The sequence below is a fragment of the Eulemur rufifrons genome, chromosome 13 (genome assembly GCF_041146395.1).
Source record: "Eulemur rufifrons isolate Redbay chromosome 13, OSU_ERuf_1, whole genome shotgun sequence".
Taxonomy (NCBI): Eukaryota; Metazoa; Chordata; class Mammalia; order Primates; family Lemuridae; genus Eulemur; species Eulemur rufifrons.
In genome coordinates, this window is record NC_090995.1 from 3,546,249 (window position 1) to 3,597,503 (window position 51,255).

At 38.4% G+C, this 51,255-nt stretch overlaps 2 protein-coding genes across 2 annotated transcripts in view; both read left to right on the forward strand.

Moving 5' to 3' along the window:
- LOC138393874 (alcohol dehydrogenase 1C-like) overlaps nt 1-8,318 on the forward strand; it is a 12,464-nt gene extending 4,146 nt beyond the window's left edge. Inside the window, exons 3-9 of the mRNA XM_069485339.1 lie at nt 1-46; nt 1,781-1,868; nt 1,964-2,183; nt 2,288-2,548; nt 4,344-4,479; nt 5,073-5,211; nt 7,985-8,318. The exon at nt 1-46 is cut by the window's left edge and continues 93 nt beyond it. Of these exons, the coding sequence (XP_069341440.1) occupies nt 1-46; nt 1,781-1,868; nt 1,964-2,183; nt 2,288-2,548; nt 4,344-4,479; nt 5,073-5,211; nt 7,985-8,009 (915 nt within the window). The 3' untranslated portion in view covers nt 8,010-8,318. The remainder of the gene's footprint in view (nt 47-1,780; nt 1,869-1,963; nt 2,184-2,287; nt 2,549-4,343; nt 4,480-5,072; nt 5,212-7,984) is intronic.
- An 11,996-nt stretch (nt 8,319-20,314) lies between these two features.
- On the forward strand, nt 20,315-33,868 carry LOC138393865 (alcohol dehydrogenase 1C). Its single transcript, XM_069485332.1, has 9 exons — nt 20,315-20,397; nt 24,741-24,842; nt 25,445-25,583; nt 27,321-27,408; nt 27,504-27,723; nt 27,825-28,085; nt 29,883-30,018; nt 30,631-30,769; nt 33,533-33,868. Exons 1-9 carry the CDS (start codon nt 20,380-20,382, stop codon nt 33,555-33,557), a joined length of 1,128 nt encoding a protein of 375 aa, XP_069341433.1. The 5' UTR covers nt 20,315-20,379; the 3' UTR covers nt 33,558-33,868.
- Nucleotides 33,869-51,255: the final 17,387 nt, after the last annotated feature.

Here is a 51,255-nt window from a genome sequence, read left to right on the forward strand (position 1 = left end):
GGCATCGTGGAGAGCATTGGAGAAGGGGTGACCACAGTCAAACCAGGTACAGAATTCACACTCAGGGGATGTGCCTTGGTTCAACACCCCAAGATACCCAGCCTGGATCAGGAAACTGAGGCAATGGGGATGAAAGATCTTGCACAAGGTCACAGCCCAGCTGGCCCTGAAGTGTGTCCTCCTCCCTCCCTCCCTGCCTGACTCGGGCACGTGTGCATCCAGGCACTCACGTGTTCTCCCCTTCAGCACGTTTACTGAGCACCTATTAATACACGACGCCAGACACTAGGTTAGAGCACAGGGATGTGAGAGATCACAGGAGACACGGGCTGCCAGTGTGGAGTTCATCCCCTAATAGCCCCGGTTTAGTGCTGCTGGGCACTGTCTTCTGTCAGGGCCCAAACAGAACTGGCTGCGGGACAAGGGAGAAAACACAAGCCCTGGTCCTGAGGCTCCAGACCAGTGTATGGAGATTGTTCCGTGCTGAGTTCACAAAAGGGGGCCGTGTGGCTACAGCCGAATCAACATGACCTTTCCTTACGTAGCACGTGGAGCCCGTTCACCAATTTCCTCTTCCCACACAGCCTCTCTTCTGGAACAGGGAATGAATGAAATAGACTACATGAAGGCATCTGGCCATAAACAGTCTGTTGTATCACCTTTAGCCATGACTAAATGTGACTGGTTACAAATTATGAATTATTTTATCTTTAATATTTATTTTACCCTAATTTTATTGTGTAGTGATATAAATATTTTCACAGAGAAATGGTGACTAAATAGAAAATTTTCATATCACCATTCCCACATAAAATTTATCTATAAAATATGATGGGCCAACCATTTCTCTTGGTATTGTGGGATAGGTAGAACAGATGACTATAAATAAAAATTATGTTTAATTCTAAAAAATCATTTTAGCCAGCAGATTTGACCTTTCAGCTTACCAAATACTTAAATAAGCTGTGAATAGCAAATAATAAAACCAATGGTCTAGATTGAGCTTCTGCTCTTCGTACTTCCTGTAGTCTGAAATAAATTAATAATAAACTGACACTCTTCCTTTTCACCCCTTCTCCTTTCACCATGGCAGGAAAAAGAGATAATTCATAAATTATCAACTAAAAACATTTGAAAGTCAACTCTTCTCCTAAAAGAAAGTGCCTAAAACATTGTGGAGGGTTGAGGTTTTCAGAGGCATTTCTTCCATTCTTCTTTGTCCTATTTTTGTTAGTTTTCCTCAAAAAGAAATTAAGATATTTTTAAAAAGCATTCACTACATATGAAAGATAAGCATACTCATTTTGAAAAGTCAAGCATTGGTTATCCAAATTCTCATTTTTATTTTAGCTCAAATTATTACAAAATATCACATCTCCCCAACATCCCGTGGAGCTATGGCAGCCCACTTCCAACTGAAAATGTTATTGACACTTACAGTGAGAATATTGGAGATTTAATTAGTAAAGGATTAAGTGAGATGATGTGTGTAAAGCCCCAGGAAAAATCAGGACACTCAATAATAGTTAACTCTACAGGAATAATTTTTAAAATCCGTGTTGTTTTGCAAATTTATGTTTCCTGTTTGGGAATCTTCAGCCACATGTAAGCGAAACCAACACCAATGTTGGCAGGCAATGACCAGTGGCACAGCAGTGATTGGACCGTAGTTCATGGACACTCTTGTCAAAGACATAAACCTCATATATATATATATAAGCTCTAAGTTCTCCCTTTATAAATTTCTGGAAATTTAAAATTTTGTTTTATCCTCCTCCAGGTGATAAAGTCATCCCACTCTTTACTCCTCAGTGTGGAAAATGCAGAATTTGTAAACACCCTGAAAGCAACTTCTGCTTGAAAAATGAGTAGGTTTTTCATCTTCTCTTTGCACAGCCCTTGAGTTTGCGCATTAGTTATGCTCCTGTCTCATGCCCTGTGTGTCTCTGTGTTCACTGACTAGTCTGGCCAAGCCTCGGGGGACCATGCAGGATGGCACCACGAGGTTCACCTGCAGGGGGAAGCCCGTCCACCACTTCCTCGGCATCAGCACCTTCTCCCAGTACACCGTGATGGATGAGAACTCCGTGGCCAAAATTGATGCCACTTCCCCGCTGGAGAAAGTTTGCCTCATCGGCTGTGGATTTTCCACTGGTTATGGGTCTGCAGTCAAAATTGCCAAGGTAGGAATGACACTGGGTAGTAAGACCACTTACACCTTATAATGCCCCTAGGCACATTCGAACAACCATTACTTAATCCATTTTTGCATTTTCTGAATACACAGGTCACCCATGGCTCTACCTGTGCTGTGTTTGGCCTGGGAGGTGTTGGCCTGTCTGTCATCATAGGCTGTAAGGCAGCCGGAGCGGCCAGGATCATAGCCGTGGACATCAACAAAGGTAAATTTGCAAAGGCCAAAGAGTTGGGTGCCACTGAATGCATCAACCCTCAAGACTACAAGAAACCCATCCAGGAGGTGATAAGGGAAATGACCGATGGAGGTGTGGATTTTTCGTTTGAGGTCATTGGTCGGCTTGACACCACGGTATGTACAACCATATGTGGAAAGGTCTGCTTCTGATCTTTTAGGCAGCAGAATATAAATATTGTGTATAAAAAACATTTTTAAGATAATGAATGGCAATTTTCCACCTCCTGTTTGTTACCTGGTTTGTTTCATTTATTTTCAAGAAATCTTTCCTTCTATCAGCGTAAGCAAGCCTGCCTCAAGTAATATGCCTTCCTTAGAAAAGCTAAAGGGTTTGTCTTTTAACTGGACCATCACAGATTTACTTTATTAATTTTAGGAGAAATATTCAAACTCAAGTAAACATAAATAATACAAATTCTGTTCTCAAATTCATTTTTCCTTCACATTCTTAACAAAAATGGCTTAACAATTGTTTATATGTTTTAATGTATTCCAATTTTTTATACATCATACTTTTCCTAAAAGAAATGAGCAATTTTAGGTCAAGAATTATTTCATTAACTGAAAATGTGCCCTAAGGAAAGTGATGGCTTTAATACACCCTGCATTTTACCACAGAGAGAGCACAGTGCTTGGCACATAACTTGCACCCAATATCTATATGTTGGACTGAATACTTTAAACCCCTGAAATATCCATTTCATTGCATTGTGTATGGTTTACCTGAGATAACGGGTGTCAGATACTTAGCACAGTGCCACCTGTCATACAGTAAGCTCTCAGGAAATGTCAGCCAGCATTATTGATATGCAATACTATTTCCAATCTGGGAGTGCTTACGTCATCTTTGAAATATACATCCTATTACTTTCAAATAAGTACAAATATCATCAGCTGCAATGGAAAACACAAACGTCCACAGACACCAAAAAATCTCCATTGTTGAGGTTCTCCAGGAAGTCCCAGCAGTGTGGTGAAGGGGAGCAGCACACTGAAAGCAAAACCTTTGCAGCCTTGACCTGGGACAATATGCTACACAAGCATGAATTTTCACAAGAATCCAACTTTTTCCAAGGCTGTAGTTTTCCTCCTTATGCTCTTTTCCTATTGTTTTCCTCCATTTTCTCATGTGGAACTGAATTGCTACCTTATTTGAAGATACCAAATACCAGATAGCCACATGTTCTGAGTATATCTGGCCTTCCAAGTGTCATAATCCAAAATCCAAGGCCCAATCATTATTTGCCCTGGGGGATTCTGTACTGTTATCTTACTACAGAACATGTACAAAAGGATGACTAGAGGGGAACGACTTTCTGGACTGTCTTTTGAGGATCCGGAATTATAAGTGTAGTTTAAAATGAAACCATTATGCATTTGGGGGACATAAAAAACAATGTTTAAAACATGTCCATTTTAGAAATGGACTGCAGAACAGGAATCCATCAAAAAGGCAAAGCATCAAGCGGGAAAGAGACAAATTTTGATGATGTAATCATAGTTTGTTCACCATCAAACCATCTGGTTCAATGTGCCAGGTTCAAATCATCTACTTAATAAATCAATGAAAAATGAATGAACCAATCCATAGGTTGCCTGAGAATCATGTGATGATGAAACAGTACCCTTCCTCAAGGGACCAGACATTTTGTATGTTTGTAATGATGTTTGCCTCCGTATTACTTTATAAGGAAGAATAAAGTATACACAAATGCAATTTATCTAAAAAGTATTTTTGGGCATTTCCTAAATCTACAGCACTAACGTAGGGAAAAAAAGAAAAAGACAGAATCTCTTCCCTCCACAGACTCACAATCTCGCTAAATCAGTATGACATCATACCGCGCATTATCAGTACAGACTACCAGAGAGTGTACTTTAAGGATGCTAAGTGTTGATGTTATTCCAGATGGCTGCCCTGTTATGTTGTCATGAGGCCTGTGGCACAACCGTCTCTGTAGGGATACCCCCTGATTCTCAGAGCCTCTCGATGAATCCTTTAATGCTATTGACTGGACGCACCTGGAAAGGAGGTGTTTTTGGAGGTACGTACTTACCCTTGAGGCCCAAACTGTCAGTAACTTCAGAATCTCTCCACTTTTACAAGTGACAAGGTCAGTTTTTAGAAAACAACATGGTCAAAAATTAATCAAATTAATTTTTGATCTGTAGGCTCCAAATCAAATAGATGTGGAACTAAGGGAGACAGAATTTTCTAGGGTCCCTTTAAACTAACTAAAGTCCATTGTTATACTCATGACCTCATAAGACCAAAATTTCTAATAAGGCACAGAAAGTCTATAGGACACATGAATCTATAATTCATGTCTACACTCATTGCCCAAATTGAGACAACTGCGAAATTTGCTCCTTGACTTTGGGCATAATCATCTGCACTGTAATTTCTCTATGAGACAGCTAATAACTAAGGACTCTTGTTTATCTGGGAAGATTTTCTTTAAAAGCCAAAGCACTGCACCTATCAAAGCACTCTGTCTCCCAGTAACCTCAGTAATAGCAGTCTGAGGAATGCAGCATTTTTTATAAACTTTCATCTTAATCTTATTTGGAAGGTCTTCTCTCCAATTCTCCTCCTTACCCCTGGCTGAATCTAACAATGATATTGTCTTCTTTTCAGGCTTTAAGAGTAAAGAGTCTGTCCCCAAACTTGTGGCTGATTTTATGGCTAAGAAGTTTCCATTGGATCCATTAATAACCAATGTTTTGCCTTTTGAAAAAATAAATGAAGGATTTGACCTGCTTCGCTCTGGAAAGAGGTAGGCTTGAAGTTCTTGGTTTTTCTTTTTTGATTTTATGGTAAGGTGTGGCTACCAGAGAAGGAAAAAGTAGAAGGATGAGAAAAAAATGGAGTGCCTTGGTTTTCCGTTACCAGCTCAGGTTCACATGTAGAGCACCTGAGATCCTACTGTGGGGCGCTAAGAACAGTTGTGTTACATTTCCTATTCTGTTGAAGCCGAATTATGTTGGTTACAGCAAATCTGAAGGATCAGAGCCACTCAGCCTTCTTTGCAAGAGGACACTCACCTTTGCCAAAAAAAATAATCGGGTCACCCGATCCTTATTACACCATGGTCTCACTGTACCCTCTGCCTGGACCCCTAAATAATAAAGCTGACATTTAGGGGCTGTAAATTTAAATTATACTCAGGCCATGCCCAACACTTTCATTATGGGAGGATCTAGAACTACGTTGGGGTGTCTCTATTCAGATATTACTAATATTTTTTTTGTTTGCTTTTGCAGCTGACAAGAAAATTTTTACGAATAAAAGTTATAAAGGGGAAGGGTAGTAAATGCTATTTTAAATGTTTGCCTTACTTTTCCCTAAACCTTAGAAAAATTGCCAATTCTATTTCTTATTTCTAACATTTAACATTTACAGCCACCTGGTAAGATGAATTTTGTCACCTTCATTTAAATGAAGCACAACTAGTAATGGGCTGTTGTATCCACTCCCTGCCTTCTAGCTCCATAGTCCATGCTTTCTCTGCTACCCCACGCTTCCTCTCATGGGGTTTTCAACTTTAAATAGTATTTCCTGGGCACTCACATAAAATATCATACTAGATACTTCAGCTGACAAATATTTTTGAGGAAGGAAAGAAACAAGCAACTAGACAGCACCAGCTGTTCTACTGATTGTCTTATCTGTATTATCTTATGTGATTCCCAAACAATACTGATATGGCCAGTTCCGATTTCACCATCTTGGAGAGGAGAAACCTGAGACTCAGAGATGACACATCTAGGCCAGAACCAGGCAGGTAGCTGAGAGGGGAGCAGAATTCAAAGATCTGGCTGTTAGCAAATAAATTCACTTTGTATTAAACCACACTGACACCCAAGAGTACAAATGTGTGTGTGGGGTGTGTGTGTGTGTGTGTATATGTATACACATATATATATGGAATACAGTAGTCATCAAACATTAGTTATCATTGTCATCATCATCAGGTAGAAGGATGATGGCAAATACAGAGATGACCAAAACCAGAGACCAGTGTTGAACAAAAGATTTCACTAAATTGACTTTATGTGAGTACCACACAATTGAATAGGCATAGTTAAATATAATGAATCCTACCAATAAGCAAAGATCAAAAATTGTAATGCTTAATATTGATAAGGGTAAGGTGACTTGGATACCTGCATATGCTGCTTGTAGGGATATTAATTGTTACATCCTTTGGGAAAGGAATTTGATAATTTGTACCAGAAACATTGAAAAACTTAGATCCTTTGTGCCACCAATTTCATTTCTAGAAAACTATTCTACAGAAATAATCAAATACCCTAACATACATATGTGTATAAGAATGTTTACCTGTTACCTATAAAATAAAAGACTAGAAACATCCTGAAACCCCAACCTCAAGCAAATGATTAAATTCTGATCATGCATTAGAAATCCATGAAGCCATTAAAAAGAAATGATTTCATTACATTGGGAAATTCTCTTGATGTAATCTTGGTTCATAAAATAGAGAACACAAATTACATATACAATATGATCCCAAATTTTCAACAAGCACAGTAAAAAATGTACCTATGTCAAGAAAAAAGTTGATTAAAATACAAGAAAATACTAAAAATGGTTATTTCCAGGTTGTGGGATTACGGATTATTTTTCTTTCTTCTCTACACTGTCCTGTACTTCATAAATTATCTACATATATTCTTACATTTGTATAACATTTATATGCAAAATAATTTAAAAACGCATGAAGACCATCTTTTTCTAAAAGCATTTATCCCTCAGAAGATGGTTTATAGAAAGGGTATAATGTGTAATGCCAACTGCAAATGTTACATTTCTAACCTTTACAAGAATGAAGTCTCTTATAGTTAATACAAATTAGCTTTATTATCTACTTTTAAGAATCCTTAAACATCAAAGCTTTATTAAATTTTCACCATAGTTTTAACTTAAAATATCAGTTCCTTCAGGCTAGAGTCTTAGAATTTATACACTTTGTATTTACACTATTTGGAATGCCAGGACGCCACAGTAGATATATGATGTGCACCAAATTACAATTCTCTCTAAATCTCAGTTTTTATAATCTTCACATGAAAATAGTATGAAAGCCTTCCCCACAGTCTTGTGGTTTAGGTTGAGGTTTAAATGAGATAATGCATAAAAAGTATCCACAAATTTTGTGACAAATAGGAAGAACTTTTTACATGTTATTACCCATTGTTGTCTTATATTCCTTCATTTGCCAAGAATACGGGCACTCAAAAATGATTTTTTGAGGATGCTAATATAGAATTGAAGTCCAAATGACAGTCATGGCCAGGATATTATGAGCAAGCTTAACACTGGAGAAAACATAAGAGAGAAAAACAACAACAAAAAAGATGAACTCTGTTTTCATTTGATTTTCTCTAATACATAGGAATGGGGATGTAGTGGCTGGGAGCCCAGACACGTTTTCACTAAGACACCTCAGACGCTCCCTGGACCCTCACACAGAACACTGTGAATTGTCTCAGTGTTGACACACTGTCTTTTCCTTCCCATTGCAGTATCCGCACCGTCCTGACTTTCTGAGACCACACAGACGCCTTCCCTTGAAGCAGCCTCCAGCCTCCTCCATCCTGCACCCTCTGCAACAGCTACTGGGCAACATCACTGATTCTGTTCTTCAGATATGTTATCAATAAATCACACACGAGAGCTTTCCAAAAGAAACAGAAATTGATAGGAAATTACTTTTCAAGCAAATGTTCAAAATCGATGTGAGAGGTAGATAAGATGTTGAATAAGCTGGGGAATTGGGACCACTAAATTTTCCTTTTTAATCATTCTACTCATGTCGCCTTTTCCATTGACGAAATAAATGTCTTGTGCCTTCTTGCATTTTTTGTATCTTTCTAACCCACAGTGGTTGAAGCCCAGTGGAGGGAACCCTCCACTTGCCGCGAACACACACGTCAGGCTACGAAGCTTGAGATCTTCTACCTCTACCTCTATTTCCACTACCTGTATTTTCTTTCTTTATACAATGTGTTGAGACTCCAGGTTAAAAACTACAGTATGGCAAAGCATAGACTCGGGTTTATAAATACAGAAGATCCAGAGGTTCTAAATCCAGGAAATTTCTTACTAAATCAAAGAAAATGTCACACATTTTCATATAGTGAAGGGAAGTAACTCTATTCTTTTCATGCTATTCATTTACAGTGAATATATAATTATTCTTTTAAATGAAAACAGGTTTCGTGCATGATGTGATAAATGTGAGGTTCAGATACTAGTTGGGAAAATTGAACTATTCCTTTAAACATGTTCAAAAAATGTATAATTTTTACTCATGAAAGTGCTTCATTGGCTAAATGGTCTTAGTTAATGATTACAATTGACTGAACATGAGTCATAAAGTAATTAAAAATCATATGGTGGTGTGATGTATAGCAATAGTATGGCAGCAGCTATGAGCACAGCATATAAAATGGGTAACCAAGAAATGGCACCAACACATAAAGCAGTATATTTTCTAAGCAGATATATATACACCTATATACATTGGTACATTTTTACAAAATTTAACTTGAATCTAGAACTTTTCTATTAGGTACTGTGTCTTAAATCAAATCTATGATCCTCAAGTAAGTTTAATATTTTAAATATGCAAAGGCCTATAGAACCCATTTGTTAATGCTTTCACACTCTCAGAGAAAGATTTGCATTTTGAGCTTTATCTCCAATGTGTAATGAAAAGTTAATCCCTACTCAAGGAATTACAGCTATCTCCAAAAGTGCTACTTGCTGCTATGTCTACAATCTGTTTCCTATCACGGAAAGGACCCTAGACAGAGAGTAAAATAATCTACCATTTGCTATGTGAGCCTCAATAAGTCCCTGAAACTCTCTGAGCTGGTTCATCCTTTGTTGTGAAAACAATTAAGCTACCCCCACCCATTATAGCCTTATCGAGTTGAATGGGATGATGCCAGTGAAAGAGCTTTGCCAACTGCAAAGTGCCATATAAATGTGGGGAACATTTCATTGTTTTGTCAAAGATGCTGAAGGAGACACTCAGTGTCAAGGCACCTTTCAGAATGCCCCTAACATAACATCAGGAGAACTACCTGTTGCAGTGTGCATTGTGATTATTACTTTGGTGCTGACAAGGTGAGACCCACACAAGGAGGAAGTAGTTCTAAATGTCCACCTTACCACCGAGGTCATAAATTCTTGCCAATGGCCAGGAGGCCTGGATCCAGCTTCTACCCTCCTAACGCAAAATGCGATAGTTTGGCTTCCTCTTTCCTGATTTAGATGCCTGTAATTTTTTCCCTTGTCTGCTTGCTCTAGCTAAGACTTCCAGCACTATGTTCAATAGAAGTCATGACAGTGGACATCCTTGTCTCATTCTACTTCTTACTGGGAATGCTTTGAACTTTTTCCCATTCAGTTTGACACTGGCTGTGGGTTTCCCCTATGTGGCTTTTATAATTTTGAGATATATTGCATTGATTCCCGGTTTCATGAGAGTTTTTACCATGAAAAGTTGTTGAATTTCATCAAATGCTTTTTCTGCCTCTATTGAGATGATCACATAATTTTTGCTTCTGTTTCTATTTATGTGGTGAATCATATTTATTGATGTACATATGTTGAACCACCCTTGCATCCCTACTCATGGTGGATTATGTTTTTCAGTGTGATGTTGAATTCAGCAGGCCAGTATTCATTGAGCATTTTTGAATCTATATTCATAAAGGATATTGCTCTATAGTTTTCTTTTTTGGTTTGGCACAAATATAGGGACATAGACCAATGGAACAGAACAAAGAATCCAGATAGAAAACCATCCACTTTCAGCGATCTGATCTTTGAAAAAACACACAACAATCTACACTGGGGAAAAGAATCTCTATTCAATAAACATTGCTGGAAAAATTGCATAGCCACATGCAGAAGAATGATACAGGATCCATATCTCTCATCCCTTGCAAAAATTAATCCAAGATGGATAAATGACTTAAATGTAAGGCAGGAAACCATAAGAATTATGGAAGTAAATATTGGAAAAATTCTTCTTGATATCAGCCTAGGCATATAATTTATGAAGAATACCCAGTGGCAATCACAGCAACCACAAAAATAAATAAATGGGATTTCATTCAATTAAAAAGATTCTGCATGGTGAAGGAAATACTCAACAGAGCAAATAGACAACCCACAGAATGCGTGAAAATATTCACAAGCTATACATACAATAAAGGACTGCTAACCAGAATCTACAAAGTACTCAAGCAAATCAGCAGGAAAATATCAAACTGCCCATTAAAAAGTGGGCAAAAGACATGAACAGAAGTGCCTTTGAGAAGAAGATAGACAAACAGCCTATTATCATATGAAAAAATATTCAATGTCACTAATCATCAGGGAAATGAAAATTAAAACCACAATGAGGTTTCATCTTACGCCAGTCAGAATGGCCTTTACTAAAAAGTACAAAAACAATAGATGTTTGCATGGATGCAGAGAGAAACGAACACTTAAACACTTTTGATGGGATTGCAAATTACTATAACCTCTATGAGAAACAGTATGGGAGATTCCTCAAAGAGCTAAAAGTCGACCTACCATTTGATCCAACAATCCCCACTACTGGGTATTTACCCAAAGGAAAACAAGTCATTTTGTCAAAAAGACACCTGCAAATGAAGGTTTATTGCAGCACAATTCACAATTGCAAATATGTGGAATCAACCCAAATACCCATCAATTTGTGAGTGGACTAACAAAATGTGATATATGTATGCATGGAATACTACTCAGTCATGAAGAAGGATGATTTTATGTCTTTTGCAACAATTTGGATGGAACTGCCCACCATTATCCTAAGTATCTCAAGAATGGAAAAACAAACACCACATGTACTCACTATTAAATTGGAACTAACGGATGATCACACATGTACATAGAGGGAAGTAAAACTCAACAGAAATCAAGCTGGGGGACAGGGGAGGAGAGGATGGACAAAACCTGCCTGACAGTAACAATGAGCTCTATCTGAGTGATGAATACACTTATATCCTTGACTCAAGCATCATAAAAGCAACCCATATAACAAAAAACATATCTACCCCCATAATATTTTAAAATTTAAAAAAAAAAAAAAAACTCTTGAAGACAATGTGGGGTAAACTCTTCCAAACATCAGCCTAGGCAAAGAATTTATGACTAAGAACCCAAAGGCAAATAGATGGATAGCAAAAATAAGTGAATGGGACTTGATTAAATTTAAAAGCTTCTGCACAACAAAGGAAATAATCAAGAATGCATAGAAAAACTACAGAATGGGAGAAAATATTCCAAAACTATACATCTGACAAAGAACCATATCCAAAATTTATGAAGAACTCAAACAAATCAGCAAGAAAAACATGAACAAGAATATGCTGGTTGATTTCTTTTCCCAATAGTTCTCAAGAGCAAGAAGAGAGCAGAGACAGAGAGAAGATACAAGTTACACCCAAAACTAATGCCTGTAATCCTAGCACTCTGGGAGGCCGAGGTGGGAGGATCTTTCGAGGTCAGGAGTTCATGACCAGCCTGAGCAACAGCAAGACCTCGTCTCTACTTCAAAAAAAAAAAAAAAAACCAGAAAGAAATTAGATGAGCAACAAAAAATATATAGAAAAAATTAGCCGGTCATGGGGGTGCACACCTGTAGTTCCAGCTACTCAGGAGGCTGAGGCAGGAGGATTGCTTGAGCCCAGGAATTTCAGGCTCCTGTAAGCTGGGCTGATGTCACGGCACTCTAGCCTGGGCAACAGAGTGAGACTCTGTCTCAAAAAAATAAAAAAAATTTTTTTTTGGATTGACAGAATAAAGAATAACACTCCATTTTGAATGGTAAGCAGATCTTTAAAAGAACAGATTTATCTTAAAATCTAGAGGGATGAATACAGTGCATCACTAAGTATACAAAGCAAGAAACAGAGTAATGTGTATTGTATGATCCAATTTTTGTAAAGAAAAAACGAACCAAATGAAAATTCCCACTTATCAATATATCATTTTGTATGAGCGTGAAGAAGGATATAAAAACGTACAAAACACCATGTTTATCTCAGAAACTCGAGTTTGAAAAGAGTGGAAGAATTAAGGTTAACTCTTTTTTTTTTTTTTTTTTTTTTGAGACAGAGTCTCACTGTTGCCTGGGCTAGAGTGCCGTGGCGTCAGCCTAGCTCACAGCAACCTCCAACTCCTGGGCTCAAACGATCCTTCTGCCTCAGCCTCCTGAGTAGCTGGGACTACAGGCATGTGCCGCCATGCCCAGCTAATTTTTTTCTATATATATTTTTAGCTGTCCAGATCATTTCTTTTTATTTTTAGTAGACACAGAGTCTCGCTCTTGCTCATACTGGTCTGAAACTCCTGACCTCGAGCAATCCTCCTGCCTTGGCCTTCCAGAGTGCTAGGATTACAGGCGTGAGCCATCACACCCAGTCAGAATTAAAGTTAACTGTGTAAAAATAATGATTGGGTTTTACTTCCTGCAAGATATGTGATTCTATTCCTTTATTACCTTATAAAGAAGCCGTAAAGAAATGAAATAAAGATTTCAGTGCCGGCCGGGCGTGGTGGCTCACGCCTGTAATCCTAGCACTCTGGGAGGCCGAGACGGGTGGATCGCTGGAGGTCAGGAGTTCGAGACCAGCCTGAGCAAGAGCGAGACCCCGTCTCTACTAAAAATAGAAAGAAATTATATGGACAACTAAAATATATATATACAAAAAATTAGCCGGGCATGGTGGCGCATGCCTGTAGTCCCAGCTACTCGGGAGGCTGAGGCAGTAGGATCGCTTAAGCCCAGCAGTTTGAGGTTGCTGTGAGCTAGGCTGACGCCACGGCACTCACTCTAGCCTGGGCAACAGAGTGAGACTCTGTCTCAAAAAAAAAAAAAAAAAAAAAAGTAAAAAAAAAAAAAAAAAAAAAAAGATTTCAGTGCCAACATTCACATGTAATTGTGAAATAACTTAAAGGTACTGTAATTGCTATTTTCATTATTTTTTAAAAAAAAACATGTAGCCAACTAATTGTCACAATAATATAAACTATTCTCTCCCATCCCCAATGCCTTAGGAAGACTTTCAAAAACTCTATCCACTTTTCGTATTACTCACTGTATCATGTAGGAACCCAAGATTATTTAAGGCAGATACAGAAGGCTGGAAATGAAAAAAAAAAAATTCTCACAAGACTTAAAATATTTAGAGCAAAGAAGCATGAGATTATTAAAATATCTAATAGATATCTGGGTACAGTATTACAAGAGTAATGTGAGCAAACCTTTGGAGTTACGTGGGCAGTCCTGGATTGTGCCTTTTCCTCCCTAGTGGCTTATATTTGGTTTTGCAGTTGTCCTCTTGGAACCCAGAATGCTGGCAGCCAGCCATGTGTCTTCTACACAGGAACTTGGAAAATGTTCCTATGAAAACTCTGACCAGCCCAAGAGTTTTAAGACCTAGACAAGCTGACATTGCAGATTGCATGGCAGTAAAGCCCACCAGATAATTCCATAGCCAATCTCAAGGTATACAGATGCCACCTACACGTCCAGAGCTTCCCAAAGCTTGTTAGTGCTCCATTCTTCAACAGAAAACACAATCAAGAATCATCAGACATCTGAGGTGACTCCAGCTTTCTAACATGAGAGAGAACAAAGCAAAGAGAAACGAAATTAGAAGACATAATCCATAAAATGGAAAATAAAAAATCTTTTCTAAAGGTGTTTTTAATATTTCCAAGGAAAAAAGAAGATACTGTATGTGTGAAATAAGGACATGGTTCCATTAAAAAAAAAAAAAAAATCCCTTGGGAGCTAAGAAGTATGACAGCAGGAGTGGAAATGCAATAGAAACATAAAAGATCTCAAAAAGATATCTCCCAGTGCACCTTTCCTCCAGAAGACGCCTAATGAAGTGCCCCTCAAACTGGTAAATTAATTCAAGGAAAGACATGGCATCTGGGCAGCGGATGCCTCATCCTGGAGAGAAGGAAGAGATTCCCGAGGAGGAGGGTGAGGACGTGCCAGGATGGCAGATGTGGCCAGAGGCAAAGCACTCCCTGCCCACACTGGACCAAGTCAAAGCCTACAGAGAGACACTTGGCTGTGAACAGAATTTCCAGTGACTGTCCCAATCCTGGCTTGAAAAGACCTTGTGTCTCAAGCAGCTGACATTGAAGCAGAGTTGACATATGTACTGGAAAGTTGTGCTACAAAACTCAACAAGTGGCTTCAATGCTGACAAAGACATCGAAGAAAAACATTCATCTATAAAATGGAAATAATGGTAGAACCTGCATCACGGAGTTACTGTGCGGTTTAAGTGAGTTCACAAAAGTAAAGCACTTAGAATGGTACCTGGCTACCCGGAAAGTATCCAGCCATTCTTCATATAACAAGAACGGTCACTCCCCAGGATACTTTCCGGACAGCCCTTGTACACCGAGGGTGACAAGGATGTTAACTCTCATCATCATCATCATCATCAGGCAGGTTATTGAACTCTGGAGTTAAGCTTCCTGCCATCCTGGCTCTAGCACTAGTGGTGTTACCTGGGGAAATCTGTGTAAACTCTCTAAGCCTCAGCGTCTTCATCTGTAAAATGTGCATGGCAGGGTACCCACCTCAGAGTTAATTCTACAGATTGAATTCAATGAGACAATGTATGCACAGCACCTAGCAAAGTAAGCACTCCATAAATGATAAATATTGATAACAATAATTAGTATTTTTAATGGAAAATAATACTTGTAAGTTTTGGAAAGGAGAAAATTCTCCACCATTAAAGAGCTATATTTTTTATTTTCAGGTACCTTTCTATTGTGACAGCCATGGCATTTGTATTACTTTGTATTGTTTCAATAAACATTTGGTATTTCCATATCATCTCAGTAATTATACTTTTAAGCATCAGCCAAGCACATCATCAGCATAATTCAAAATAAATCACCAAAACAGCTGTGGGACTTTAAGATAGTTTCCAGTTTGGCTCTCACAGAAAAAACCAGGATAAACATTTTGGATTTTGGCTTCTTAGATTATTTCCCAAGTCCTTCGGCAGGACGAATGTCAACAAACACGCTGGTCTCTGACACATGCTCCCCATGGCAGCATTCCGGGCGGCACGGTCACAAGGTTGGCCAGCACTTCACCTCCCTCAACATCTTTGGCTTCAGTATCAAAATCAAAATGGAATGCTAACTGAATAGTAATGGATGGCTTCGAATGTGCGTATTTTCAAAAATTGCTCCAGGAACTTAAAATCTATTCCATTCTAAGTGGGGTATTTATTCTAATATTCTATGGAATATTTATTTTTCTTTACAGAGACAGAGTCTCTCTTTGCTGCCTGGACGAGAGTGCAGTGGTGTCACTGTAGCTCACTACAACCTCAAATTCCTTGGCTAACGCGATCCTCCTGCTACAGCTTCCCAAGTATGTGGGACTACAGGTGTGCACCACCATGCACAGCTAATTTTTTTTTTTTATTTCAGCACATTATGGGGGTACAAAAGTTCAGGTTATATATATTGCCCATGCCCCCCTATCCCCCCGAGTCTGAGCTTCAAGCATGTCCATTACCTAGACAGTGCACATGGCACTCATCATGTAGGTATGCACCCATCCCCTCCCCCCACCCCATCCCCCGCAGTCAGAACTTCAAGCATGTCCATTCCCCAGGCAATGGGCATCGCACTCATCAAGTAGGTAAACACCCATCCCTTCCCCCCAGCCCCCACCTCTGTCCCATACCCAATTGGTGTTATTCCCAAATGTGCACTCAGGGAAACCAGTTTGCTGGTGAGTACATGTGGTGCTTATTTTTCCATTCTTGGGATACTTCACTTAATAGAATGGGTTCCAAATCTCTCCAGGAGAACCAAAGAGATGCCATATCGCCATTGTTTCTACTAGCTGAGTAATATTCCATGGTATACATATACCACATTTTGCTAATCCATTCATGAATTGATGGGCATTTGGGTTGTTTCCACATCTTTGCAATTGTGAATTGTGAGTGCAACCCCTGTGGAAAGCAATATGGAGATACCTTAAACAGATTCAAGTAGACCTACCATTTGATCCAGCAATGCCATTATTGGGCATCTACCCAGAAGAACAAAAGTCATTCTATAAAAAAGACACAGCTAATTTTTCTTTGGGTTTCTTTTTTTTTTTTTTTTTTTGGCAAAGACAGGGTCTCACTATGTTGCTCAAGCTGGTCTTGAACTCCCGACCTTAAGGAACCCTCCCACCTTGGCCTCCCAAAGTGCTAGGTTTACAGGCATGAGCCACCACACACAGCCCTACTGAAAATGTATTTATCTATTCTATTGTAAAGTTCTATTTAGTGCTACTGAATTCCCTCTCCCAATCTTCATTTTGCACCTCATCCCTCAACATGCTTTAAAGCTTCCAGAGTATTCAGGCACATATGTAGGTTATAATTTTTCTTTCTAGCAATCTTTAGAATAATATTAATCTCACCATTTTGCCAAGTCATTTAACCCAAAAAGTAAAGGATTTCGACTAAGGACAATTCTGACAGTTAAAATATTCTTTCGTAGGCCCATATAAATTATGAAGACTCTGGTGAAAAAGGAGATAGTTCGATCCCTTGCAGAGATGCTGGTCTTTCCCTCAGAGGCTCTGTACGCTAATATTAGAAATGTCAGCCCTGTCCTTCTTGTTAATCTTCCAAGAGAGTCTGTGGTACTTTGTTATAGCATCAATAGGAAATTAATACCCCCCTGTTGCAGACATGACCATCTCAGGCCTGTGGGTAGTCAGGACTCCCTCTCCAAATTCAGCCTGGAAAGTTTCTCCAATTTTAAGAACCCAAAAGATTAGACAGGGTCCACCTAGATAATCCAAGATGATCTCCCCATCTCAAGATCTTTAGCTTAATCACATGTGCAGAATCTCTTCTGCCTTGTAAAGCAACATATTCATAGATTCCAGGGATTAGGACTGGACGCCTTTGGGGGCCACTACTCTGCCTACCACACAGGTGACCCCTGACCTAACCTGAACCAAGCATGGCCTCTCTGGATGCTCTGAGTTTAGATGATACTTAAATGGAAATGGAATATATTAATAGACTTGGGCCGGCTGAGAGAGAGAGAGAATATGGCGAGGGAAGTGATGCCTTGTGACCCTTAGAGACTGACAGGTCCTGCCATGGCCCTGTGACACGAGACCACTGATACACAATCATGCATCCCCTGCTCTTCCCACTTGCCTATCTAAACTTCTGGAAGGAAGCACGAGGAGTAAGAGCAGAGTGCTTGCCAGATGGTATTAAGAAACATCATACTGACCACATGGAATTTTCCCAAAGTGTTTTGGTGGTTCACGGAGCCATGTGCTCATGAAGTGATGGAAGCTTATAAGTGGGTGCCAGAGTCCCAATTTTATTTGGGCCCTGAAAACAAGGTGGGGTGTCTACAAAGCCCTCAAGGGCTAGTTCTACAGGTGTGGGAGAGATGTAAATTGTATAAAAGAGAGTAGTAAGGGGAAAACATAAATACAATTCTTTGTCCATGCTATTGATTCCATCTATACTTCTCAATTCCAACTTATCTTTCTTGACAAATCTTAATAAACTCTCTTTCCTTTGAGGCTTCCTTGACTCTGAAAGCAGAAACCATTCCTTCAATTTAGTCAACAAATATACAAGCACTCACTCTGAGTTGGCCATTAAGTGCTGAGAATGCACAAGGGGAAGACAGGGTGGTGTCTTCCTCCTCTGAACCCACTCTCAAACCCTCTCCTGGCACCGACCACTTCCCACCTCACATGAGGGTTCTCTGTCTTCCCGACCTGACCACCGACCCCACTGCTGATCTGGAATCCCTTAAAGTGGAGTCACTGAATATTCTAGATTATGAGATTCCTCACAGGTAGCACAGTCCCTGTCCTAACAAAACTGAGCACAGGGATTCAGGAATCATTTATTAAGCACCTACTGTCTACATGGTACTAGGTGCAGTTGAGAATACAACTAAAATGTAAGAAGGCCTCTGACCAGAAATTTCCCATAGAATCTGAGAGTCTGGTCTCTACACTAAATGCATAGAACAACGAAAGAGAAGAGGTTCCAAATACCACAGGAGGGACGCTGGTGCTAGAGGGATGCAGAGAAGGGAAGGATGACTGTGATTTGCAGCTAATATTTGTCCACAAGGGGGGCCTTGGCCTGGGTCCCTAAGTTGGGCAGGATCTGAATGGGTCACGGGGACAGAAAAGAGGAGACAGAGCATGATGAGCAAGGGCTTGAGAGGGGAACAGACGTCTGCTTGGGGGACAACGGAGACACAAGCTCTCAAAGAACCTGGGCCTGCACTGGAGCTGGGGAAGGGCAGAGTGAAGGGGCAGGTTAAAGCCAGATCGTCGGTCCCCTTGGAGACCAGGCGTCAGATCTGGGATTCTCTTCTTTCCTTCACACCTTTCCGAACTGAAGTCCTGGGGTCTCCCCTTGTTGCTCTGTTGGGTGAATGTTTCTCAGCCCTGGTGTCAGTCTCCGTGACTCATAATTAAAGCTTCCTGACACAGTCATGAGCTAGTCAGGAAATTGGTCCCTTGGCAAATCTGCAGAAATATGTCCTTTAAGTTAAGCTGTCCACATTGACAGATTACATCTAACTAAAGATCTCACTGTACGATTTTATGACGCCTCCAAGAGTGGATAAAAGAAAAATCAAACCCTATTCTCTAAAAGCCATGCACATACTAGTTACATTGATGAAAGGACAATGGAAATGATCCAATGAGGATTTTCTTCATGTTCTGAGATTATTTAAAATCTACCTGAAATGCCTGCTCCTCCACGATGCCTCCTCTAAGTCCTTCATTCAGAGGGACTGTGTCCTTCCTTCTCTGCTCCCAAAGCACTAACCTATCCCTGTGATGGGTACTTCCCAGACAGGCTGACATGCACACGTGGCCGCCTGTGTGCCTTTTCCTCACAGACTATGAGCTTCATTGTGTGAATAATAACTGCAGCTAATAATTATTGAGGGTTCTCCTACCTGCCAAGTTCATGCTAATTGCTTTACATGGGTTATTTCACTTATTCACCAAACACTCCTTTAAACTGGTACTGATCCTCAACTTCCAGAAAATAAAGCCAAGGCAAAGAACAGTTAAATAATAAGTCCAAGTTCACACAGCTAGTAAGATATGGTGTCTGCCTGACCCCAAAGACCATGCCATAACCACTGCTCCTTACTGCCTCTTGGCATGGGCGGAAGTCATCTCTTACTCAACCCTGCCCCCCACTGGACCCAGCTTAGAGCCTGGCATAGGGAGATGCTCAGTCAATGCTGATTGGTGTTGCATGGAGCAGAAATGCCAGGGATGGTGACACCTTGGCTGGGACTGATTGGGTATCTGATTCCCTGCTGTGAAGAGGAGAGTGCTGGATCAGACATGTTCCACTGGCTCCCAGCTCTCTCTGTCCTACCTCATTTCTGCTCCTTCCTCAGTCCTCCTCCCTGCTAACTGCACCATGTGGATTCAAGGTTGCAGCTCAGTGCACAGAAAGGTAAACAGAACTCTGCCTGCGAGAGGGAATCATGGAATTCAAGACAGAGGGGGAGATGAAAATTTATTTCTACCTGTAGGGCAATATTTAACCTAATTAAAACAAAATGTTATCTGATATTAGCACATCACAAAGTCAAGGTTTTGAGTCGTAGTTCAGTGCCCTTTTCTTTCCCAATTGAATGACCTAAGCATAATTTGATGGGTGTGGCCCACAGACACAGACCACCTGTGGAATTGGGCATTACTCAGCAAACACAGTATCTGTGCACTATATATATGCACTCAGGCAGGGAAGAAGTCCACAACCTCACAAGTCTCGTGGTCTGCAGAGAAGACAGCAACAACATGAGCACAGCAGGAAAAGTAAGCAAAAAACCATTACCGTTGGAAATATATCCTCATTAATATAATAAATAAGGGGATGCAGTATTTGATGGATAATTTAGAATTCATATCTAAATTAGAAATGATACACTGGGGGGTATGCCTACACAATGAGTGCATTGCGCACCATTTGGGGAGTGGTAACACTTGAAGGTGCTGACTCGGGAAAGGGGGGGGTGGGGAAAAAAATATGAAACTGTTGTTTTTAACTTGCATTGTTCACTTAATAATTTATCATGAATATTTCCCATATTATTTCATATCATTGTACAAGAAATAATAAAAAAAAAAAAGAAAGGCAAAAAAAAAAAAGCTTAAAAACATAAGAAAAAAAAAAAACAAAGGAGAAATCACAGAATAATTAAATGCTAATGAAAAGACAACATATAAAAATGTGTTGGAATGCATCTAAAGTAGTGTTTAGAAGAAAATTTATGACTTTAGATACTTGTATCAGTGTATAAAATCGTTTAAAACAAAAGAATAAAGAACAAAAATCAGTGGAACAAGAAATAGACAAAAGTAAAGAAAATTAACAAAGAAAGATGTTGGCTCCTTGAAAAGATTAATGAAACTTGACAAACCTTTATCAAGACTGAGTGATAAAAAGTAAAGAGCAAAAATATGAGAGAGAGAAAGAGAAAGAGAGAGAGAGAGATATTACTGAGGTACTAATATCTCAGTCCTGACTTTTTACTTTTACTTAAAATTTCTATATACATTTTTTTTATTTTATTCAAGATTATTTAATCAAAAATTACATCATGTAAAACTGTAAGGGACAATATTTGATTCACTGACAGCATGTTAAAGATGTCATTCAAAGCAACAGCCAATACTATCAGAAAATCCCATTTCAAAGATAAATTAGTGTCATATTTAATACTGATAAATTGAGAATCTCAACATAAAAAACTTAAGAGTTTTCCAGTGAGTTACATAAGTTGTAAGTAGATTTGAGAAACCTCTTTTTAAATAATTTCAACCCTGTTTCTCAAACTTGATAGTCATTATGTTTTTTGCTACGTATTATGGGAACTAGTTTAAAATTTTAAAAGTTTTGAGAGCTTGGAAATTACTTTTCAAATACAAAACACTAAGTCACACTTTTGCTCAAGGTAATCTTGTGTAAGCACATGCTATTTCATTTAACCAGCCTTATGTAAGTATTATTGGTGAGGGTGGATCAGGCATACCCTTACTTATAAGGTGAATGCTTGTCACCAAGACAGGGTATATTGCTAGCATGCCTCTAGGCAGGAAAAAAACATACTAAACCCATGAGAACTTGTTCAAACTTCCTATTTCTTAAGCAAGGTCTGTGATTTCTAAATAACTGGTTTCTGCTTTAGTCTAGCATTAAAAAAAAAAAAAAAGAAATGATACACTGAACGTGATGCACAATATATGCTACAATTTATGATGTCTACTGAACTACAATGGAAATAAGCTATGCTAACTACCTTTAACAAGAATGTCTAGAACCGGTTTCTAAGTCTTTATTTGCTCCATTAAATAAAATTGCAGTAAAGTGATAGTTTATTCCAAGCTAATCATAGCTAATTTATAATTCTAAAGTCAAAAAAGCCTTAGTCAAGAAGTTATTCCATTCAGAGAAATGTGAAGTGTAAAAATAAGAAGTTATCTTTATATTAAGAAATCCTAGGGTGGTGGGGTGGCTCACACCTGTAATCCTAGCCCTCTGGGAGGCGGAGGCAGAAGGATTGCTTGAGCTCAGGAGTTCGAGACCAGCCTGAAAAAGAGCGAGACCCCGTCTCTACCAAAAATAGAAAAATGAGCCGGACATGGTGGCACACGCCTCTAGTCCCAGCCTCTCAGGAAGCTGAGGCAGGAGAATCACTTGAGCCCTGGAGTTTGAGGTTGCAGTGAGCCACGATGACACCACTGCACTCTACACAGGGTCACAGAGTGAGACTCTGTCTCAAAAATAAAAAAAGTCGAGGAACGGTAATTTAAATGTGTTATTCTTTGTAATCGCATTCTTTTTATGAACACCAGAAAGTCTGACAAAAGTTTTGTGAGAGTGATTTAACTCAGATATCCTTCTAATCTTACTATAAAATATCTCAAAAATACATATATCATTAAATCATCAAGGTTAAGCAGGACAACATCAACATGCTGGGATCTCTTATGGCACCTTTTAGGCAATTTCCAGAGAAATCCTACAAAACGGTATCTTCCACATATAAAAATCAGTGTGATTTTACAGAACACTAATACCAGTACGATTTGAATCACTTATTATCACTAGGAACACAGGTTCTAAGACTTCCATAAGTTTATATTTATTTGTTCAATGTATTGACAGGTACAGAGAAATGGATGTGGCTATTCAGTGTAATCAAATCCCGTTTTTAATTGCTTACTTACAAGAGGCTGGGTAACATTTCCAGCACATTTGTTGTGTTAGGAGTGGAGCACACAGTAAGACGTCTTGCTAGGATCTCAAGTTAAAGGTTCTGAGGTTTCTGTACACACACACTGTCAGACAAAACAGGCTCATAGCAATAAGACTGGTTGGAAATCACAAGTGGCCAATTCTCAGTGCTCTTATTCCACTTTATTTTCATTTGTTACTCATTAGAATTTACCTTCTAAAGGAAAAACAATTAGGAAAAAGAAAAATTAAATTTACCAAAACTCAGCTTAAGCTAAATAATGAGTTCATTAAGCGAAAGTGAGGTATAAACCAACCATATTAACGAAAATAATAAATGATGAAATAAGCAATCGATCCTCCCCTCTCAGGTGCAGCGTTAGTAACTTTGCATTTTGATCTCATTTCATTTATGTTTGTCCTCCCTGCATTTTGTTTTCCTCAGACACTAAATGGTGACAGCACTAACATCTATCTACTTCATAAGGTGGTTATGAGAATTTAATAAATTAATGCTGTAAAGCACTTAGAACCCAGTACCTGGTACAGAGAAATAAGTCGATAAATCTAGTCATTGCTATTATTGCTGTTGTTATTTAACGTTCTGTTAACTTTTAACTACCGTGGGGCAGTGAAAGGTAAGGCTGGATTGATCTTCACTCCCTAGACAGCCAGCTTTGTGACTTTGGGAAAATCATTCAATCCAAGTCAATTAATCCTCAGTCTTTTCATCTGGAAAATAAACCCAATAATTCAGTAATACTATCCTGGCAGCCCCTGGTCAGGTTTCAAGGCGAAGCCTGACACTCACCCCGCACAGGCCACAATGTGCCTGTCACATCACAGGCACCTGAGAATCAGGACCTTCCTGCTGTGAGGATGATGTTTCCAAGGATTCTCATATTGACTTTGGCATCGACTGTGTTGATCACCCTGCAAAGTGGAAGGATTTGACAAATAATGAAAACGAATTCTCAGAGGAACAAATTTCTATTGAATTTATCATATTTGCAATGATGTCAATTCTCTCTAGAAAGAGCCCTGTTAACTGTACACGTTTTACAACAAGAAAGATAGGTTTTATGACACATTCCCACACACTGAAAATATGTATTCAATTTTTATTTTTAGGAGCATCTATGGATAAGCTATGCTAGCTAGAAATTCAAACACACAGTTCACCAGTTTTAAAATACATGTGTGTGTGTTGAGTGTATATACACTCAACACACACACATCCCACTAGCTCTAACATCTGTAATTTTTGGCCCCAATCTAATCTGGAAGGAGCCTCTACACATGAATTACATAACAAAACAGGCTGCCTAAGCTAAGTTTCAAATGAATAATGCAAACAAGTAGCACACAGAAGGGGTGGGAAGAGAAATCAGAGGAGAAAAGGCAAATAGAGAAGCGAAGTCATCCCAGGGCAGGGGGCAAGTAAGTATGTAACTGTCATTACAAAGACAGATCTTCTGTCCTAAGCAGAAAACTAAGCAAGGAAGTAATGGATTTACGTGAACAGACACCGGCTCTGTCAGGAAAATAATAGGGACTTGGAACTTTATGTAGAAGCCAACAGTTGTTTGTAAACAATGAATTTTAGGACAGCGTTAGGAAATAGCGGGAATAAACACCTTTGGAGAAAAAACACCATGGGGGTGGCCTAAAATAACATGTTCTCTTTTATCTCAGTATCTTATTACAGTTCATTCCGTTTCTCTTTCCTTATGGTATCGCTTTATACTTTTTGAAAAACATGGTTTTATTCTCTTTGTAAACCAGAGGCGTTCATGTCTATGAAGCACTTGTTAGGTACCACACATGGGCCTCGATGTTCCATGTACAAAGACAAAAAGACCCAAACCCTGACATCAAGAGTGGAGACAAACTGGTGTCATCATTTTGTTTCATTTTCCAGGTGATAAAATGCAAAGCCGCTGTGATATGGGAGCTAAACAAACCCTTTTCCATTGAGGAGGTGGAGGTGGCGCCCCCTAAGGCCTATGAAGTTCGTGTTAAGGTGAAACATTTTTTCCACTTCTATTTAATTTTACTTTTTTAAAAAATTAGAAAATATTAAAAATGGAAAAATAAAAAATCCATAATAGGCACATTTTATATGGTAATTCAGACAATGGAATTACATTTGTTATCAAGGAAAGATGTGAATATGAATTGTTAAATTTTTAAAAAGTGACCAAAGAGTATATACAATATAATCCCAGTAAAATAAAAAAGTTTGTATGTCTATATATTTAAAAAGTGTGAAGGGATATATCAATATTTCAAAATCAATTAGCATTAGACACTTTCTTGGAGTTAATCTGCAACTTCTAATTCTATAAAAATGCATTCTTTTGTTACGTAAGATAAATATTTCAACATAGATTATTTACTAGATTATTCTAAATTCTTTAATTCAGGAAAAGAAGACAGACAAGGGTTTCAGAGTGCGTAGCCTTTCTTGGGGATAAACTGCCTCTTTTGTATTTGGAAAGAGTGGGGATTACTAGCAAAATCCTTAAAAACTTTTTAGAAGCACATTCGAGTAAATTTGGTATGTTAAATCCATCTTAGGGTCATAATCTTTCTGAATCTGACTATCTTCTCTTTACTCTGCAGATAGTGGCCGTAGGAATCTGTCGATCAGATGACCATGTGGCCAATGGCACCATTGTCCTCCCTCTTCCTGTGATAGCAGGGCATGAGGCAGCGGGCATCGTGGAGAGCATTGGAGAAGGGGTGACCACAGTCAAACCAGGTACAGAATTCACACTCAGGGGATGTGCCTTGGTTCAACACCCCAAGATACCCAGCCTGGATCAGGAAACTGAGGCAATGGGGATGAAAGATCTTACACAAGGTCACAGCCCAGCTGGCCCTGAAGTGTGTCCTCCTCCCTCCCTCCCTGCCTGACTCGGGCACGTGTGCATCCAGGCACTCACGTGTTCTCCCCTTCAGCACGTTTACTGAGCACCTATTAATACACGACGCCAGACACTAGGTTAGAGCACAGGGATGTGAGAGATCACAGGAGACACAGGGGCTGCCAGTGTGGAGTTCATCCCCTAATAGCCCCGGTTTAGTGCTGCTGGGCACTGTCTTCTGTCAGGGCCCAAACAGAACTGGCCGTGGGACCAGGGAGAAAACATAAGCCTTGGTCCTGAGACTCCAGACCAGTGTATGGAGACTGTTCTGTGCTGAGTTCACAAAGGGGGCCCGTGTGGCTACAGCCGAATCAACATGACCTTTCCTTACGTAGCACGTGGAGCCCGTTCACCAATTTCCTCTTCCCACACAGCCTCTCTTCCTGAACAGGGAGTGAATGAAACAGACTACATGAAGGCACCTGGCCATAAACAGTCTGTTGTATCACCTTTAGCCATGATTGAATGTGACTGGTTGCAAATTATGAATTATTTTATCTTTAATATTTATTTTACCCTAATTTTATTGTACAGTAATATAAATATATTTACAAGGAAACGGTGACTAAATAGAAAATTTTCATATCACCATTCCCACATAATGTTAATCTATAAAATATGATGGGCCAAAAATGTCTCTTCGTCTTGTGGGGTAGGTAGAATATATGACTATAAATAAAAATTATTTTTAATTCTAAAAAGTTCCTTTAGCCAATAGATTTGACCTTCCACCTTACCAAATACTTACATAAGCTATGAACAGCAAATAATAAAACCAATGGTCTAGTTTGTGCTTCTGCTCTTCGTACTTCCTGTAGCCAGAAATAAATTAATAATAAAATGACACCCTTCCTTTTCACCCCTTCTCCTTTCACCATGGCAAGAATAAAGAGATAATTCAAAAACTACCAACTAAAAACATTTGAAAGTCAGTTCTTCTCCTTAAAGAAAGTGCCTAAAACATTGTGGAGGGTTGAGGTTTTCAGAGGCATTTCTTCCATTCTTCTTTATCCTATTTTTGTTAGTTTTCCTCAAAAAGAAATTAAGATATTTTTAAAAAGCATTCACTACATATGAAAGATAAGCATACTCATTTTGAAAAGTCAAGAATTCATTATCCAAATTCTCATTTTTATTTTAGCTCAAATTATTACAAAATATCACATCTCCCCAACATCTCGTGGAGCTATGGCAGCCCACTTCCAACTGAAAATGTTATTGACACTTACAGTGAGAATATTGGAGATTTAATTAGTAAAGGATTAAGTGAGATGATGTGTATAAAGCCCCAGGAGAAATCAGGACACTCAATAAAAGTTAACTCTACAGGAAAAATTTTTAAAATCCATGTTGTTTTCCACATTTACATTTCCTGTTTGGGAAACTTCAGCCACATGTAACCCAAACCAACACCAATGTTGGCAGGCAGTGACCAGTGGCACAGTAGTGATTGGACCCTAGTTCATGGACACTCTTGCCAAAGACAAAAACCTCCAATATATGTATATAAGCTTTAAGTTCTCCCTCTATAAATTTCTGGAAATTTAAGAATTTGTTTTATCCTCCTCCAGGTGATAAAGTCATCCCACTCTTTACTCCTCAGTGTGGAAAATGCAGAATTTGTAAACACCCTGAAAGCAACTTCTGCTTGAAAACCGAGTAGGTTTTTCATCCTCTCTTTGCACAGCCCTTAAGTTTGAGCATTAGTTATGCTCCTGTCTCATGCCCTGTGTGTCTGTGTGTTCACTAACTAGTCTGGGCAAGCCTCGGGGGACCATGCAGGATGGCACCACGAGGTTCACCTGCAGGGGGAAGCCCGTCCACCACTTCCTCGGCATCAGCACCTTCTCCCAGTACGCCGTGATGGATGAGAACGCCGTGGCCAAAATTGATGCCACTTCCCCGCTGGAGAAAGTTTGCCTCATCGGCTGTGGATTTTCCACTGGTTACGGGTCTGCAGTCAAAATTGCCAAGGTAGGAATGACACTGGGCAGTAAGACCACTTACACTTTTTAAAGCCCCTAGGCACATTCCAACCATTGCTTAATCCATTTTTGCACTTTCTTAATACACAGGTCACCCAGGGCTCTACCTGTGCTGTGTTTGGCCTGGGAGGTGTTGGCCTGTCTGTCGTCATGGGCTGTAAGGCAGCTGGAGCGGCCAGGATCATAGCCGTGGACATCAACAAAGGAAAATTTGCAAAGGCCAAAGAGTTGGGTGCCACTGAATGCATCAACCCTCAAGACTACAAGAAACCCATCCAGGAGGTGATAAGGGAAATGACCGATGGAGGTGTGGATTTTTCGTTTGAGGTCATTGGTCGGCTTGACACCATGGTATGTACAACGATATGTGAAAATTTCTCCTTCTGATCTTTTAGGCAGCAGAATATAAATATTATGTGTAAAGAATATTTTAAAAATAATGAATGGCAATTTTCCATCTCCTGTTTGTTACCTGGCTTGTTGAATTCATTTTTGAGAAATCTTTTCTTCTATCAGCTAAGCAAGCCTGCCTCAAGTATTATTTCTTCTTTAGAAAAGGAAAAGGGTTTGTCTTTTAATTGGAGTGTTACAGATTTACTTTGCTAATTTTAGGAGAAATATTCAAACTCGAGTAAACATAAATAATACAAATTCATTTTTCCTTCACATTCTTAACAAAAGGGGTTTAACAATTGTTTATATGCTTTAATATATTCCAATTTTTTTACATATTATACTTTGGCCAGAAGGAAAGAGCAATTTTAGGTCAAGAATTATCTCATTAACTGAAAACGTGCCCTAAGAAAAGTGAATGCTTTAATGCACCCTGTATTTTACCAGAGAGAGAGCACAGTGCCTGGCACATATTTTGTACCCAATATCTATGTGTTGGACTGAATACTTTAAAACCCCCGAGATATCCATTTCAGCGCATTGTTTATGGTTTACATGTGATAACGCGTGTCAGATACTTAGCACAGTGCCACCTGTCATACAGAAAGCTCTCAGGAAGTGTCAGCCAGCATTATTGATATGAAATACTATTTCCAATCTTGCAGTGCTTATGTCATCTTTGAAATACACATCCTATTATTCTCAAATAAGTACAAATATCATCAGCTGCAATGGAAAACACATCTCTAGCTATATTTTACCCACACTGAATTCTCCAGAATCCTGCTGAAAAAGTCCACAAAGCCCAACAAATCCCCACTGTTGAGGTTCCCAGGCAGTCCCAACAGTGTGGTGAAGGGGAGCAGCACCCTGAAAGCAAAGCCCTTTGCAGCCTTGATCTGGGACAATATGCTATACAAGCATGAAGTTTCACAAGAATCCAACTTTCTGTAGTTTTCCTTCATTTTCTGATGTGGAACTGAATTGCTACCTTATTTGAAGATACCAAATGCTGGACAGCCACATGTTCTGAGGATATCTGGTCTTCCAAGTGTCATAATCCAAAATCAAAGGACTGATCATTATTTGCTTCGGGGGATTCTAAACAATTTTCTTACTACAGAACAGGTTCAAAAAGGTGACTAGAGGCGGAAGACTTTTTGGACTGTCTTTTGAGGTTCCAGAATAATAGTGTAGTGTAAAGTAAAACCAATATACATTTAGGGGAGGTAAAAACAACATTTAAAACATGTCCCTTCTAGAAATGGACAAAAGAATAGTAATTGATTAAAAACGGAAACCATCAAGTGGACAAGAGATAAATTTTGATGATTGTAGTCATTGCATCTTCTTCACCATCAAACCATCTGGTTCAATGTGCCAGGTTCAAATCATCTACTTAACAAATTAATGAAAAGTAAATTAACCAATTCATAGGTTGCCTGAGAACCATGTGACGATGAAACAGTGCTCTTCCTTAAGGAGCCAGACTTTATGTATGTTTGTAATGATGTTTGCCTCCTTATTACTTTATAAGGAAGAATAAAGTATACACAAACGCATTCAGCTAAAAAATATTTTTAGGCATTTCCTAAAACTACAGCACTAACGTAGGCACAAAGAAGAAAAAGACATAATCTCTTCCCTCCACACACTCACAATCTCGCTAAATCAGTATGACATCATACTGCATGTTATCAGGAGAGACGATCACAGGGTCTATTGTAAGGATGCTAAGTGTTGATGTTATTCCAGATGGCTGCCCTGTTATGTTGTCATGAGGCGTGTGGCACAGCCGTCTCTGTAGGGATACCCCCTGATTCTCAGAGCCTCTCGATGAATCCTTTAATGCTATTGACTGGACGCACCTGGAAAGGAGGTATTTTTGGAGGTATGTACTTACCCTTGAGGGCCAAACTGTCATTAACCTCAGAATCTCTCCACTTTTACAAGTGACAAGGCCAGGTTTTGGAAAGCAAGGTGTTCAAAAATTAATCAAAATTCCTATTGCATCTGTAGGTTCCAAATCAACTAGATGTGGAACTAAGGAAGACAGAAGGTCCCTACACAGAATTTTCTAGGGTCCCTTTAAACTAAGACTCCTTTTTATATTCATGACCTCATAAGGCCAAAATTTCTAATAGGACAGAGAAAGTCTATAGGACACGTGAATCTATAATTCATGTCTACACACATTGCCCAAATTTAGACAACTGCTAAATTAGCTCCTTGACTTTGTGCATAATCATCTGCACTGTAATTTCTCTATGAGACAGCTAATAACTAAGGACCCTTGTTTATCTGGGAAGATTTTCTTTAAAAGCCAAAGCACTGCAAAAGGACACCTATCAAAGCACTCTGTCTATCAGGAACCTCAGTAATAATAGTCTCAGGAATGCAGCATTTTTTATAAACTTTCATCTTAATCTTATTTGGAGGTCTTCTCTCCAATTCTCCTCCTTACCCCTGGCTGAATCTAACAATGATATTGTCTTCTTTTCAGGCTTTAAGAGTAAAGAGTCTGTCCCCAAACTTGTGGCTGATTTTATGGCTAAGAAGTTTCCATTGGATCCATTAATAACCAATGTTTTGCCTTTTGAAAAAATAAATGAAGGATTTGACCTGCTTCGCTCTGGAAAGAGGTAGGTTTTAAGTTCTTGCTTTTTATTTTTGCTTTTTACGGTAAGGTGTGGCTAGCAGAGAAGGAAAAAGTAGAAGGATGAGAAAAAATTGGAGTGCCTTGGTTTTCCGTTACCAGCTCAGGTTCACGTGTAGAGCACCTGAGATCCTACTGTGGGGAGCTGATAACAGTTGTGTTACATTTCCTATTCTGTTGAAGCCAAGTTTTGTTGGTTACGGCAAATCTGAAGGATCAGAGCCGCTCAGCCTTCTTTACAAGAGGTCGCTCACCTTTGCCAAAAAAATAATCGGGTCACACGATCCTAATTACACGATGTACTCACTGAAGCCTCTGCCTGGACCCCTAAATAATAAAGCTGACATTTCGGGGCTGTAAATTTAAATTATACTCAGGCCATGCCCAACACTTTCATTATGGGAGGATCTAGAACTATGTTGGGGTGTCTCTATTCAGATATTACTAATATTTTTTTGTTTGTTTTTGCAGATGACAAGAAAATTTTTACAAATAAAAGTTATAAAGGGGAAGGGTAGTAAATGCTATTTTAAATGTTTGCCTTACTTTTCCCTAAATTTTAGAAAAATTGCCAGTTGTATTTCTTATTTCTAACATTTACCATTTACAGCCACCTGGTAAGATGAATTTTGCCACCTGCATTTAAACGAAGCACAACTAGTAATAGGCAGTTGTATCCACTCCCTGCCTTCCAGCTCCACAGTCCATGCTTTCTCTGCTACCCCATACTTCCTCTCATGCGGTTTTCACCTTTTAATAGTATTTCCTGGGCACTCACATAAAATGTTATACTAGATACTTCATCTGAGAAATATTTTTGAGGAAGGAGAGAAACAAGCAACTAGACAGCACCAGCTGTTCTACTGATTGTCTTATCTGTATTATCTTATGTGATTCCCAGACAATACTGATATGGCCAGTTCCGATTTCACCATCTTGGAGAGGAGAAACCTGAGACTCAGAGATGACACATCTAGGCCAGAACCAGGCAGGTAGCTAAGAGGGGAGCAGAATTCAAAGATCTGGCTGTTAGCAAATAAATTCACTTTGTATTAAACCACACTGACACCCAAGAGTACAAATGTGTGTGTGTGTGTGTGTGTGTGTGTGTGTGTATGTATACCCATACATATATGGAATACAGTAGTCATCAAACATTAGTTATCATTGTCGTCATCATCAGGTAGAAGGATGATGGCAAATACAGAGATGACCAAAACCAGAGACCAGTGTTGAACAAAAGAATTCACTAAATTGACTTTATGTGAGTACCATACAATTGAATAGGCATAGTTAAATATAATGAATCCTACCAATAAGCAAAGATCAAAAATTGTAATGCTTAATATTGGTAAGGGTAAGGTGACGTGGATACCTGCATATGCTGCTTGTAGGGATATTAATTGTTACATCCTTTGGGAAAGGAATTTGAAAATTTGTACCAGAAACATTGAAAAACTTAGATACTTAGTTTTCATTTCTAGAAAACTATTTTACAGAAATAATCAAATACTCCAACATACATATGTGTTTAAGAATGTTTACCTGTTACCTACAATATAAAAGACTAGAAACATCCGGAAAGCCTAACCTCAAGCAAATGATTAAATACTGATCATGTATTAGAAATCCATGAAGCCATTAAAAAGAAATGATTTCATTACATTGGGAGATTCTCTTGATGTAATCTTGGTTCATAAAATAGAGAATACAAATTACATACACAATATGATCCCAAATTTTCAACAAGCACAGTGAAAAATGTACCTATGTCGAGAAAAAAGTTGATTAAAATACAAGAAAATACTAAAAATGGTTATTTCCAGATTGTGGGATTACGGATTATTTTTCTTTCTTCTCTACAGTGTCCTGTACTTTATAAATTATCTACATATATTCTTATATTTGTATAACATTTATATGCAAAAAAATTTAAAAACGCATGAAGACCATCTTTTTCTAAAAGCATTTATCCCTCAGAAGATGGTTTATAGAAAGGGTATAATGTGTAATGCCAAGTGCAAATGTTACATTTCTAATCTTTACAAGAATGAAGTCTCTTATAGTTAATACAAATTAGCTTTATTATCTACTTTTAAGAATCCTTAAACATCAAAGCTTTATTAAATTTTCACCATAGTTTTAACTTAAAATATCAGTTCCTTCAGGCTAGAGTCTTAGAATTTATACACTTTGTATTTACACTATTTGGAATGCCAGGACGCCACAGTAGATATATGATGTGCACCAAATTACAATGCTCTCTAAATCTCAGTTTTTATAACCTTCAAATGAAAATAGTATGAAAGCCTTCCCCACAGTCTTGTGGTTTAGGTTGAGGTTTAAATGAGATAATGCATAAAAAGTATCCACAAATTTTGTGACAAATAGGAAGAACTTCTTACATGTTATTACCCATTGTTGTTTTATATTCCTTCATTTGCCAAGAATATGGGCACTCAAAAATGATTTTTTGAGGATGCTAATATAGAATTGAAGTCCAAATGACAGTCATGGCCAGGATATTATGAGCAAGCTTAACACTGGAGAAAACATAAGAGAGAAAAACAACAACAAAAAGATGAACTCTGTTTTCATTTGATTTTCTCTAATACATAGGAATGGGGATGTAGTGGCTGGGAGCCCAGACACGTTTTCACTAAGACACCTCAGATGCTCCCTGGACCCTCACACAGAACACTGTGAATTGTCTCAGTGTTGACACACTGTCTTTTCCTTCCCATTGCAGTATCCGCACCGTCCTGACCTTCTGAGACCACACAGAGACGCCTTCCCTTGAAGCAGCCTCCAGCCTCCTCCATCCCGCACCCTCTGCAACACCAGCTGGGCAACATCACTGATTCTGTTCTTCAGACATGTTATCAATAAATCACACACAAGAGCTTTCCAAAAGAAACAGAAATTGATAGGAAATTACTTTTCAAGCAAATGTTCAAAATCGATGTGAGAGGTAGATAAGATGTTGAATAAGCTGGGGAATTGGGACCACTAAATTTTCCTTCTTAATCATTCTACTCATGTCGCCTTTCCCATTGAAGAAATAAACGTCTTGTGCTTTCTTGCATTTTTTGTATCTTTCTAACCCACAGTGGTTGAAGCCCAGTGGAGGGAACCCTCCACTTGCCCCGAACACACACGTCAGGCTACCAAGCTTGAGGTCTTCTACCTCTACCTCTATTTCCACTACCTGTATTTTCTTTCTTTATACAATGTGTCGAGACTCCAGGCTAAAAACTACAGTATGGCAAAGGATAGACTCAGGTTTATAAATACAGAAGATCCAGAAGTTCTAAATCCAGGGATTTCTTACTAACTTAAAGAAAATGTCACACATTTTCATATAGTGAAGGGAAGTAACTCTATTCTTTTCATGCTATTCATTTACAGTGAATATATAATTATTCTTTTCAATGAAAACAGGTTTCATGCATCATGTGATAAATGTGAGGTTCAGATACCAGTTGGGAAAATTGAACTATTCCTTTAAACATGTTCAAAAAATGTATAATTTTTACTCATGAAAGTGCTTCATTGGCTAAATGGTCTCAGTTAATGATTACAATTGACTGAACATGAGTCATAAAGTAATTAAAAATCATATGGTGGCATGATGTATAGCAATAGTATGGCAGCAGCTATGAGCACAGCATATAAAATGGGTAACCAAGAAATGGCACCAACACCGAAAGCAGTACATTTTATGAGTAGATAAATACACATATACAAAGGTACATTTTTACAAAATTTAACTTGAATCTAGAACTTTTCTATTAGGTACCGTGTCTTAAATCAAATCTATGATCCTCAAGTAAGTTTAATATTTTAAATATGCAAAGGCCTATAGAACCCATTTGTTAACGCTTTCACACTCTCAGAGGAAGATTTGCATTTTGAGCTTTATCTCCAATGTGTAATGAAAAGTTAATCCCTACTCAAGGAATTACGGCAATCTCCAAAAGTGCTACTTGCTGTTATGTCTACAATCTGTTTCCTATCACGGAAAGGACCTTAGACAGAGAGTAAAATAATCTACCATTTACTATGTGAGCCTCAATAAGTCCCTGAAACTCTCTGAGCTGGTTCATCCTTTGTTTTGAAAAACATTAAGCTACCCCCACCCATTATAGCCTTATCAAGTTGAATGAGATGATGCTAGTGAAAGAGCTTTGCCAATTGCAAAGTGCCATATAAATGTGGGGAACATTTCATTGTTTTGTCAAAGATGCTGAAGGAGACACTCAATGTCAAGTCACCTTACACAATGTCCCTAACATAACATCAGGAGAACTACCTGTTGCAGTGATTTTTACTATGGTACTGACAAGGTGAGACCCACACAAGGAGGAAGTAGTTCTAAATGTCCACCTTACCACCGAGGTCATAAATTCTTGCCAGTGGCCAGGAGGCCTGGATCCAGCTTCTACCCTCCTATCGCAAAAAGCGATAGTTTGGCTTCCTCTTTCCTGATTTAGATGCCTGTAATTTTTTCCCTTGTCTGCTTGCTCTAGCTAAGACTTCCAGCACTATGTTCAACAGAAGTCATGACAGTGGACATCCTTGTCTCATTCTACTTCTTAGTGGGAATGCTTTGAACTTTTTCCCATTCAGTTTGACACTGGCTGTGGGTTTCCCCAATATGGCTTTTATAAATTTTGAGATATATTGCATTGATTCCCGGTTTCATGAGAGTTTCTACCACGAAAAGTTGTTGAATTTCGTCAAATGCTTTTTCTGCCTCTATTGAGATGATCACATAATTTTTGTTTCTGTTTCTATTTCTGTGGTGAATCATATTTATTGATGGACATATGTTGAACCATCCTTGCATCCCTACTCATGGTGGATTATGTTTTTCAGTGTGATGTTGAATTCAGCAGGCCAGTATTCATTGAGCATTTTTGAATCTATATTCATAAAGGATATTGCTCTATAGTTTTCTTTTTTGGTTTGGCACAAATATAGGGACATAGAACAATGGAACAGAACAAAGAATCCAGATAGAAAACCATCCACTTTCAGCGATCTGATCTTTGAAAAAACACACAACAAGCTACACTGGGGAAAAGAATCCCTATTCAATAAACATTGCTGGAAAAATTGCATAGCCACATGCAGAAGAATGATACACGATCCATATCTCTCATCCCTTGCAAAAATTAATCCAAGATGGATAAATGACTTAAATGTAAGGCAGGAAACCATAAGAATTATGGAAGTAAATATTGGAAAAATTCTTCTTGATATCAGCCTAGGCACATAATTTATGAAGAATACCCAATGGCAATCACAGCAACCACAAAAACAAATAAATGGGATTTCATTCAATTAAAAAGATTCTGCATGGTGAAGGAAATACTCAACAGAGCAAATAGACAACCCACAGAATGGGTGAAAATATTCACAAGCTATACATACAATAAAGGACTGCTAACCAGAATCTACAAAGAACTCAAGCAAATCAGCAGGAAAATATCAAACTGCCCGTTAAAAAGTGGGCAAAAGACATGAACAGAAGTGCCTTTCAGAAGAAGATAGACAAACAGCCTATAATCATATGAAAAAATATTCAATGTCACTAATCATCAGGGAAATGAAAATTAAAACCACAATGAGGTTTCATCTTACGCCAGTCAGAATGGCCTTTACTAAAAAGTACAAAAACAATAGATGTTTGCATGGATGCAGAGAGAAACGAACACTTAAACACTTTTGATGGGATTGCAAATTACTATAACCTCTATGAGAAACAGTATGGGAGATTCCTCAAAGAGCTAAAAGTCAACCTACCATTTGATCCAGCAATCCCCACTACTGGGTATTTACCCAAAGGAAAACAGGTCATTTTGTCAAAAAGACACCTGCAAATGAAGGTTTATTGCAGCACAATTCACAATTGCAAATATGTGGAATCAACCCAAATAACCATCAATTTGTGAGTGGACTAACAAAATGTGATATATGTATGCATGGAATACTACTCAGTCATGAAGAAGGATGATTTCATGTCTTTTGCAACAATTTGGATGGAACTGCCCACTATTATCCTAAGTATCTCAAGAATGGAAAAACAAACACCACATGTACTCACTATTAAATTGGAACTAACAGATGATCACACATGTACATAGAGGGAAGTAAAACTCAACAGAAATCAAGCAGGGGGACAGAGGAGGAGGGGATGGACAAAACCTGCCTGACAGTAACAATGAGCTCTATCTGGGTGATGAATACACTTATATCCTTGACTCAAGCATCATAAAAGCAACCCATATAACAAAAAACATATCTACCCCCATAATATTTTAAAATTAAAAAAAAAAAAACTCTTGAAGACAATGTGGGGTAAACTCTTCCAAACATCAGCCTAGGCAAAGATTTTACGACTAAGAACCCAAAGGCAAATAGATGGATAGCAAAAATAAGTGAATGGGACTTGATTAAATTTAAAAGCTTCTACACAACAAAGGAAATAATCAAGAATGAATAGAAAAACTACAGAATGGGAGAAAATATTCCAAAACTATAAATCTGACAAAGAACCAATATCCAAAATTTATGAAGAACTCAAACAAATCAGCAAGAAAAACATGAACAAGAATATGCTGGTTGATTTCTTTTCTCAATAGTTCTCAAGAGCGAGAAGAGAGCAGAGACAGAGAGAAGATACAAGTTACATCCAAAACTAATGCCTGTAATCCTAGCACTCTGGGAGACCGAGGTGGGAGGATCGTTCGAGGTCAGGAGTTCATAACCAGCCAGAGCAACAGCAAGACCTCGTCTCTACTCCAAAAAAAAAAAAAAAAAAAAAAAACAAACCCAGAAAGAAATTAGATGAGCAATAAGAAATATATAGAAAAAATTAGCCGGGCATGGGGGTGCGCGCCTGTAGTCCCAGCTACTCAGGAGGCTGAGGCAGGAGGATTGCTTGAGCCAAGGACTTTCAGGCTTCTGTAAGCTGGGTTGATGCCATGGCACTCTCAAAAAAATAAAAAATAAAAAATCTCCAGATTGTATCTCAAATTGGCACATTGCAAACAATGTCAACTTTTGAAGTGGGGATTCATTGCCCTTTTCATTTTGAAATGAAATTGATTAATACTTGGGGCCTGTGGTTTAAAGATTCTAGATATTATGTTTGGAATTGAGCAATATTTCTCCTTTGCTGACTAAGGCAAAGGATTCATTGAAATCTTTTAGAACACAGAAGACAGAAATCACATAAGTGCAGCCGAAAAAGTACGTAATAGAGTTTTATGTAGAACTAGAGTCTCTGCACGTGTAACACAAAGTAATATAGAATTAAGGAATGGCTTAATGTTTATATTTAAGTTAGGAAAAACATACAGAATTTTGACGTATTAGAAAACCAGTATTTCTTACTATCTGTGCAATGTATGGCATCTTATCAATATCCTCTTCTGTATCTGCTTCCGCAGACCTCCTCCTTCCTAACTGCATCATGTGGATTTATTGAGGCTGATATGACTGACATGATAAATCGAACATGAGAGAAGTCTCTAATCATGAAGTTATCTTATAGGAAGGAGTCACAATTTACAAGGGCTATAATTTGAAGTCTTATACACCTGAGAGTTCAAACTGACAAGTGGATGTGGAATCAGAGGACTTTGTATCATTTCTCTAAAATTTCATATCAGATCACTAAAGCACATCAAGTTAAAGCATTAGAAATCTCATAACGAAGCAAGCTAAATTGTATAAGTATGAAAATTCTTATTACACATATATTGGCACTGTTAATAAAATTTCCACAGAGCTTCATTAGAAATCTCATAATGAAGCAAGCTAAATTGTATAAGTATGAAAATTCTTATTACACATATATTGGCACTGTTAATAAAATTTCCACAGAGCTTCATTAGAAATCTCATAATGAAGCAAGCTAAATTGTATAAGTTTGAAAATTCTTATTACACATATATTGGCAATGTTAATAAAATTTCCACAGAGCTTATATATATAGCAGCATTCTCATCCTAACACAAGTAAGCATATTCATTTTAAGAAATGAACACTAATACAATTTTCACAATTTATTAGGATTAAAAATATTATGCTTAAATTTTATGGAGACACATACTTATGAGATAGATAGATAGATAGATAGATATATATATATAAACACACAAACACACACACAGAGACTATGTGCATTCAATGCATAAAATATGTTTTACTTAGCTTCCAAAAGCCTTGCAGCTGTTTCCAATACATTTGTTGTGGGGGAAGTTGATCACATAACAATAACAATTTAAGTCAGAATTTCTACAATTATTTTTCTTTTTTTTTTTCTTTCACCATATCATGGGGGTACAAAAGTTTAGCTTGAAGCTCTGAATGGGGGGGAGGCAATATACGTAACCTAAACTTTTGTACCCCCATAATATGATGAAATTTAAAAAAAAAAATTTAAAAATTAAAAAAAAGAGAGATCAGAACCAGGACTGGGTTTTGGTAATTAAATTTTCCAGAGAGAGAAGGGTTCCCACTCTCTAATTCGTATCTTGCTTAACTTGATGGACGGAATTCCTTTCTGAGTGTTTTTTTCTGCCTCTGTTGAAATAACAATTACACAAGTTTGACTTTGATACTATTAAAATAGTTCTCTCATCTCTTGTCCCCAAAATTAACTTTTTAAGTATTATGTGAGGAACTTTTGTTCTGTTGAGGATTGGGGAAATAAATTTGAGTTTTGACTAAAAAATAAAATAAAATAAAACTAAGATAAATGAATGGAGTTAATGAATGAGTATTCTTAATAACTATAAAATATTGGTAACTCACTCACCTATGATAATTATTTTTTTAATTATTGAGATTCTTCCTTAAATTATATAATCTCATAGGCCTAAATATTTCACAGTGTGACCTAGAAGGTTTTATAAGTTAAGCTTTTCTCTTTTTTGAGGGGATATGGAATACATTTTCCCATATTTCTATGATGTGAAGTTGATATTCAATAAATGTATATTTAGTGACCAACAAACTAATTATCCTACTCTATTGTTTTCTGATCACACACTTTAAGAGACTCAGAAAATTCATCTGAAATGTACCATGTGGTAAATTTCAGTTTCCAGGAATGAACAAGTACTCTGTGATTTAAAAGAGTTAACAATTATTGAACAGAGCTTAGACCAAAGATGGAGAAACATACACCTATCAAAGGCCCCTTGCCACTCTCAATAATCAATGCACCTCAAATTTTATGAAATCACTAAAATATTCAAGATTAGGGATATTATTGATTAGAATCTCCTTCCACATTAAATTCATCTATCTTTTTCAAATTAAGTCCAGGAAATTCAACACGTGGTCCAATGAATACAACAAATACAAAAAGCTACATGTTTCTAGTCCATATCGAATCTAATCAAATTGGGAGAAGGTTTAGAGGGAGGTTGTAAGAGAAACAGAAAAAGATTGGGAAGGTGCTAGAAGCAGAAAAGATGAAGGAAAGAGGGGTGGAAAAGGTGATGGGGAATGAAATACCGAGCAGGAAAACAGGGGAACTAACACTCAGTAAGTTACCAACTCCACACCGGGTGCTGTGGTAAGGATTTTATTTCACAGTGGAGAGAAGGTGAAGAACAAAATAAAAAGTGATAAGAATGTGCCCAAAGGAAGGAGTTTTAACTGTTTTAACTGACTGCTCTTCGGAAGCTATATGCTAACATTTATTATTCATCCAAACAGCATTTTAGTTAGTGCTTATTGCCTGCTGAGGCACCATCCACCGAAACGTTTACGAGTTAATTGGCCTCTATTCTCCGTTCTGACACTGGTATACTTCTTAACTACAAAGGCTACACCCTAGAACAATAAATAAGAATAACCCACCAAGGTGAAGGTTGCAGCAGCAGGGACCTGAGCAATCTCACCTGGAACTCTGTCTAAAATCAGGGTTAAGGACTGGATCTCTCCCTCGGGACGGACGATTCCTTCCCGTACAAAAGTGCACATTCTTATTTGACAGGCAGCACAAAACTAGTAAGGAGAAACCAGCCTGCGATATGCCTGAGTTAATACTTCTATCCTTTGAAAGCATCCTGAAGTCATTTTAACACTGTGGGAGCCAAAACTACAGCATTTCTCATGAGTGTATCTTCTCACCTGTTTGCTACAATCACGTATCATATCTGTCCTTTCCAGTGTTCCAGCTATAAAATGCCTCTCCCACTACAGACACTGGAAAGCTAGTCAATATGCTTTTCTGGACGTATCCCAGACAGAGCAATAATATATGGGCTATAGTATATGAACGTTTCGTTTTTATGATCCAGTGCGGTTGGATTGGACCTTCTCACAAACAAAAAAAACCTGAGACCATTAACTAAGATGTTTTCAAACTGCTCAATGTCAGTTAAATTTTTCAATGGTTACTTAACTGAAATCATTTTACATTATTAACCTGAAGAATGTTTTCAATGTACAAGTGTAAAATTTTGAAAATTGTTTTTCACCAAACTGGTGATTTTGTAAAAGAAAAAAAAAATTGAAAATCAATTTTCCCAGAGCATTGGACAAACATTCCACAATATTGGGTCTAAAATTCTGTGTTCCTGAATGGTGCTTCTATTGATATCTGGTCAAAAAACCCTTTATTGTATGAGACTGTTCCTCATATTTCAAAACTCTTTGACAACACAAGATATACAGAGTAGATTTCAAAAGCCTGAATTTTTCATCAGTTCTGACCATGAGCCAAGCAAGCTACTTTGGGCACGTCATTCTAAGTCTTTGAATCTCCTTTTCCTCATCTCTAAGTTGGGGATAATCAGACCTGCCCTGTGTTCCTTTGAACGTTATTATAGAGAGCAAATGAAATAATTCATATAAAAAAAATCAGTCTCAGATAAAATGGACTACAGTACATGAAAAAAATCCCAAACCAACTTAATTCTCATGCAGATGATATCTTTAGGGATCTGTGCCTCTGATGATCATGTCCCAAAAAGCTCCCAGTGAACTTTCCTTTCATCCCAGGCCATGCAGTATCTGGTATCGTGGAGAGTATTGGCAAAGGAGTGATCTCAACGATACCACGCAGGAAAGGGCGCAGCAAGACCCTTCCCCCACAGCATGCAAAGCGCTCCTCCTGCACAGAGGAGAAACTTAAAATGCATTAACATGTTTACCAGGAAAATAAATTGATTTGCTCTAGGTTGTTCTAACTAATCACATATCATGTGTTTGCCCCTAGATTCTTCTAACTAAGGACATATCATAATATCAGGTGTATCCAGAGATTCCAAGAATCACATCACTATCACCTCTGTCTGCTGGCATCTCTGCCAATCCAGCGGGACAGTGGCTGAGCCAAGTCTGTACACACAGCCAAATGCAGGTTGAGGGAGAACCAGTGTATTTCTAAATAGATTGGAAGCTCTTTAGAGGTAGGGACTACTTCTCATATAGATTTCTGTTCCCCAGATGCTTTGCATAGTGCCTATCCCAGAGTTGGAATGCACTGAATGTTCGCCAAATGAATGTTCTAATCAACTAGAATGTAGAGGTTAAATATTGTTGCCAGAGTGATAGTGACAGTTCAAAGAATCAGTAGAGAACAATCACATGCTCTTCCCCAGGCATATCGAAAAGGATCTCGACACTGCTATTCTTAGCATGCCTGAAGCGATCAGAGTGAACAAGAGCAATCACACAGATCAAGGTACTATGGGAACCCCACAGCTTGGAGCTAGGTGCGTAAAGAGGTTTAGGAAAGTGCATAGTCAGGGCATTCATGAAGCCATCACCAGTGTATTCAATTAGCAAGCAATTAGGGAGTGGCCACCACCGTCTGAAACTGGGCACAGCAGGAGGGACAAAAGCAAAGAGGCGTGGTCCACATCTCCAAGAACATAATGCAAATAGGAGAGAGATACTCCACCTCCTCTTTAGCTAGAAAAATTCCAGTGGAAGTTCTGTGGGAAATGATGATAAGCACGTGAAGGTAAAGGTCAGACAAGAGAGCAGAACTTGTCCTGACTCTGAGATCACTAGCTTTGGAAATGTTTAGGGCTGATGAAGGAAAGATGTGCCTTATGTAAACTTACAAGAGATTTTTAATGCCATCTAACCTCTGCAAGAGGCCAAAGGAGAGTGGTTTTGTTACCAAAAATTCGGCCACTTGTCCACAAGACCGAATCAGAAAAAACGAGAACAAGTTGTTTGGGGAAGAAGGAAACAGAGTTTACTCTGCAAAGGAGGAAAAATGGTAGACCTTCTTATCTCAAAATCCCAAATTTCCCGAACATAGGCAGAAATGCAGAGCTTTTAAAGGGAGGGTTTTCAGCTTCAGGCAATTACTGTGATTATTCTAATCCTCCCATCTCTGCCAAAGGTAAAGCCTGTGAACTCCACCTGCAGGGGCTGGGCTACCTGGGTGTTTTAACAAAAGATTTAACCTGCCTCAGGGATGCAGGCCAGGCTGCAGTTCCCAAAAAGAGTGGGGAAAGTTTTAAAGAGACAGAAAATCTTTTTTTTTTTTTTTTTTTTTTTCAGGCCATTCCCTGTTACAGCTTCTGTGTTATAAAAATTTGGAAGGACCAATATAGAGACCTCTGGCCAGGTCTTCATACATCTGTGATGACTGTGTTAATTAACTTTCTTCCCTGACCTTACCCAGCCTATCACTCTGGGCCCCATGAAGTCTAGCTAATGATGAGATCCAAACATAATCAATATCCTCTCCATAGCTCTGCAACTTAAAAACCAACCTCTACAGTAAATGCTCCAGAAACAGCCTCTCTCTGCAGAGGGAAAGCATTTCCTTTTATTCTCTGGAGTTACCACATCTTAGAATTCAGCCCCACCAAAGAAAAACTGTCACCACACCTTTCAACATTATGGCTAAAAGAATGCTCTATCCCAGCCAGGATTCTTCTTCCTGGTTTTAGGAACTGAACCAAATCTTTTAGTATCATGACCAGTACAGTCTGCACTGGGATGTTACATCTTGCTTCCTAACCTTTATTATTAATCATAGCAAGTTTTCAGGCTTTCAGTTGGCACTGGCTCAAAGTGGAGCATTGTATGGACTAACCAATTTTCAACTGTTACCTGCAGAAAAGTTAACAGCTATCCAATGCATACTGTGGAACTTGGCTGTCTGCTTTACCTATTAACCAGGGATAAATTATTTCTCACTCTCTCTCTCTTCTGAACACTATGTTTCTCTTCTGTGTGGCATCATTTTTCTCTTTTATGATAATTGGCAAAAGATAAACCATTTTATTTATTTTTTTTTATTTCAGGATATTATGGGAGTACAAATATTTTGGTTACCAGTTATGACTTTGCTTCACTCAAGCCAGGATTAGAGGCATGCTCTTCCCCCATACAATGCTCACCACATCCATTAGTTGTGAGTTTGCCCACCCCCACCCCCCCAACCCCCAATGAATATTACTACCATGTGAGCACCTTAGTGGTGATCAGTTAGTGCCAACTTGATGGCGAGTACATGTGGTGCTTATCCTTCCATTCTTCTGGTACCTCACTTTGGAGGATGGCCTCAAACTCTATCCAGGATAATATAAGAGGTGCTAGATCACCATTGTTTTTTGTCATTGAGTAATATTCCATGGTATACATATACCATATTTTATTAATCTATTCATGTATTGATCGGCACTTGGGTTGTTTCTACATCTTTGCAATAGTGAATTGTGCTGCCATAAACATTAGAGTGCAGATGTCTTTATTACAGAATGTCTTTTGTTCCTTTGGGTAGTTGCCTAGCAGTGCTATTGCTGGATCCAACAGTATTTCTATTTTTAGCTCTTTGTAGTATGTCAAAACTCTTTTCCACAGAGGTTGTACTAATTTGTAGTCCCACCGGCAATGTAAGAGTGTTCTTATCTCTCCACGTCCTCACCAGCATTTGTTGTTTTGGAACTTTTTGATAAAGGCCATTCTCACTGGAGTTAGGTAATACTAGGTGGGAAATAACACTTCCTGATAGAATCACATTTGAAAATAGCTTTTACCATTGATCTTAGCCAGAACACTTTCTGCATAATGTCATTAACACATTGACTGCCACACTAGAAAAAAAATTTCTCCTTGGGGCCACAGTGTTTTATTACACAAATAGAATAAAAACTTCAAAAACAAAATGATCCTTTCTAATTTAATGAAAAATTTGTTATTTTTTGTTTTCTGTGTGTGAGTTATATGCAATCCAATCCACGTTTTCAGAATTAAATTGTCAATATTAATTGTAACAATAAGAACATCAACAAGTGAGATTTTTCAATAACGAACTGCAGGATTTTTCTTCTCAAGGCCCCTGGCGCAAAACTAGCTTGAGTTAAATACAACTCAGATGGCAGTTAATGTGTTAAAAGTTCTTAGTAGTAGCATTTATGGGATTTTATTGCCTTTTCACTTTATTTATGTTAGATACACAGAGGTAATATCCTTTCCTGCATTAACTAAATGGGTTAGTAATAAAATTCAAAATGGTTTATAACAAGTACAATATAGCCTTGAACTAGTTCATTGAAACAGGAAAAACAAAAACAAACAAAAAAAAACCCAAAGTTTATTCAGAGTACAAAAGATAGAGGATCAGCCTAAAATAATTTGGAAAACAAAAAGGGGTCCACAGTAAGATTATTTTAGTCATGGAGAGTAAAGCTAACAAGTTATTTTGTTCAGAGAACTAAACAGGGGTTGGATTCCAACAACCAGAACACATGATTAGTCAGAAATTTCCTATGGTCAAAACTCAAGGTGGAGGGACATGAGCTGGCCAGGACAGGTTTTTTAACCAAAAACCTGAGAAAACAGACCACGAAGGCATAGATATAAATGTCTTACACCTGAAAAAATCAGAAAGGAATAAAGAAAATAAGTCAGCATTGGACTTAATCAGATTGGCAAAAAGTCCAAGGGCTCCAAGGTTCATGTCTACTGACTAGGAAAAAAAAACAGTAAAGACAAGCATATTAAAAGAGCAGAAGAGTTGCCATCTCTGCCCTTCACGTTAACTATAACTAATAAGTAACTACAACAAACAAGCCCCAGATAATAATTTTTAAACAATTACCTTCCCTAACTTGAAACCTAATTCCAGACCTTAACCCTGGATGAAGGCAGTTTTCATCTACTTATTCACAAAGACCTTATGCAATTTATGTTGCTGAAATGGACTATTAGGAAATGTTACTTCACTTTAAAATTACTTTGTTGGAATTGGCTTGATGATTATTTAAGATTTGGAAATGTTGCACTTTGCCATCAAATGCAAAACATTAAAATTCCCCTTTGTAACATTAGCAGTGTGTGTGGTAACAGAACAAACCGCGGTACAGAGGATCTGGGATAAACTTCCCTGAGGGGAAAAACACAGCCCGAGGCTCTGAAGCTTATGCAAAGGCTCTTGGGCTAGAATAGTATTCACACACCCCAACCCCACTAACAGAAGCCACTGGTGCAGAGGGACCTCCTGAACTGGCTTTCACAGAGCATAAGCTGAGGGAAGTGCTGAGGTCACTCGACTATCACCTTCATTTATGGGGAGGAAAATCAAGACCCAAAGAAGCACAAACACTTTCCAGGATCACATAGCCTGTTACCAAGAAGCAGATTCTCCCGGATTCTCACTGCCCCTTTCTCTACACCAGCCTTCCCTGTTACTCTCACATTTTGTCATTTCACCCCTTGCATTCAATGCCTCAATCACACCGAGCTTCTTTCAATGCTTCCCCCAAACCCTGCCCCTCAAAGAATAGTCTCAGGCTCCCTTGTCTCCAAGCCTTTGCACCTGTAGTTTTTGGTTCTGGGACCAATCCATGCCCATACCCCACCCCCACAAAACTCCATGTCTCCTTAACTCCCAGACATTATCCACGGGACACTTTAGCAAGGCCTCCAAGCTTCCAGAAACGTAGGTTATATATACTTTCTCTCTGTTCCCATTTACTCTCTACTTCCTTCATCATAACATGTCAAATACTGTGTTGTGATTCTGATGAATTCTTGAATATCACATACTCCATTATAACCCCAGTATCAAGTGCAATGCCTAAAACATGGTAAGTTTCTCATTAAAAAAAAATTTCATTTAAATGAATAAGAACATAAATTGATGAGCAAAATTCCCTGATACAAATGCATCACAACAGTGGATTTAGACAGAATACTTCACACATCTAGGGAAACCAATACTCAATGTATAAAGTATATTATTCTCCCTGACAGAGAACACTCTGACAGCTATTAAAAGTGGGGGTGCAACACCACTGGACATGAGGAAGAGAAGAAAGAAGCTGACATTTGAAGTGGAATACCATGATGATCCTCACGTAGCCATTCTCAATTAGAAAATACAGGAAGAATGGCTATAAATACATACTTGCTCTCCTACCTTCCCTCGCCTTCTTTAAAAGACATAAAGTCATACAAAGTAATATTTATAACAGTGTGTTTTGGGTTTTGTAACATTTATAGATATACTATGTATAAAAATAACATGAAAAAATGGGGGAAAGAAACAGAGCTATACAATGGCAACATTTCTATATCTCACTGAAATTAACTTAGTATAAATCTGAAACTGATTCTTATAAGATGTATGTGATGAGCCCTAGAGCAACCAGCAAAGCAATAACTCAAAAGATATAGTGAGAAAAATTATTAAAGTTGCAGATCAATAATCTGCTTGAGCTCCTATTTCATGGTCACAGAAACAGAAGAGGAAAAAACTCCAAAACAAACAGAAGGAAAGAAATAAGAAAAATGAGAGCAGAAATTAATGAAATGGAAAAGAGAAAAACAACAGAGAAAATCAATGAAACAAAGGATAGATTCTTTGAAAGGATCAATAAAATTAATAAACTGACAAAGAAAAATAGAAGAAACAAATTACTAATAACCTGACCAAAACAAGAATATCACTGAGGATATCAAAGGATAATAAGGAAATAACGGTATTAACAACTCTACACACATAAATTTGACAACTTAGACAAAATAGAACAATTTCTCAAAAGCCACAAACCACAACTCACCAAATATGAAATAAATCATCTGTATAGCTCTATAACTATTAAGGTAATTGAATTCATAATTTGAAATACCTCAAAAATGAAATCTGTAGACCTAAATGTTTTCACTTGAGATGCCATCAAACATTTTTTTTTTTTATTGAATTCTTTTATTTCCCATGAGAGATTACATTCACAATGTACAAAATGAAGCTCTTGGCCGGGCGCGGTGGCTCACGCCTGTAATCCTAGCACTCTGGGAGGCCGAGGTGGGCGGATCGTTTGAGCTCAGGAGTTCGAGTCCAGCCTGAGCAAGAGCGAGACCCCACCTCTACTAAAAATAGAAAGAAATTATATGGACAGCTAAAAATATATATAGAAAAAATTAGCCGGGCATGGTGGCGCATGCCTGTAGTCCCAGCTACTCGGGAGGCTGAGACAGGAGGATCGCTTGAGCTCAGGAGTTTGAGGTTGCTGTGAGCTAGGCTGACGCCACGGCACTCACTCTAGCCTGGGCAACAGAGTGAGACTCTGTCTCAAAAAAAAAAAAAAAATGAAGCTCTTAAAAGAATCTCACATACTTATTAACTCCAGTAAACTTAAAAATTAAATAAAATACAGTATCAGCAATTTGGAGCCTCTGGTTAATTATGAAAGAAATAAACAGTGAAGCAAAAATCTTGTTAATCAACTTTGTCGATCTGTCAATCCATGTTTCCTCAAAGTGAAATTGGCAAACTATACTGAAAAATAAAATAAGATAAATCTCTGTGAGACTAAACAATTCAGCCAGCCTAGTTTCTGGTTCAGTTAACATATATGGCAGAATGACACAGTCAAGACTTGAAAAGACTAACATTATCTATAAGCCTGTAATTTATAAGAAGTAATTTGAATAGTAATATAAAGAAGATAAGAAAAAGTTCCAAATAAAGTTATTCTCATTATGATTTCAATATTGTTACTTGCATGAATGATTATGAACTACCTTTTAGTCCCTTAGTTCTGAGATGCCATCAAACATTTTAAAAATTGGCATTAATTCTCTCTCTCAAAGAAAACAGAAAATGAGGAAACACTTCCTAGTTCACTTTATAAAATTAATGTTAATTACTGTGACACCAAAACCAGACAAAGGGTGCAAAAAAGAACACTAACATTAATAACTCTCATGAATGTAGGAGGAAAAATCTTTAACAAAACATTACCCAAATGAATCCAGCAATATACTAAAGGAATTATACAAGAAGTGTGATTTTTTTCCCAGGTATGCAGGGCTAGTTCAACATTTGCAAATTATATAATCTACCATATCCATAGGCTAAATAAAGAAAGAAAATCATATGATCATCCCATTCGACACAGAAAAAGCATTTTCTTGTCCTTTCTTTTTTTTCTAGCTAAAGCCTGCCCACTAGTGTTGCCTTTCATTGGAAATATATTTCTTTGTCTCCATTCTTCATCAAGATCTTTCAGTCTTGGTCAAGGCTCTCTTAGTCCACATACAGAGATTTACAGAGATTTTCTCAGCTCCCTTAATATTTTGAAATTTACAAAAATAAAAATAAAAATAAAATCAACAATCCCATTGCGTTTCCCCATGGGATTAAACTCCGGTTGCTCACTCTGGTAGCTAGGGTTTTTTTTTTTTTTTTTTTTTTGGTGGAGGGGGACAGAGTCTCGCTCTGTCTTCCTGAGTACAGTGCAGTGGCGTCATCATAGGTCACTGCAATCTCAAACTCCTCGGTTCAAGGGATCCTCTTGCCTCAGCCTCACAAGTAGCTGGAACTACAGGTAGAGGTCATGACGCCAGCTAATGTTTCTATTTTTAGTAGAGACGGGGTCTTGTTCTTGTTCAGGCTGATCTCAAACTCCTGAGCTCAAGAAATCCTCCCACCCTGGCCTCCCAGAGTTCTGAGATTACAGGTGTGAGCCACTTCACCCTGCCTGGTAGCTATTATATTCATAGTTTTAAAATACACTCTAGCACCCATGTTCACAGCAGCAGTAGTCATGATAGACAAAAAGTGGAAGCAGCCCAAGTGTTCATCGATGGATGAGTGGATAAATATTGTCTGTACATAAAATAAAATAGTATTCAACTACAAAAAGGAAGGAAAGTCTGACACATGCTACAACATGAACCCTTAAGACATTATTCTAAGTGAAATAAGCTAGACACAAAAAAGACGATTATACTATATGATTCCATTTATATGAGGCACCTAGAGTAGTCAAATTCATAGAGACAGAAAGTAGATGGGTGGTTACCTGGGGCTAAGGGGAGGCAAAAATGGGGAATTAGTGTTCAGTGAGTAAAAAAATCTCAGTTTGGAAAGGAAAAAAATGTTCTCGACATGCGTGGTGGTGATGGTTTCACAACAATGTGAATGTACTCAATACCTCCGAACTGTCAAAAGTGTTAAAAATGGTCAAAGTGGTAAATTAGTTATATACATTTATCACAATAAAAATGCGCTCTTTATTGGTAGCCTTCCCTTCCTTGTATCACTTTCCCAACTTCCCTATTGGGGTCCAATTCACCTTGTTAATGGAACTACTAGAAGTCTAATTTTTGTCCAGACCTGCTTCCAAAGGAGCCCAAACTAAGACAGTGGGTACCAGAAGTAGCCCTAAGAAGCAGATCCTAAAGATGGGATTCTGGAATTGGATCACTTGCCTGCAAGGCGGCAAAAGGACACCATCACAGGTCCAAGATGAACCCCCAGGGATCCCGGCCTCCTGGTGTTCATGCTCTTGTGTAATCCCCTCTCTTTAAGCATGGGCTGGACTTCTTGACTCCATTTTAACAGCATAAATGATAGGCTATCACTTCTAAGATCAGAAGTCTTTTTTATTAAAAGACACACACACCATGGCTTCCATTTTGGGGGCTTCTCTCTTGGACCCCTCACGCTGGGAGGAGCCAGTTGCCACACCCTGAAGCAGCTCTGGGGGAGGGCCTGAGCAGCCCGGAGGTTGCCCTGAGGCCTGTGGACACCGTGTGAGCGAAAGTGGAAGCAGGTTCTTTCTGAGTCAGCCTGGGGATGACAGCAGCTCTGGCCAACGCCATGACTGCAGCTTTGTGAGAGACCGGGAACCAAACCCCGAGCTAAGCTGCTCCCGATTCCTGACCAACAGAAACTCTGAGAACACACATTTGTGTTTTAAGCTGCTCAATGATAGATAACTAGCACACTGGTGGAAGGGGGGGTAAAAATCCCCCTCTGCATGCTGTGGTAACCCGATTCCTATGAGTCTCACCTAGAGTGATTGGGATGGGATACAGATAGCAGGATATACACTGCCCTGTACAGTGTCATTAGTGCTTCAGAGATAAGAGGGAAGTGGTAATTATAAGGACTGTGAGTTCGGTTGGTCATTGTTAATGAAATATGCTGAATTTAAAAATATGCTGAATGTGCTGAGTGGGCAG

Coding starts and splice junctions, on each gene's coding strand:
- LOC138393865 (XM_069485332.1), top strand. Junction 24,843..25,444: donor CCTATGAAGTTCGTGTTAAG/GTGAAACATTTT, acceptor TTTACTCTGCAG/ATAGTGGCCGTAGGAATCTG. Junction 27,409..27,503: donor AACTTCTGCTTGAAAACCGA/GTAGGTTTTTCA, acceptor TTCACTAACTAG/TCTGGGCAAGCCTCGGGGGA.